General features: G+C 42.6%; 4 protein-coding genes and 1 long non-coding RNA gene across 5 annotated transcripts; 2 read left to right on the plus strand and 3 right to left on the minus strand.

Moving 5' to 3' along the window:
• Positions 1-3,917: 3,917 nt before the first annotated feature.
• Positions 3,918-8,430, minus strand: LOC138197940 (uncharacterized). Its single transcript, XR_011178240.1, has 4 exons — positions 8,205-8,430; positions 7,948-8,079; positions 4,658-4,728; positions 3,918-4,190 (listed from the first exon to the last, which is right to left on the minus strand). It is a non-coding gene; the product is annotated as an uncharacterized lncRNA (long non-coding RNA).
• On the plus strand, positions 7,364-13,296 carry LOC138197937 (medium-chain acyl-CoA ligase ACSF2, mitochondrial-like). The gene is made up of 16 exons (XM_069148987.1): positions 7,364-7,545; positions 7,906-8,101; positions 8,357-8,485; positions 9,156-9,209; positions 9,394-9,512; positions 9,665-9,827; positions 9,940-10,035; positions 10,112-10,263; positions 10,361-10,452; positions 10,530-10,606; positions 10,882-10,989; positions 11,078-11,229; positions 11,352-11,493; positions 11,895-12,005; positions 12,091-12,159; positions 12,262-13,296. Exons 1-16 carry the CDS (start codon positions 7,430-7,432, stop codon positions 12,310-12,312), a joined length of 1,827 nt encoding a protein of 608 aa, XP_069005088.1. The 5' UTR covers positions 7,364-7,429; the 3' UTR covers positions 12,313-13,296.
• An 87-nt stretch (positions 13,297-13,383) lies between these two features.
• ndel1b (nudE neurodevelopment protein 1-like 1b) lies at positions 13,384-21,977 on the minus strand. Its single transcript, XM_069148988.1, has 9 exons — positions 21,870-21,977; positions 19,248-19,344; positions 17,054-17,207; positions 16,138-16,286; positions 15,871-16,007; positions 15,590-15,757; positions 15,382-15,473; positions 14,486-14,631; positions 13,384-14,320 (listed from the first exon to the last, which is right to left on the minus strand). Exons 2-9 carry the CDS (start codon positions 19,331-19,333, stop codon positions 14,230-14,232), a joined length of 1,023 nt encoding a protein of 340 aa, XP_069005089.1. The 5' UTR covers positions 19,334-19,344; positions 21,870-21,977; the 3' UTR covers positions 13,384-14,229.
• Positions 21,978-22,780: 803 nt separating this feature from the next.
• On the plus strand, positions 22,781-24,014 carry LOC138197939 (RING finger protein 222). Its single transcript, XM_069148989.1, has one exon. It carries the CDS (start codon positions 22,904-22,906, stop codon positions 23,528-23,530), a length of 627 nt encoding a protein of 208 aa, XP_069005090.1. The 5' UTR covers positions 22,781-22,903; the 3' UTR covers positions 23,531-24,014.
• A 1,621-nt stretch (positions 24,015-25,635) lies between these two features.
• On the minus strand, positions 25,636-52,148 carry arhgap44a (Rho GTPase activating protein 44a). The gene is given in 23 exon segments (XM_069148990.1): positions 25,636-28,740; positions 30,493-30,894; positions 31,002-31,147; positions 32,272-32,600; positions 32,602-32,785; positions 33,904-34,092; positions 34,199-34,216; positions 35,173-35,356; positions 35,894-35,985; positions 36,092-36,205; positions 37,354-37,434; positions 37,620-37,701; positions 38,176-38,287; positions 38,470-38,597; positions 38,991-39,072; positions 39,265-39,333; positions 39,528-39,642; positions 39,759-39,835; positions 40,020-40,131; positions 40,326-40,402; positions 40,535-40,654; positions 41,346-41,385; positions 51,881-52,148. Coding segments are annotated over 23 exon segments (2,961 nt in total). The 5' UTR covers positions 51,934-52,148; the 3' UTR covers positions 25,636-28,585.
• Positions 52,149-62,226: the final 10,078 nt, after the last annotated feature.

Consider the following 62,226-nt stretch of genomic DNA (forward strand, 5'->3'; position numbering starts at 1 on the left):
TAATTTGCAAACATTACTGTTTCCAATGTCAACTAGACAGTCCCTGAATTAAACACGATTTAAGGTCAACTTGACATAAATGTATGTAAATATAGAAGCGCAACAGCTTTCTTTTTCACTCCATAAATTGAAGTGAAATATCTAAGATTTCCTCTACGCAAACAAAAGGTTTATTTCTCACAAATGTATTAAGATCCGTATTAGTGAGCACTTTCACTGTCTAGATTAATTTATCCACCTGACACATGTGGCACAACAAGATGCTGATTAAACAGCTGGTTAGAAATGCCTACATAAAAATGCATGCAGCCATATGTGCAATTGTGTCTAATAAAAAAGAAATAAATTCACGTTAAAACTGTACATTTTAGAGCAGCCTTTTATTATGACCAGTCTTGACCAGTAATAATTCTGGTTATTCAGGGACTTGTTGTGTCACACCTGTCTGATGGGTAGATTATCTTGGCAAAGGTAGAGTGCTCCCTAACACAGATTTTAACAAATTTGTGAACTAATTTTGAGAGAAATTTTGGTGCATAAAAGAAGTCTTAGGTGTTTTACTTCCATGAATGAAAAATGGGAGCAAAACAAACGTGTTGCACTTACATTTTTGTTGATTGATTTAGCAGTATGATATAGTCAAAGTACCAAAATTGTTTGCCTTGTGGGTCAAGTCTGGAAACAAAAAAATCAATAAGAGATGTAAAAGATAAGTTAAGTGGAAATCTACACCAACAGCAAAGCTGAATAGAATCAAAGGAATTTAAGGCTTGTCAGACGCCACCTCACAGTGCAGCACATGCCCAGTGTCAAACATAGATTCAACAGAAATTTCTTGCTAATGGTTTGTTGGATTTGAAAAGATTAAAATTAACTTCCCGCTTTACATCCTTAAAAAAAAGATTTCTCCTGGGTTACATGCCAAACAGCTGCAGAGGGATTTCATTAAAATCATTACTGGTTGTAAAACAGAGTGCTGAGTTCTGAGCTGCAGGCAACAGTTATCAAGTAGACAAGTGTTGGCAACAGCTGAACGGTCAGCTGGGAAAAGAATGGCTGAGGCAAGGGAAAGTAGAGCTGTAGGGGGTCACGCACTCCCATAGCTCTTTCACATGGTAGCTTCGCACAGGTGACAGCCACTGACCCGTAATACCAGTTGAGGAACCTGTTATATGGCTCTCAACCTGCTTGTGCCGCAAAACGTCAAAGGCCAACCTAAATGATTAATCCACCAAGGCACACAGTTAAAAACTAAGGTCTAACTTTTTTTTTTAAGTGTTTGAGAACAAATCACAGGCTTAAAAGCAGTATTTTTGATCAGTAAGTCAACAAATACGAGAAATAAATTCACTATCGAGAATATTTATTTGATCCCCTCTGAGTCCAACCCTTTTTAAATCGTTTACTCCACTTTCTCAAGTTGTTTTCAACCTGTTTATTTCAAAGTCGCACTTTCAAGTAGATCCTTGAGAAAGCAGCTATGGAGCTGCATGTACAGATGGCACCACAGTCACGTCAAAGTTTATCCAGTAGCTAGACTGAAGAGACGAGTGTTCATCAGTATGACATAATGTGTAGATTTTCGGGGGATTATCGCCACTCCTCTGTGGAATGCATAGCATGTCTAAATGGAGAAATCAGAGGGAGAGTGGCGCTGAGGGCATAGGAGCCTTGTAGCGTGCTGACCAGTGCAATTTTTGCTTCGCCCTGCTGAAAAATGTGAAGCTGGCTGAAAGATTTTAATTTTTGCTACACCTCCACACCCTCTTTAGTTATTTCTGCAATTCTTAAACGTTAATGTTACTTATATTTTATACTTTTGAGTTTTATCAAGGATATACTATCATCCTGATGTTCACTGTGAAGGAATGTTTTTTTTGGTCTTCTTGTTCCTACATCTGGATGTCTGAAATTCACTGTGCAAAATGTTGATGACATTCATCTGCTGAAGACGGATAGTTTCTCTGTACTCGTTGAAAATCGGATTTTTAAGGGGTGGGTCTATAAGCATGATTTGTGACATAACAAATCATGCTTGCCGGCCAATCCCGGTTCACTTCGATTTACAGTTGAAGCGGAAACTTGAAACCTCCAGTTCAGAAACACCGAGAATGGATTTTACATGAAGTATGAGACATCTTGTGTCCAGCAGTTAAACTTTAGTAATAAAAATGTGTTTGCATATTCATAAATTCTGGACATTTTAATGAGTGAGAGGGAGTTGGCGTCATTTTGGGGATTTATACAAGATAACAAAAAGTTTGGTGAACCATATCACACACAAATGATTATTCAAACTCGAGTATTTCATATACATCATGATCTTAAAACATGTCTGGAAGGAATCTATAAGAAAATTAACACAAATTCACCTGGTAGTTTCTTATGCTTTGACCAAAGCTTTTTGTCTATTTTATAGAAATGACTCAAATAATAGATTCGTATGACTGGAGTGAAATACACAAAAACTTGTGGTCTTGAAGTGCAAAGGCCTGGCCCAGCCACAGCAGGCAGTCTGACTAATTGATAAGAGAAATGTAGTCAAGAAATTAAATAATACCCAAACTTAAATTAGACATGTTAGCTAAGTCTGTCTCTAATATTAGGTTTGGCTACATCAGCAACTCTTCCTATTCCAAGTCCTCTGGAAACTATGCCAATGCTGATGAAGTAGAATTTTTTGCTGCATTTGCATTTCAAGACTGCTTGTTCTTGTGGCTTTTTTGTTGTTGTTGTTGAGCTCTGGGTTCATATTCTTGAATGTTGCATCTTCACCTCACAACTAAGGTTTTGGGCGTTTTTGCATTTTCTTTTTTTATTTGTTTTGCACTGCAGGACTGCAACTTTTGATTTTTTTTTTTCTATACATTTTTTTGTGTTTGGTGTTTTGCACTTCAGTGTCAGTGCAGATTGGAAGGCAGCAAGCATGATTTCATGCATCCACAGTAATGTATGCAAAGATGGACACATCTGGTTGCTCTTTCTCAGTGAGTTGCTGCCTCCTGCAGGGTGAAAGTGTCTTGCACCAGCGAATTGTTGTATTGTGCCACAACTGCTCAGTGAATCCCAAAGACAGTGTTGAGGCTGGGGTGCATTCCTTTACTTATCACCATTAAATCTGCACCGATGGACGGAGTCATGTGCAGTGTTAGCCCACAAACCAAAGCCATAATAACAGTGCAGTGAGAGCACAGAAAGCAGGCTTTATGTTTAAAGTCTCGCTCCAATCCCAGAGAGAGCGTTCACATTTCCAGCTGTGGTGAAACATAGATTTATGCTGTAGTCATAACAAAGCCTGAACAAGACTGACACTGCATACTGAAAGAGCTGGATGATCATTTGTTCCGTAGAAATGCTGTCCACACACTGATGGATGACTTGAATCTGTTTAATGTACAGTGTACAGTGTGTGTTGATATAATAAGGCATTAATTCAAGTGTGTGAGGCTGTTCCTAGCTAGGTGGGTAAATATACAAAGATGAGAATGCTTCTGCCCTGCTGATTCAGAAAACTGACAACACACTGTGGGTTCCCAAAGACAACACTGACCCAACCGAGGAAGGAAACCGTATACTTTGGCCAAGTGTGTTCTTAAATACCCATCAGTGTATCCACAAGGGTTGGATTTTCAGCGAGTGTTGGAAGACATTTCATACCAAATTCAGAAAGAAAACACAGTCCCATAGATCAAGTTTAGTTCATGACGCCTGAGAAGAAATCCTGTAATAAAACAACAGTTGTTTGCCTGTGAGGGATCTGTGAGGTTGTTTATAATGGGCCTGTGAACACAGTTGACCTTTAACACGTCTTACTGACCACAAACAACAAGAGAGTTGTTTTCAGAATTTACTTTGAGAAATCAATCAAGTCTGATTAAGAAGAAACAAATCATGTTTATTTCCCTTTTTTCTTTTGTTCATACAGCTCTTACTGTCCAAGAAGAAATTCTGTCATTCAATAAGCTCCTAAGTGGACAAAATAAGCCTTTTATACACACACTGTGCAGCCTCTCTTCAGTGGAAGATACAGCCGATGGAATCAAGACAGTTTTCTACATTCACAGCTCAGCAATGGGTTTGTGTGGTCAATAAGATTGTTTATCTTTGTCTAGTTTTGTTTCTGGGAAAGTTTCATTCAGGTCTTCAACGTTCATCTGGTCAAAGGGAATCATGTTCCTGAATTTGTCCAGCTGTGGAAAGAAGAGCAGAAGATCAGGAAAAAATAGGATTTTGAAAAACAATAGAGCTTTGCACCGTAGATGGATTAGTTGCAGAGTCATGCCGTGAACATGCAGAATTACGATCCACCTCTAATGCAGCCTCACTGTTAATGAAGCTCTGTTAACACTATGTTAAACACATTGCATTTCCATAACTCCTCCACAATAAAGCATCTCACTAGTTTGCCAAAGAAAAGTTACTACCAAGTTACACCATAAAGATCAGACCCTGTTAAGGTCTCTACACAAATTTGGTAAATACAGAGCATAAAACTTGGTACATGTGTACAAATTAAATGTAATTTATTTTAATGTGCACATATCATACACATGTGTATATACAGTATTTTTTAAAAAAACTATTTATAGATTACTATCAGTATGTACTGTTGAATTTGGTGTAACGTTTAGCCAACATATTTTAATGTGTCAGGCACCTCTTGGTATTTGCTGCTGTAATATAGGGCTCATGGGAGGTTCTCCGTGTCCTCCCGAGATTATGAGAAAACTGAAAACAGACATGAATATGAAAGAGATAACGGTGAGCGGATACATTTTCCGTACCTCTTCAAATAGAGCTATAAGAGAAGACGCCAGCATACAGGAACATGTGCACGTCATGTTTTAACGGATATGTCATGGATATGTTACATTTTTGAGATTCCCAAAAGACAATAAGGATGGGGTGAGGCACACTGAGGTATGCTTTTCTTTGTCACACACACATTAATGTACACATCACTATAACACTCCGGCATACTGTTCACGTGTGTGTCTTAATTACTGGCTAAAGTGGTGGACCCTGCTACAGGGCAGATTGTCCCTCTGGGGGCCCCAGGTGAGCTGACGATCAGAGGCAGTTGTGTGATGCATGGGTACTGGGATGAACCCGAGAAAACCAGAGAGGTTCTCTCCGCAGACCGTTGGTACAGTACTGGGTAAGATGAATTTGGACTTTTTAGTGTCCATTGTATGCTGAATGTGAGAGGAAATACACAGGCATGTTTGTGCAACAGAAATGCTGTGTATACATTTTTTTTTTATCTATATAGTGACACTGCCAGCCTGAACAGTCTGGGATACTGCCGCATTGAAGGACGCATAAAGGACATGATCATGAGGTGAACTTCTATCCAGCTGAGATAGAGGAATTCCTCTACAAGCATCCCAAAGTGCAGGAAGTGCAGGTGAGATTTAAGACCACTAGAGTGCAGCAAAGAATTACTGACTAGTATCTGGCAAAGATCCACCATCAAGGTGTAATTTTGTTTCTATGTGGGAACAGTAGTTCAAACTGTTTTGTTTTTTTGTCTATGAGAATATATTTCTCACCATGGAGATGTCACAGTAATAATCTGTGGTGGTAAGTTTAAATTGTGTTCTGTTTCGCAGGTGGTTGGAGTAAAAGATGAGAGGCTGGTCGAACAGGTGTGTGCCTGCATCCTGCTGAAGGAGGGACAAACCTCCAGTACAGAGGAGATAACAGCTTTCTGCAAAGGCCAGGTGAGAGGAGATGGAAATACTCAGAATTTGAGCGCAATTGTACAGTTTGTGCAGTGATGTTTTGTTTTTTTTCCCTTTAGATTTCTCATTTTGAGATCCCACACTATGTGATCTTTGTAGACAGCTACTCTCTGACTGTCTCTAGAAAGGTATGACATTTGTGATTCAGCACCAACATCCCTGAACTTTAAAGAATTGCCAGGATTTATGGTTGGTTTGACCTGAAACTGATCTATTTTTCTAGGTCAAAAAGAACAAATTAAAGGAGGCATTGGATGGGGACAAAAACATTTGGGACAGGGGAATATTTTACCACTGTAGTGCATCACCTCTTTTAACAACACTCTGTAAACGTTTGAGAACGGAGGAACAAGTTTCTGAAGTTTTGAAAGTGAAATGTTGTCCCATTCTTGCCTGACATACGATTTCAGCTGCTCAACAGTTTGGGGTCTCCTTTGTCATGTTTTTCTTTTCATCATGTGCCAAATGTTTTCAATGGGTGATAGATCTGGATTGTAGGCAGGCCAGTTTAGCACCTGGACTCTACTACTGCGGAGCCAAGCTGTTTCAATACATGGAGAATGCGGTTTGGCATTGTTTTGCTGAAATAAGCAAGGCCTTCCCCAAAAATTACATAGTCTGGATGGCAACATATGCTGCGCCAAAACATGTATACTGTACATGTATATATCGTTCAGCATGCGCAATAATGCATCCCTCTACCATGATGGGTGCTGGCTTTTGAATTGTGCGCTGATATGCTGGGTGATCCCTCTCCTCTTTCGCCTGGAGGACGCAGCGTTCATGATTTCCCCAAAATCTTTATTTGTCAGACCACTGGGCAGTTTTCCACTTTGTCTCAGTCCATCTTAAATGAGCTCGGGCCCAGAGAAGGTGGCAGCACTTCTGGATCATGTTTTTAAATGGTTTGTTCTTTGCATGATAGCGTTTTAATCTGAATTTGTGAATGCAGCGATGAACTGTGTTCACAAACAATGTTTTTCAGAAGTGTTTTTGAGCCCATGCAATGATTTCGACAACAGATTTGCATCTGTTTTTAATGCAGTGCCGCCTGAGGGCCTGACGACCTTGGCCATCCTATTTTTGTTTTCAGCTTTGTCCCTTGCATACAGAGATTTCTCCAGAGTCTCTGAATCTTTGAAGGATGTTATACTATCAATGATGAAATCCCCAAATTCTAGCAATTTTACGTTGAGGAACGTTATTCTCAGATTGTTCCACATAGTCTTTCTTTAGTGAGACTGCGTTTACACCCAATAATGTTACTGACCTGTTGCCAATTAACCTAATTTATTGTGAGATTTTTCAAAAGGTGTTTGTTTTTTTAGCATTACATAATTTTTGCAGTCTTTTTTTTGTCTTAGGTCTGTTTTCAATAAAAACAACAACAACAACATTAAATTCACATGATTTGCAAATCATTGCATTCTGTTTTTCTTTAATTTTACACAATTTTGTGTTTAAAACTACATTTAAACTCACGAATGTGTCATGTCCAAATGTTAAATATGCTCTAATCTCTCAGCTAGTAAAGACAGGTACGGAAGTTAATGATTAAACAAAACTACCTTGAAGTCCAATCACAGTAAACCAGCTCATTTGCTAACAAGACTCTGTCTTTTCTACCGACATTTACATTATTCAGTTCAAGCTGAAAGAGATTGACTGTGTGATACTTGAGAGTAATGTCAGCACTAATTTCTTCCTCACTGTGCAAGTCTGCTGTTCACAGTCTCAGATATGTGGTTGGATTCAAACACAGAAAGACGTTATGCAACAGAATTTTGGTCCAGGATTGTCGGTAAGTTATACGCTTCAGATTCTGAGGTCAAATAATGACATTGTGTTGCTCACAAATTTAGTACAGAAGTGATTGTTTTTTTCATTTTGAAATGTACCAGGTCCAACCTTCAGAATTTCGATTTTTCTTGCATCCAGCTTATGGACAGATTTTTTTCTTGGGTAGTCAGACTGATCCTGATTGTGTTGGCATGATGTATGTTTATATGTCCTTTTCACTAGACTTCCAAGTTTGCTGATAAAACCAGCTTATGCATTTTGTGGAATAGAAAAATTGAAATTTTCTGTGGCCATCATCTTAAGAATCTTTAAAACCGGTTATGCACTATATGTGACCCTTAAACATATTTTTCTATGGCAGGTCTCTTCATGTGGACAATATCCCTGGAAAACCCTCACTGACCAGCAGCTATGTTCATGGCACCTCCTCCTTCTCACTGCTCCCTCTGACTGTAGGCCAGAGCCTGGAAGCCGCAGTCCAACGCTGGCCCGACCGTGAAGCTGTGGTCTTTCTGCAGGATGGCATCCGGAAGACCTTTGCCCAGTTTCAGCAAGAAGTACATCTCACATTTAAAGCTTCTGCTTTCATTTTTGTCCAGTCTTTGAGAGAAATACGAAACAATCATAAGGCTTATATAAATAAGAGTTCAATGAGTTTACCTGCAGTGGGGAAAAAAAAAAAAATCAGTTTAGCTCCAAGTTAAAGGAAAACAAAAATGGTTAATCCTCCTGCCTCAATGATTTACTTTGATCAAATAATGCTGTTAATACGCACTACACTTGGTAAAACATTGTCTAATTATTTTGTGCAGGTAGACAAGGTGGCTGCAGGACTGCTTGCTCTGGGCCTGAGGCGAGGTGATCGACTGGGAGTTTGGGGACCAAACATTTATGAATGGATCCTTTTCCAGTTTGCCTCAGCCAAAGCTGGAATTATACTGGTCAGTGTACGAGCCGTGTATACACCTTTAAAATCACTATGTCAAGTGCCAGTGAGACGGACATTGAACCTTCCAGGGCCTCAGAGGAGCTATTGTGCAACTGTGCTGTTATCACCCTTTGCCTGCACAAACTTTGACATGTCATTGTGGGAAAAACACAGGTGTTATAACGGTGGCTGCATTCAACCTAGGGGGAAATCCTGCTGTCGTGCATGTTGATTTCACTGTCATGGCTTACTTGGACCCTCAATGGAACTGAGCCATCATTAATACACCTGTACATTACCTGCTGTGACGACTCCGAAATGTATGCCGTGCAAGAGGTTGTGTAAGCGATCTGTGCAAACAGCTGCAGTGTGGAACAATTGTCTCCCCCTACTGCCAGTGAGAGTCATTACAAAAACAGTGTTGACACGTGCTCAGGTAACAGGCTCCGCAGTAGCCATACCCCGTCGCAACCCCACACGATTGTTTGTTTCACTATCATAATTGGAATCGCTTGGTCAGGTAACGTCTGGAACAACTGCACGGTTATGTTTTTGTTTTTTTTATATCCCCATTCAAGATTAGCGTAGGGCTCAACCGGAAGTGTGTTTCGCCACCGTAGCCGCTTTAATACGGTCACGGCTGCGTGATTATATTTGACTTGAAACGGTCGTTATCCTCGCAGGTGTCATTGAACCCAGCCTTTCAAGTGAATGAAGTGGAATTTGCTCTTCAGAAGGTAAGCCATGCGGCCCGCATCGCGTTATTCCCGCTCACTTCACCACATTCCTGCTGTACTTCTGAAACAAAGTGAAACATGAAAGCACGTTATTTGAAGACGGCTGAGTGCTGACAATACACATATTTCATACTGAACTCATCCAACCTTGTAATATATAACCAAATAGATCCGTTGTGTCCAGGTCCAGTGTAAAGCAGTGGTGTGTCCTACCAACTTTAAAAGCCAGATGTTTTGTGAGATGCTGAGGGAGATCTGCCCGGAGATCAACACGATGTCAGAAGGCATGATCAAAAGCTCCAGGTTTGACAGAGCCGTAGGACAGATTTAAACCGTTTACATATTCTGTATGTCGTTACGGGTGAAAGAGATGTAAAAAATAATAAAAAAAATTCACAATGTATAATTGATGCTGTTCAGGATGTAATATAGAAATACTGTCTTGGGTCTGCCAGGATGCCAGACCTCCGTCTGGTAATTGTGACGGATAGCAGACAGCCAGGGATGCTCCACCTTGACGATGTGATGCAAGCAGGGGAGGGTCGTCACCGCAGAGAACTGATGGACCTGCAGAGCAAGCTGTCCTTCGACGATCCCATCAATATTCAGTTCACATCAGTAACCTTCAATATTACAACTTTTAACTTCACTTTTTTTTTTTTTTAACGCATGCATTGTATTGTATTAAATTCAGATCAAAAAGTCTTTGCCTGTTCATTGTTTGTGTTAGGGTACCACTGGGAGACCGAAGGCAGCCACCCTGTCCCACCACAATATTGTAAATAATGCATACTTCCTGGGTCTCCGGATGGGTTATGGATGGAAAGTAAGTCCACGTTTGTCTCTTGATTGGAAGAAAACGCTGAAATGTGAATAACCTTATTTCGTGAATTCTCCATCAGCCTCAGGTGCGAGTGTGTGTGCCCGTTCCCTTGTACCACTGCTTTGGCTCCGTGCTCGGAGGCATGTGTATGGCAGTGCACGGTGTCACACTGGTCTTCCCTTCCACAGGATACAACAGCTGTGCCAATTTAGAGGCCATTCAGAGTGAGAGGTATGGCGATCATCACCGATTGTACACGGCATCTAGCTGCATAGTAACATGCACTTTCATTGACTGCCATTCATGTCGTACTTTTCTTTGACTCGAGGTGCAATTTGGTCTACGGCACTCCCACCATGTTCACTGACATGCTTGGCCAACAAGAGTTGCACAAGTATGAGTTGTCGTCACTCGAAGCTGGTAAGAAGACATGATCTGTACGCACTGTTGTATTTTAACGTGTCAGGCACCCTTTTGCATTTGCTGCTGCGTTTTAGGGCTCATAGGAGGTTCTCCGTGTCCTCCTGAGATTGTGAGGAAACTGAAAACAGAGATGAATATTAAAGAGATAACGGTGAGCAGATATATTTCCTTACCTCTTCAAATGACTCTACACTTAAACTTAAGCAAAAAAAAAACAAAACAAAAGTCTAACGCTGTAACCGGAACCCTAACCCAAATAAGTGATGGTGTCGGCCTAACTTCAAGGAAAAAGGTGTCAGGGATCTGAAAGTTGGTGCGTGTTAACGTCTAACACTTTGTGTTACATGGCATTTATATGAAAAGGGCTATACAAATGGAGTCTGATGGATGGATGGATGGATGGATGTTCCCATCATGTTTTAACAGGTATGTTATGGAACCACTGAAAATAGTCCCGTTACATTTTTGGGATTCCCACAAGACAATGAGGACCTGAAGATAAATACTGTGGGGTGTATCATGAGTCACACTGAGGTATGCTTTTCCTTGTCACACACACACAAACATTAATGTACACATCACTATAACACTCCGACATACTGTTCACATGTCTTAATTACAGGCTAAAGTGGTGGACCCTGCTACAGGGCAGATTGTCCCTCTGGGGGCCCCAGGTGAGCTGATGATCAGAGGCAGTTGTGTGATGCATGGGTACTGGGATGAACCCGAGAAAACCAGAGAGGTTCTCTCCGCAGACCGTTGGTACAGTACTGGGTAAGATGAATTTAAGCTTTTTAGTGTCCATTGTTTCCTGAATGTGAGAGGAAATACACAGGCATGTTTGTGCAACAGAAATGCTGTGTATACATTTTTTTTTTTTTTTTTAATCTATATAGTGACACTGCCAGCCTGAACAGTCTGGGATACTGCCGCATTGAAGGACGCATAAAGGACATGATCATCAGAGGAGGGGAGAACATCTATCCTGCTGAGATAGAGGAATTTCTCTACAGGCATCCTAAAGTGCAGGAAGTGCAGGTGAGATTTAAAACCATTAGAGGGCAGCAAAGAGTTACTGACTCGTTGATGGCAAAGATCCACCATCAAGGTATAATTTTGTGCAAGGGCCTTAGCATGATATCGACAGTGGGGAGGTCCAAATGACATTTCCCCCCCACTATATATATATATATATATATATATATATATCCTGCGAGGTTTTAATATCATGTGACAAATGCACTGCAGGTGTCCAACTTGACAGCAGCCCAACTGGCAGCTCTCGCCAACCGTCAAGGCAGATGGAAGTCAGATGTGGGAATGTGTGGACTACTTTTTTTTTTTTTTTTTTTGTCTATGAAAATATATTTCTCACCATGGAGATGTCACAGGAAGAATCTGTGGTGGTAGGTTTACATGGTAAGTGTTCTGCTTCCCAGGTGGTTGGAGTGAAAGATGAGAGGCTGGGCGAGCAGATATGTGCCTGCATCAGGCTGAAGTTGGGCCAAACCTCCGGTGCGGACGAGATAAGAGCTTTCTGCAAAGGCCAGGTGAGAGGAGATGATGGATAAATCTGCTAACAGCCCAAAATATTTTGAGCACGGTGAACGTTTTTTTTCCTTCCCCCCCCTTTAGATTTCTCACTTCAAGATCCCAAACTACGTGATGTTTGTAGACAGCTACCCTCTGACTGCCTCTGGAAAGGTAGGACATTTCTGCTTCAGCACCAACATCCCTGAACTATAAAAGAGCCGTCGTGATTTATGGTTGATTGGTTATTAAACTGAAACTGATCTGTTTTGATAGGTAAAGAAGAACCTATTAAAGGAGGCCATGGAGAAGAAATTAGGACTTTAAATTTTGTGGACCATGTTGGACTTTGTTGGAAAGAAGCAAATAAAATCAGGAACAGAACAGTGGAAGTAAAACTTTCTTTACCAAGACTGTAACGGAGACTAATTTATTGATGAGCTGCAGAATGATAATAAAAAAACATTTTTTTTTACTTTTGCTTCAGATTTATGGATATATGAAGGTTGGCTTTGGAAAATAACAAGTCGTCCTCATCATCTGACAGAATCCTCACAAAATTATAATATATCACCCAAATTGCGCTGCATTTTATTCATCTCAATCTTTATTTAAACAATTCTGACAAACAATTTGATATCGTAACACAATGGCTCGAACCACTGTATGATAGTAAAAGTCATCTGAACACATGCCATACAGAATCTGAAATAAATAGGACCTTAATGCCAAATGTCACTGTACAGTGTGGTAGGCAAATTTACCATCTATACAAGCTATATACACGGACTGTAGAACACACTCGAGTAACAGGCTTCTACAGCGCCCAAAAGTGACATCGCATATTATTAAATAACAGTGACGCTGAGGAATTAACACGGATATGTGAAAGTGAGGGGGAAACGGCTTCAGACGCAATTTTTAGTAAGTTAAATGGATGCAGAACCAATATCAAACCTGCTAAAAATCAAAGTCACGCCAAATTAACATACAAAAGCAGAGCAACAGATAATGCGCTGCATGACGCAAAGGCCACAAAGAACCATACATTTAGAAATATCCAGCAAAATAAATTGACGGTCTCAAAAACAAAACAAACAAACAAACAAAAAAAAAGAACAAAAAGGGTTCTTTCAGTCACTTTTGTTTTGATTATCTTTTTGTGTTGGTGGGGAATTTTATAGAGCCAAATTCAATTTCTCAGTAATAATCAAGATATCGCAATGAGGTAAATAAGCCTGCAACAAGGGAAGAAAAAAAAAAAATCTATACATTAAACTTTAATTTAAAAAAAAAAAAAAAAAGGCAAAACTGTTCTCTTGAAATGTCTGGATGTGCAGAGAGGAAATACACTCGACGGCAGCGGAAACCTGCGAGGAGCAGCTCAACTGCAGGTTTAACCCAAAGAAGGAGAGAAAACCAGCAGATCTTTTCCAAGACCGCTTCAGCAGCCAACAACAAGAGGAACGACTGCACGACGGCTACATGGCTTTTAACAAATCAAACATTCACTTCGGTCATTCTCGTGACGACGGGGGGGAGGGGGGGGGGGGGGGGGTCCGCCCGTAACTTCCCCGACCTCACATTTACGCAAGCACACATGCAAGAAGACAGCAAATATGAAAATTGCCTTTTAAAGCATACCGAGATAAATTAATTCATATGAACATGTCCTTTTTTTTTTAAAAATATAATACATTCTAAATAGAAATGAGTTTAACTGTGCAATTTAAGTGAAAGTACAAGAGGGGATGAAGGTGAAAGAGGAAGCTGTGGTCTGTTGCGGACCTTTTGTCAGGGACGGCGGTTTTCGGATGAACCGCGGGAATCACTGTGGTGACTTTTGTCACGTTAAAAGTTGACATCAAGAGAGCAACGCATCGCAAGGACATTCATACGAGCACTATGCAGTACAGCTTTTAGGCACGTGCGGGTACGTGGTAGGAGCACGTGCACGGATGACTGTGCACCTACTCATAGATGCACTGAGAGCTGCAAACTGGAGGCAAGTTCACTCATTCATTCACTCATTCATTCATTCAAGGCTCCCTTTCACACGTCAAGTTTTAAAAATGCACACTCCTAAACACACATCACTCTTCTTTTCCAACTCTTTCACTCACACACACACACACACACACACACGCACACACACGCACGCACGCAGCACAAGCGTCCTCCCTGTTCCCACGTAGTGTCGGGTGGACAGGCGTTTCAGTCGAGGTTTGTGTGGCAATGGACCCTTCACACACTCAAGGGCAGCATGCTCGGCGGAGACACCGCTCTGGATGATGTCATGGCGGTCAAGGAGCTGGGGTCCAATCCGTTGACAGTGCTGCAATGGACACGTGGGCATGTACAGTGTTAACAAACACGGACTCGCTTGTCGGCCAAAACCATACAGACACAGTGCACGGGTCGATTTCTGCTCAGTTGTTTTAAAAAAAAAGAAAAGAAGAAAAAACAACAACCCGCAAGGACAAGCTGCGGAGAGACTTACGTTTTGTCAAAGTAAGTGGTATGTAGAGAGTGAGAGAACTTGGTGGCGTTGCTGTTGAGGAGTGTGCTGTTGTCTGTGGAGTAATTTTTTCTTGCTGCTTGATCTTTGGCAAAGTTTCTACAGGCCGCGAGTTTGGACTCCAAAGCCTAGTGACACGACAGAAAATACAAATCGGCATTTAGCCCCTTATTAACATCTTTCTATTGTCCTGCGGCAGAGGAGACATTATTCCTCAGTGTTCTGTCCCCTATTCAGAATTTGCAGGGACTGCATTTCCTTTGCGAGCTGTAAAGGTCCCGTATTGTACACATTTTGATTTCCGTTTCATTTTGATAAGGAAGCAGGTCCAGGTGCTATAAATTCGGTGAACGTGTCGAAGCGCTCCGTTCACAGATAAAATGCCCACGGTGCGTATTGAGCGACTGTGCCGTTTGGTGTTTCTGCAAGTTTGTGACGTCACAAACTTAACACTCGGGTCACATGTTCACCCCTCAGCATGGCCCGCTGTCTTAACTAATTATGCAGAAGGAAACGCGGCGCTGTTATTCCCGTCGGGGAGCAGCGAGCTACAAGGCCGAAGAAAAGGCCCGGGCGCGTGTCACTCAGAAAAGAGTCAGCCAATCGGAAGAGAGAGAGTCATTGATATCAAATGTGCCTTAGAGACGCGCATACAAAACAGCCTCTTCTTAGTGCAGCTTCAGAGAGAGGCAGAAGAGATGTAAAACTAACATCGAGATGGTTTCTGATGCTACAACAAAAATATCCTCTTGTGGATAACGAGAGCGCAACGGAAAGACCAGAACACTAGAATACGGGACCTTTAAAATGTGAAGACGGAACAACACCTCCAAACACACCGAGACGAGAGAGAGAGAAGTGATCGGAGCAACACCTACCCCGACTTTCCTCAGGAGGTCGCCAACAATGTTAAGAGCCGAGATTCTAGCGGAAGGAGTGAGGGACGAGGTCGCGCAGCCGTTGGTCAACGCTGGAGCGGACGAGCAAAACAATTTGTTACACATATTACCGAATTTTCCGTCCACGTAAACAAAAAACAAAAACAAAACAACAACAACAACAAAAAAGAGTGGGATTTACCCTCACCTTTCGGGCTGATGAAGGGGTGCTCGACATTCTTTCCTACAGGTGTTGCTGGGAGGGATAAAGACGCCTGGACTGCAGAATCCATCTGGTCTACGCCCAGGGTGGGTGAGCTCGGTGCCGACATCCTGTCCGTGGTCCGCTCCCGTACGGCCAGCTCCTGTCTCAGGTCTGCAGGAGGCAAGAGGGGAAACTCGTGAGAACCCTCGCGCAGATGATGACGACGACGACGACGAGGGGCCCGCGAAACAAACCAAAAAAAAAACACCCCATCTCGTCTTTACCTCGCGCTTCGTCCTTCAGCCTCTGCACAGACTCGAGGAGAGACTCCTTCTCGTCCAGCTCGCTCTCCAGGAAGGCGTTCCTCTCGATGGCCTGGTTTAAACGGCCCTCAAAGTCTTCGAGAGACACTATCGTCGCCCTGCACACACAGAGACGAAAGGCGCAGCCGTCTTACGAACCCTTCCCGTAGGTGAAATCGCGACAGCGTCCGAGCGCGGGTCGAATTCATCGTTTACTCATCGTTGCTGAACATCGCACGGTGCGCTGACCTCTTGGCTCGCTCCAGGTCGTCGTTGGCCTGTTCGAGCTCTCGGACGTATTTGTTGAGCTGCTCCTTGATGCTGCGCGTCTGACCCAGGTCGTCCTCCAGCATCGAAATCTGCTTGTAGCTCTGGGCGTAGTGCTGCTCCAGCTTCTCCTAATGGCAACCGGTGGGATGAGAGGGAGAACAGAAGGGCGCGCGTGAGCGAGTCCGTGCGGAGAAACGGGGACGACGGAGACGCCGCTCGGCGAGCCACGTCGTCGTGGGAAAATACCATTTATATACAGAGAAGTCATTAACAACGGGAAAGGGGGGTGGGGGTGGGGGGGGGGGGACGTCACAAGACAGTCAAGATGTTCTTCCACATTATTTCACTTTCAAAAGGCTCATTTGCCCTGAGGTACTTTACGGTACAGTTAGTGGCGGGCCGGCGGGCCTTTATTGTGGCCACCTGAGGCACAAAAGACAGGAAAGTATCATTCATGGTCTCTGTGGTTCATTTTTAGCATTACGTGCAGCGAGCATGTTCACATGTTAGACCATGTGAACACGTTGGACCACGTGAACAATCACGACACTCGGATTGAATTCCTCAACGTAAACGCAGTAACAACATGGGAGTCAACAACACACTGAAGGAGCACTGACAATGCAGATGGGTGTTCATGCCTGCTGTGATTAAAAGCCAGACTTGGCCTTCCAGTTTTCTATTTTTTCCCTTTTCATCCCGACATCCAATTAAGGAGTGCTGCAGGATTACCTTCGAGCAGGCCTTATAAAGCCTGCCACAAGACACCGGACCTTGTGCTCAGGATCCAAACGAGATCAGACAACCTCTTAAGTAACCGCATCATTCGGGTCCAAAACCCGCAGACGACACGGGCAGCGTGACTGCCGAGCTAAAACACACTTCAGGAGGTTACCTTGAGGTTGAACACCTCGTTTTTCAGTCTCTCGTTTTCAGTTTGGAGGTCTCGAAGCCGATGTTCAGCCTGGCTGAGCTGTGCCTCCAACTCGGCCTCCAGCTCCCGGCTCCCCTCCTGGAACTCCTGCAGCTCCTCTTGGGCTTCGTGGCAACTGGATGGTGCATGCACAGACAGCGGGGGGGGGGGGGGGGACACAGAACATAAAACGGTCATTGTCAAATACCAGCTACCCCGTTCACCGGCCACCATTCAACTCGGTGGAGCCGACTGGCTGAATGGACGGGGGCGTGATGAGCTCTAGAAAACCGACAGGCTTTTGTCCTGCAAGATGAGCCGAGCTCACGTATGTTCTAGCAGTTTGTCCAGAATCCAGAAATAAACCTGCGCGAAGAGCCGCAAAAGTACTTGTAGATTTTTTTTTTTTTTGAACCTTCAGTCCCTTCCTCTGCCAAACGGGAAGCAGTGTACGGCTCAAGCATTGTCGAGTTAAGCATTCTAAATATACAGCTCCGAAGAGACAGCTGAACAGCGACGGTAGGTGGTTCAGAACTGGCTCAGAAAAACAGGCGCGCTGTCATTTGTCTTCAGCTGTGGGAAGGGTTAAAGGTCGCTCGCACGCGCACACACACACACACACACACACACACACACACGCGCGCGCGCGCACACACACAGGTCAGGGCCGACCCCGAGCAGTGAATGCAAATACGCACAAAACAACTCATGATGTAATTCCGACGTGTGTGCATTTATTTTGGTGAATAGGAAGGACAAATAAACTCGGTGACCTCTGAGTTTATGGAATCTCATAAACATAAAAATGAGGGTGTACACGGCCTCATTTTTTTTTTTTTTTTTTGTCTTGTCAAGATGGCACCGTGGTCAACACTGGTCTGAGATCAGCTGACTTGTGCCGGGATAATGGCCTCTCAGTGGCTCTACACCGCGCTGGAATCCATGAATCAGTTGTTGTGCGGGGTCGCTCCACACATACCGGCGTCACAGAGGCTGCTTCATCAGCACGCTGGACCCTGTAACTTCTCTGTTTAACAGTCGAACTCATCCACCCTCGTGCTTCGTGGTTTAAAAATGACCAATTCTTTAAGTGTAAACGACGAACCTTTAAATACTCGAGTGTGCAAATTAACATTAAAACACGTAAATAAAGTCTATTTCACAATCTTTTAGATTAAAAGATATAAAAAAAACAAAAAAACTGCGAAATGTTCAAGTAGCTGAGTCACACCGAAATGGAAAAAGGCGGGTTTCAAAATACCCCTTCGTAGCGGGAACTTTTCAACGGGTAATCAATAATGCTGATTGTTGCCACTGTCAGTAGCTTACTTAAAAAGGGCTCCTGAGAAAACCTATGCTTCCAAAACATGTGCGACTTAAAGTTTCCACGGGTTGATGTTTTTCCCAGATGTACCCACAACAGGAATTTCTGAAAAAAAAAAAAAAAAAAAAAAAAAACACCAGGATTTTAACCTCTTCTGTGCAGCTTTACATAGACGGGCCTCGACTCCGCAAACAGAAAAGACAGACAGAACGGATTCAACGACAATTTACGCCACGCTCACGAGCACGACTGCGGCCGACCCCGACGTAAACGGGTCAGTGTTTAAGAAGTGAGAGATGAAGTCATTTCCTCACGAGGGAGCCGGCAGGCTTGCGGGTTTTTGTGATTTCACAAAGTTTGTCTGGTCTGTTCAGCCTTATGAGGCTGAACGGAGTTCGTCTGCACGGAGACTTTTTAAAAGAGAGATCCCAAGCCTTTTGAAAACATCTGATTATAGATAATGAGAAAATGACTGGGTTATCATCTCTTTCATAACCACAGACAAAAACCACACGTTCAGAAAATAATAACCCAACATGCAAGAATGAACATCTACAGCTTGTTGTCATGTTTATTATATATGGGGAATTGCTACCAATTCGTTTTCGTACAAGGCAGACCACAAAATAAAACATGACACATTGTTACACGAACCAATTTGCAAATGTACGAGCTCGGTAGGCAAATGGTAATACGGAGAGCACATCTTCCCTTTAGCCGTAATATATGTTCAACGTGTCATGACTGATCTTAACAATGACTTTATATATGGATAAAAAAAAAAGGTCATGCTGGACAGGGCAGCTCACACAGACATGCAATGTTGTTACATGAGAAATAAAAGTCACCTACCTCTTCTTGTATTTGAGGGCTTGGGACTTCCAGTAATCCACCTCCTCATCCTTTGACGTAAATTTGGGAATCATCTCTGTGTCCATGTCAGAGCACCCTGAGGATTAAAAGAGACATTTTTATGAGCTTTGCAAGACAATTAGCAAACTAGTAGGTGACTCAGAACATGGCACAACACTTTCACTACACGTCTCCTTTGGCATGTAGAGTCTGGCGGGGATGGATTCCTTTCTTATCTCGGAGGCGAGCAAATCGAGGCGCCGAGATTTCTATCAATCCTCCACGCAGACCAAACGATCTCGCTTCAGTCCAAAATGAGAAACAAAGCCAGATTGGTCAGGTGACATCACCCTTTCATTCTGAGGTCATGGCGTCCTAATGAATCAGTGACTACAGCCACCGCATCTGGGTAAAAAAATAAAAATAAAAATGACTGAAATAACACACCGTGAGTTTGCAGAGTAAAAGAGGGCCTCATTAAATCATTCCATTTTTAACCTCCTTGCAGCTCAACTCATGTGATGCCAATATAACCAATTCATGAACAATCGAGATGCTAATTAAGTGTGGCTAATACCAAATGGATCAAAGCTGTCTGCCCAGTTTTGAAGTTCTAACCATGTGTTAAAAGTTTGTCGTCGTCCATCCTGTTTGTAGAATTTGCACTTTAATAGACATTCGTTCCTCTTTTCTGGTGAGCTGTGAAACGCTGCTTTCCTCTATGATCTCCGTGGGCCTCCACGGCTGTGTTCAGGAAACGATTAAACACATCTGTGTGAGTTTATGTGTGTGTAGGGAGGAACACAGCTGCTGCCACCATCTCTACCACACTGCTGCAGCTCCGGGAATATTTAAATCCGACCATTCCTTAAAAAGGATTTCCTGCAGACAGGCCCGGCAGCCAGTCGACATAGCAACGGGAAACTCCTCAGCTGACCTGAAGGTCAAACAAAACATGCTCAGCAGTTTTGGGCAATTACTGTAACGAGTATTGTTATATTTTCGACTTGACGAGCTTGGACTCGGGAGCTTTTCCCTTCAAACATTCCTCCGAGACGTCGTCATCGACAGTCTACCGACGACAGGACCCTCACGTGTCTGTACACAAAGTAAACGAGAGACCAAAAATACCATAAAGGGATGGAGAGAGAGAGAGAGAGAGAGAGGGGGGAATTCTTTGAAGTTGCTACCGACGTAACGTGTTATGTTATGTATCATATGACGGAGCCTTAACACCGCTGCAGGGAAGTACCAAAAACATTTCCTTTAATTAGGGAGACCAGACATAGCAACATCTGCGTTCATTGTGAAGCTGAAAGTCCTGAGCTGCTTCCTATCGATCCCTGTAGGTCTTCAAAAGGCACGATGGACAGGAAACTGTTGTCACGGTGACACAGCTCAAAGCCCCACAAAAAAAAAAAAAGAAAAAAAAAAAGACATGGCTACTTTTTTATATATATTTTTTTTATCCCACAGCAATGACAGAAGAGTAAAATAAAAGATGTACCTTTACCAAAGCTACAGTATTTCACGCATGAAGGACAGATGAGGACTGCGGCACTTTACAGGCAACATAATACATCACTTAGGAGTTGGATGAAAAGGCTAAGCCGTATCACGTAACGGGTCAAGCGCGGAGACTCTGCCAGGACACATGACAGTTCCCGTTATCTTTCGTTGCAGCATCCTCTGGAGTGGTTTCAGCCCGACCCCCCCCGGGTCTGTTTGCCCGCTCTGACAATACCAGGGACAGCAACGCTGGAGCCACGTGGAAATTACAGAGAAGGGGAAGGGGGTAAAAGAGAAGTGAGAGTTTCCTTTTCCACATTGTTGTTTCTACATCCTCTTTTACTGCAGATGACAGAGAGCTGAATCAGAATTTAAATGACGCTTAAAGGAGGGGGGGGGGGGGTCACATTGTGACACTCAGGGGGACGGAAAGATAAAAGACTGGAGGAACATGATAACTTTGTATGGATCTTTTAATCCATCCTTTGTAGTCGTGATGGGTGTGGTGGCGGTGGACCTCCTGACCTAAAACTATAACTTTGGTCCTTCGGGTTATGGATTTGCTCGTTTAACTAAGGAAAAGCCAAAGGTCGAATATAATGACTCGTAAAGAAGTGAACACAATAAAAAAAAAATCAAGAGCAGGAACCTCAAACCGTAAAACTGACGAAATGGCATTCATCTCAAGTTGATAATAGAGCAAATACACACGTTGTCTTAAAGATTATAAACCGATGCGCCCCCTGAATAAACCGACCGGGAAGGCCAGATTTAGCTAAACAGCGACAGGTTGTGGTTTAAACTAAACGCTCCTGGCAGTATGTCGATATCTGACACTCCGTGGTTTGACAGCTCAGAAGATTAGGTTAATGCCAAAAAAAACAACAACAACAACAAAAAAACTGTTAAATTGTATCGTGTTAAAACAAGACATATACAAAAAAAAAAAAAAAAAAAAAAAAAAAAAAAAAAAAAAAAGGGGGAAACGAATGGCGTACGAAGCAAACATTTAAGTGGACGCTCTCGACGTTTAAACCTCTTCGAGCTCATTACAGGAACACGTCGAAGATTAAAACACGCAACAGCGGAACAGTTTAACGAGTAATTCGGTACCTGCTCATGTCAAGTCGCCTTCCAGCCGGTGGGACAGCAAACAACACGCGCGCACACCTCCCCGGTCCCGGGCCTCGAGCGATACTGAGGTAGCCCGAGCTGTGTTTAGGAAATTGCCAACGCGTCTCCCGGAACTAACGTAAATCCTGACGTGCGCGCAGGCGCGTGCTGACGTATGTTTCACGTTTACGTCAGAGCTGGGGCAGAGCCGCTGTAGAAGTAGATCTACTAGAAATCAACCACACCTGCTTTTTCTGTTTCTTTTTTTCGGGCAGTAGATTTGGAGCGGTCTAAGTTTTCATAGTAACCGCAGGGTGGCATATGATTGCCAGAGAATAAACCAAAACACAAGTGACTGGGAACGTCGTGATTACTTGTGAGTTGTGATGTGCTGTCTTTATGCCGGTTTTGGTTAGTTTTTTTTTTTAACTTTTTTTTTTTTAAAATATTGCAATATTGTAATTCATTAATTAATTATCACACAATACAGAAATGTCTCTTTTAGTCTTACATCCTCAGATTGTTTTTTTTTTATGATATCACTAAACAGCTATCATATCATAAACCACCTTTGAGCTATAGGTAGGGCTACAATGACGATAGAATATAATCGAATTTATGTTATTCCCCCATTTAAGAAGTTTGTCTCACAGAGGACACCAGTTAATTTGAAATCATCTACTTAATCGACTTTATCACAGCTACACAGTGGCTTAGGGTGCAGTTTTGACATCGATTAGTCAGATGCGTCTTGCCAACCCTTCAAGAATGTCAGCCGGCCCTATAAGTGGTGCCATAGAGGAATATGTAGCCGCTTGATCTGCCAGTAGGGGAACCAATCAGTCAAGTCGCTGCTGCCACAGGTGGCTGGCCCTGTTTTTCAAGGCGTCACTCTCACTTCCACCCTCAACCAAAAGCAGAGAAAAGTCATGTGTTGAGGAAAAAGAACTTGGGAGAGGACTTCGTATCACAATTACCGATAGTCTACTTTTAAATAGGCTACCTTTGGAAATAATTCAGCAGTAAAACGCTAAATGGCACTTTACAGAGACGATAGCCAGGAGGACGCACGAGAATGTCCAGTGTGCTATGAGTGTCTTTCGGGCACTGAACGGACTTTGAGCTGCGGGCATGTGTTCTGCCACGACTGCCTGGTGAAAACGCTGGTCAGCATCAACAGCGATGGGAACATCAGAGACACAATCGTTTGCCCCATCTGCCGACATCTTACGTTTATCAGAAGACAAAAGGAAGCGCTGGTGTCACTTGTAGCAGACAAGGATCCAAATGAAGGGCAGACCCTGGAGGTGCCTCTTCCTTTGCCACCTGGACAGGTCCAGGGCCCGCGCCGTGTCTCCTGGGACAGTTTACAGAGTGGAGTTAATTGGATTTCTCGCTGTTTTAGGAGCATCTCCCAGCTAGTCGGTCGACAGAGGTTAATCAGCCCCAGCCACAATGCATCTCAGATCTTCATCATAAGCGGTCAAGGTCGGCCCATGGGTGAAGAAGATGCGCTCAGTGTGGTTATGACTGCGGTTCAACCGCAGCGCAGGAGAAGGCGCAGGATTTGCACAACGGCACGATGCTTGTTCGTCTTGCTGTCGATTTTTACAGCACTCGCACTGGTGGCTGCAACTTTACCCTGGATTTTACTGGCGTAGCCCAGTGATAAAGATGTCTGGATTAAAGTGCCAAACAGGACATTTAAAGAACCATTTCCTCGGAATGTTATCCACCAGTTATACAATGTGTGTATTTGTCTTGACTGATCAAAATAATGTGTGCAATCATTTCCACTGAAAATGTACAAAGGTATTAAGATGCAGCCTGCTTAAATGGAAATCCTGTATCATCATGCTGTTTCAGATGTGTTCAGGTTACTCTCGATTCCTTCCCTGGTTTTATGAAAGAGTGAGGGAGTTTATTTGCTTGACCAGGTCCTTTTATGTGCATTACCAAGCAACAGTCTAAAGTAAAGATTAGGAAAGCCTTGACAGCAAAGTCTTTTGTTTTACATTCCTGTCTCTGACATGTTCAACCTGTTTCATGAGAAGCAAACTTGCAGGAAATTTTGAAATTTTCAAGCCAAAAGTTATTAAATCCAATGAAAGTTGGCATTACAAGTTCTAATTCAACAATAGAAATAATTCGTTAGAAGAAAATCAATAAAGGATAAACCCTTTAACCCAAATGTTAAAGCAGCTCAATTCATTTGTTGTGTTACCCTGTTGTTAAATAGCCTGTTTCCAAGCAGCAGACCATAACTTTGTGGCACAGAGCAACAACCCCTATCCCCTTTTCAGGACTGTTTAGTGTATCTGCATTTGTCCTCAAAAGAACATGAGGATGCTACCTGTGGTATGAGCTCCAAATCACAAGGAGAGTTTGACATTTAAACAATTCTCACACCATTTCAGTTTTCAACTTTAATGCTTTGCAAGTGGAAACATGTTTAAAATAGATTGTTGTGGGGACTTGGTGAGCGAATTAAACCCCATGGCATCCCACACAAGATGTGACCAACTCCCTTTGTAAGACAGTGTAAAGAGAGACGCCTTTAAAACTTCCAGTGAGAAATAATTGATGCACGGCAGTCTGAAGGAGATAGACAGCAGATAGCGATGAGCTGCGCCTGGCTGTAAGGAGAGACATTGCTCAACTGTAGCATTAGATTACTACCAACTCCATCAGAATACAGATTGAGACAGGCCACAGAGACCTGGGTTTAAAATGAGAAAACATGGAAGTTATATAACCATTACAAGATGATGTGGCAAGTAGTAGAAAGACAACTAATGTTGACTACTCTTGAGTTGCACTGCATTACTTAGCCTGCCAAGGGTGGAGATTCATAAATTTAAGACTGGCTCTCGGAATGAGCTTTGTGTCAGTATCACCACCATCCAGTCAAACGTGTACACTCCTAGTTTCCCCCTGTGGCAAACCTTCAGCGATCCTGCCGGGCCAGTCATGCAGGTTACACACCTCATGAAATGTCTGCTTTTCAGCTGTACCTGGTTTGTCAACATGTGTATTTAACGATGATAATAATAATTTATTTAATTTGATGAATCTGACATTTTAGATCATACTCTTGTGGGTAGTTTTCATATCAGTGGAAGAGCCCTCATTGAACATAAAGTTATAACTGCACGAAAGTCCCAAGGCAACGAGATAACAGTGCTGAAATTATGACAGCATCAAGAGTGAGAAAATGCTAAATTAAACAGGTGTTCAAGTTTCTAGATTAGTATGCACTTGCTATATGCCATACAGGTTAAGGCAGTGGTGGAAGATGTACTTGGATCATAAAGATAAAATAGATACACGCACCTGTTTTTCTTTCTTTTGGACTTATAGATAGCCTACTGGACGTATTTGGGTCTAAAAGTTATTGAATTCAAACATATGACGAGGAAGAGTTGTCCTTGATAGAGTTGCTGACAACTCAGACATCTGAAACATGACAATGGAACCCAGCTAGATGTTGTTTCTTTGAAAAAAAAAAGGTCATAAACAGATGTCAGATCCATATAACAGAGTAAAAACAACGTTTTTCTTAAAAAAAAAAGAAGAAGTGGTGTATAAGTATTAATTAGCAGAAAACAGAAACACTCAAGTTATGAGAAGTATAAGAACCTCAAAACTGTTATTAAGTGAAGTACTTCAATAAATAAATATCTGTCATCAAAGATCATCAACTGTCCAACTTAAAAATGATATTTAAAAAAAAAAAAAAGCAATAAAACCCACATTAACCAGTTGAGATTATTAAAAATGTAGAGTTTAATATATATATATTTATTTCTGACATTCTGATAAGGATTGCAGGTAGGCTTCACAGTACACACTGTGTTCCACTTGATATGCTAAGCAGAGGAGGAAGGGGTGGGCATGGTGGGCTTGACAAGCGGCAGGATTTGTTTGTACATCAGTAGTGAAAGCAGAAGGAGGCAGTACATCCACAGGCAACTTCCACTCCTCCACCGTATTGCTCAAAAACCCCACAAAGGACCATTTGTTGCGATCCACATTCTCCAGAATCCATCTATACATTTTGTTCATGTTACCCCCTCTTACAATCCCTAAAAAGACAGTGATTGACACAAAATGTGGATTATCAAAAGACTATCTAAGCGCATGCATGACACTTTTTCATGTTTTCCTTTTTTTTTTTCCTCATTTAAGCTTTCCCCCTAAACCCACACACACAAAATGTAAACAAACTGGGCTTCATGTTAGACCAACATACTTAGTGATGAGGTGAGTTAGGAAATCCAGCCCTACAGTAGTTGAAATGCGTAATAAAACAATATATCAGTGTACCATTTGGTGCAAAAGGTTGCTGTAGAGTTCATTTACTGACAAAAATTAGACATGTGATGAAAGTATGACACGGGTACAGGGGGTACAGATGTTTGTTTTTCCCTTGAAGCAGCATAATAATCACACCTATAATGAATATGAATGCATGCTTTTAGGTGGCTGTAAGTTCCAGTTATGATGCACAAAAGCATTACAGTAACACTGCCCTGTACTGGTAATAATACATGCCAACAGGCCTGAATTAACCTTCATTCAAACACTAACTCCCATTTGCCCTGTTAGTTATTACAAAGTCAGGCGTTTAAAATCTGAGCTTGTCACATTCAGAGATACCCCTGCCTCCTCTTAGAAATGTATGGATCCAGCACAGAAAATAAAATCCTCAAGCACACATTGATTATGCCTATATAGTTCCAAAAAACAACCAGTGTGAGGGCACTTGCAATTGTTGTCAAATAATTACCACAACTATCAATATAATCAACATTACCAAAATCTTCATAAACATAATCCATTGAGAACACACACTGTGGCATTACCATAGATCACTTTAGGAGAGAGATTCATAGAGAATTCATTTAGTCAGAAGTTAATTCACACTTTAAAAAAACAACAACAACTTGGTAATGAAATTAATGGCTTCTGTAGGTTTGGGAGGGGTAACTGACCACTACTTGGACTGAGGTGGATCAGTAGACACTGTAATTGCACTTTAATCAACAAAATTATTGTCCTACGACGTTTTGTATGGATTTAAAAAAAGTGACACTGCAGCAACTGTTATCTAGTGAATTTGATCATTTCTAATTCATTTTCTGGGGTGAGAATAACAAAGGATGTACATTTTTCAGAATTTAGACGTGTGCCAAATTTGACTATATGCTTTCTAGACTTAGCATAGTCAGTCCAAAAATATGGGACTACATTTATCGTCATTACAAATCAATAAAATGGTCCAAGTGGGTTCAAATTAATCTGATTATTTACACAGAATCGCTGAAGTAAAAGCTTTAAGAATGATGAAAAGATAGGGTATCGGTGTGTAACTCATTAGTGCTCCATGTCCGAAGTCAAAGCAAAGGAGACAGAATTGGAACTGATTCCAAGCAGAAACAACATTTTGCATTTCTGCTGCAGCATCGTAGTTACCTGGTTGGAGTTAAAGTGAAAACTTATGAATCTACAGTAAACCTGTTCATTGTGTGCAGGGACAAAAATAACATCAAATTTTTAATCATTACATTTTCTACACGATAAATATCAGCACATCTATTATTATTATTATATATTCCAGATATGCATTTTACATATACTTTTCCTCTCAGCTTTATATACATCAATCTATGTACAGTCTTTGTATTTACACTAGGGGTCAAAGGTCACTGAACCTGAAGCACTTGAAACAAAGTTTAAAGAGAGACTCATACGAACCTAAAGGCAGTGAAGTCATCCATCCATTATCATCAAACTGTAACGGCACAGGGGTCGGGGGGTGGGGGTGGGGATCTAAAGTTACTTTCCATGGTGAAAAACAACACTTACACTCACACAAAGTCAGAAGCAGGTCGATCACATCAGCTCGTCATGCAAACACATCATGGAGCTTTCTTCCTAACTGAGTAACTGATGCAAGTACAAAAACTTGAATTACAATCACATTCTTCTCATACTGTGCTGGTATAAAGTGAGTTAAAGTGAGTTTGCCTATATAAAGGTAAATGTTTCACAAAAAACTACACTTGTAATCTGTGATTGAAGAGGGGAAGTAAAGCTGGGGAGGGAGGGTGACACTAAGAATAAAACTGCATTACATTTTTCATCCTGCATGCAAAGCCTGACTCGGAGGGCTCAGCATGTTGCTAATGTGCGCAAAGCTCGAATACCCTGTGAGCGATATGTAACCAGATTACGCTCTCTGCTCCACCCTGAGGACTGGGCTTTGCTCCTATAACCATGTCAGTCTCTGAGTTTCCCTAACCAAAAGTTGTACAACTTGTGAACATCATATTGCAATTTGATTGCATGTTCTAATAAGGCGAAAGAAAAGATTGAAAAATACACAGAGATACAGAGCACTGCATCAAAAAACAAAGATGACCAAAGCAAAAAAAAAAAAATAATAATAATTGAAAAAATAATAATGTAATACTCATCTATATTCCAGTCTTTCCTCCTAAAGGCAACTGTTCCTCCACTATGGCATTTCGGTGGTTTTCTTTGTAGTCACATTAATGTACTAGCGAGCAGTTGTAAAAGATGAGGGTTCATGTTCTGGTTTCAGGTGGGCATTGGCGAGGCCAGTTGGCGTTTCCATCAGAACTTAATGGCGGCACTTAAAGAGTTTGTACAGCCATAGGGGTGCTGGTAAATGATGCCTTGGGGGTCATAGGTCATAGAGTGGTGCTCTGGGGCTCCTCCTCAGGCACAGTGTCCCCCTCTGGAGAGTCTGTCACTGCCATGGACCTCCTGCAGGGGGCACCGCTGAACTCATCGATGAGGCTGTCCAGATTGACATTGATGGAGGGGATTTCATAATTGAAGATATCTAATGGTGAGCATGATGGGAGAGGTGAGTGTGATGAGCAGAATAGTGGAAATGGTAATGATGAGCATTAGGAGGAGGAGGAAGAGGAGGAGGAGGAGGGGGCATATGATAATGATAATGAGGTGTAAAAAAAATGGAAGAGAGCAGAAATAATATTAATCGTTTTGAGTCTGAACTCATGGTAAGTGGCATATGATATCTGCCCTGAATGGAGGAATCAGTAGATTACATGTGCTTCACATTCTACACAGGGATGTTTTCAGTGTGGTGCTAGTCACACCAGCGAACCCGGTGGTGACTCGTGTAGTAGCATGTCACAGCTTTTTTTTTGTGTCTTTTGAGACAACAACAACAGGTATTTTGTCAGGTAAAATACAATAATCGGTCAAAATGACTGCACAATGACACATTAGACGTTTACAACAATGGCCAGGTAAACCAACACAGAGGCAACAAGATGTGTGTGGAACTCTGTGGAGAAAAAAATGGCACCAAGACACCGAGTGTCCGTAAAGTAACGATGGATATCTCATGAGGATTTGATATAGTACTTGCCGAAAATATAGATATTTTAATGTGCGGCTCCATTTACTGGAAAAACAGAGACTGATGACTACTCCTGTGTAGGAATGAAATGGAGCGTGGAAGTGTAGTAAGAGGAAGCAGAGGTTATAAAAAGCAATGAACCTGCCAAAGGAAGAGTGAGGGTTACCTGCGGCCCGCTGATACTAGAGGCAGGCGCGTTGAAGGGGGATGTCTGCCAGCATAGGGCTGAGAATGGGGGAACAAAACGAAGGGGGGCTTTAAGATGGACCTTTGTAAGCGATGGCGTCTGCAATGTGAGCGCAGTGTGGTGCACTCTGGGAAGTCCTTAAGCCATGCATTTTGGTTGAACTACAACGCAGTGCAAAGAAACAAACCTGCTAAGAAGGAATAGAGAAAATGTTCTGAATCGAGAGCTACAGGTAGTTTGAGGCAGGCTGCAGGAGACCCCAGAGGCATCCACAGTACGAGGCCAGGCAGTGAGATGGAGTGCATGGGGCGGGGGGCGGTCTGGCTTACCCTAAAAGTCCCCCTCACACTTAGCCCACACTGAATCCCTGGCCTCACACAGCTGCAAGGTACACAATAGTAGCAGGGGGAACAAGAGAATGATAAATATAACAAAGTGACAGAACGACTGGTATATATTGACAGAACACCTCATCATCAGAACATCATACTGTAGATATACTGTGGGGTTTGTCTGGCTAGGTTTCCACGCCTGCTACACAGTAAGAGACACTTGACTGGTGTGAACTGCGTAAGCCTCTGACCTACCTCTGCCGAGTGGGGGTCTGGGTAACACAGATAAAACAGAGAGCACATGATGAATCTAATGGCAACTTCCATACAAGCAGGACGAGCTATGCTTCTCTGATGTTTCCACACATTACCCAGAAACATCATCACATAACACAAGCAATGAATTCAAAGGTCAGGAGGTCTGCTCGCTGCGGTAGCACAAAAATGCTAATATTTACATGTTCTCATTCTCAGGCATCTGTGTCTACAAGGCAACTTTTATTCATTCAGCCGTTTGTTTGGGAACAGTCGATAAAGGGGACGGGTATCTTTTATGTCCTACAGAGTCCTACACTCGTCCACCGTCTCCATTGGACAGAGCCACAGCGAGTCTGAGAGAGGGCCGCTGCAGCCCCACCTGAGGTGGCGGTGGGGGTGGGGGTGTTGTTGCCAAGGGCTGATGTTTACCTGTAGACATGCTCTCCCCAGGAGACAGTCCATCCAGGAGGCCCTGCTCCAGGGGCTGGGGAACTGGGGCCATGGCCGGACCAGTGAGCCCCGGGGGGGCTGTGGGCGGCTGAGGAGGGGGCAAGCTGGGTCTCTGCCTGGGCTTAGGGGCAGGCCGCGACTTGGTGAGCGTCCCGGTCAGGGACGGTGGGGACGAAAGGCAGTGGGGGGCCCCCAGTGGGGTCTGCCCAGGGGAGGACGGGGGTACCTGCCCTGGAGGACAAGTCAGTCCATAAGGGGAGGGGGTACTGGGAGGTGTGGGGGACAGGCTGACCGGTGACGGCTGACCTGTGGACTGATCGGACATCCCTCCAGACTGGCCGTAAGGGACCTTGGGAGGCACGGGGGCCAACTTCTTGGAACCTGGAAACACAGGACACAGACATATTACAGCTTTCTGCTAATATATATAAAAAAGATCCTTTTAAACTTAAGAAAGTCAGAATAAGTTCAGACTGAGAGGGACTGACCTTTGCGCAGGGTGTGTGGACTGTGCTCTGTGGAGTGGGGAGACTGACTGCTGCTCTGAGGGCTGCTGCTGGGGGGGACTGTTGGACCTGCCACCTGGATGGCTTTGTGTCCAATTATAGGGGAAAGCTCTTTACTCTTCAATGAACTGAAAAAGACAGGCGGACATTAGTATTGGAATCGTATCAGACACAGTATATTTGTGAGTGTTGAAGTGTTTTGGACCGTTTGTAAACCACGTGGACATTACCTCAGTGTCACAACAGCCACTGCCACAATCATCACCATCACTGTTTCACTGTGTTTAATTGCATGGTTACCAACATTAGAAGTTTTTGGAATCCAAGAAAACGATATCAAGCAAGGCTACTTCAAGAGAAGCAAGTCAAATCTCTTTCGGTGAATGTTTACAGACCAAACAGCGCCCCATTGAATCTTTTCATTCTATTTTATCCTTCTTTATTGAATATGCTTTTGCCTTCATCGTGTTGCATTTTATGCATTAATTGTCGTACAGAATATTAATTGTGTTGTTATTATGAATATAATAGCTGCAAATATAAGACTTGATTCATATGGATATATACCCACAAGGAGCCCCCATTTTTCAGTGTCGGAGTCACATTTAGGATTATGTGACCTCCCATTAACTGCAATCTCCTGCAGTTCCTTTGAGTCGTGTGTCTTCAACAAATAAGCCATGTGAATGGCACATCGTGGAGCTGCCAGATCTCAAGGAGGAGCATTATCCAGCGAGCTTGTTCTGACCGCTGACAAAGATTTGCTGTAATGATTCACACTGTCCTGTGTGGTTGTAACACTGAAGCCTTTATGAGTCAGGAAGCTGCAAGAGTCACTCTATACAAACTCAGCACTTTGGGAGTAGCTGCAAGATGCTTATGCTGTATGAAAATATTCTATACTGTACTGCACTGCTCACCAGGCCATAATTGCTGAAAGCGCACTGCATTACTAACCTCGAAAATGTTCCTTAAAAGCGAGACTTTTTCTGTGTTAGTTTGTAAAAATTGTTGCATCGTCTGCTACATAACCAGCATCAAACTGAGCGCTATATAAGCCAGTAACATCCTTGGTTGCTAGGCAACCCCCGTGACAGGCATCCCCGGACAACCTGAATGTCACAGAATCTGAGGTATGTAACTTGAAAAGGGAGGGGGAAAAAGCAAAAAGAAAACATGAGCCAGCGAGCTAGAGGAGAAATACAGCTGCCACTGTGATGCATCCATAGTGGCCTGGGTGTGTTGTATTTACCTAGACAGCCTGGGGGGTCCTCTCTCTCGGACACATGGACAGGCAGCCCACGGCGGGGGCGGGGGCGCGGACGAAGGGAGGCTAGGGGGGTTGCCAAAGGTCTGGTCATGGCGGGTTAGTACCAAGGGGGTTTTGATGTAGAGTGGCGAGGCATTAGTGTCTGGTGGGGGGGCATGCGACATGTCACCAGGCGGGCTGTGCTTGGGGAAGTGCAGACAGCTAGGTTTGGGGTTCGAATTGATGTCAAGTGACGAGGAGGACGAGGAGGAAGAGGAGGAAGGGGGCGGGGCCGGAGGAGTGAAGCCAGACCAGCGCAGCGGGGGCGGGGGGTGAGCCGGGGGGCTGGGACTCGGGGCCTGGTGCCACGGGGCGAGCGCAGGGGGGAGGTTTGGGATAGAAGTGGTGGGGGCCAGAGTGGCATGAGGAGGTTGGGTAAGGGGGGGGTGGCCGGTCCTCCCCTGGGGGTGGGTGGGCATGAGAGGTGTCCGGCCGATTGGGCGACACGTTGTCTGAGCTGTAGATATCAAGAAAATAGACAGCACAAAAGAAACAGCTCTAGTGACAGAACAGGGAAACGCATTGGAGCGATATAGGATAAGCTGTTTTGATGATTAGGGTGTGTTAGTGTGTTAGTCGGGCCGTAGCCAAAAACAGGAGGGAAAAAAATGGAAAGAAAATTGCATTTTAGGGTGGGCAGTGGGCACCAAGCTTAGCACACAGTCAGCTTAGTGCAAATACGAAGACAAGCACAAAAAAACAGCAAAGAAAAGAAAGTTGTATTGCCAAAGGAAAAGAATACAGTGTGTAGGACTTCCTCTGTGATCACCTTGTGTCTGCACACTGCATCGAGCTGTGAGGATCTTTCTCTGGAGCCAAAGCGCTGGTCTGTAGCTTACAGTACTGTCAAGCTGAGCTGGTGACTGAATATCTTCTCACTGCTGGATGTAGAAACCCTATCGGCCCTAATCCTATATGACTTGTTTGCATCACAGGTCCTGCAGTCAGCCCAGGGCAGCGTGAAACAGACACAAAACCCTTTCAATGGCTGAAAGAGCCACAGGAGATGAGGGGAAAGCCAGCCAAGCCAGAAGCCATATTATCTCTTGTCTGCCACACAGGCAGAGCCAGTGACCATGAGGTGATTATTCATGTGCTTAACTATGATAATGGTACCAAAAAATGGTGAAATCAGTCGCAGTGTCAACAGAAAAAGAAATCATTCACGACCAAAGCTGAGAAAGCCAAGCCACGGCAATGGGATACTGGATATATTAGCATGCTCGCAAGGAAGCTGAGTGCCATGTACAGAAACAAAACTTCCATGGAGTATTTGGATTGAAACCCTTTAAAGTTCAAAACGTGTCATTATTACTTTAAAGATTTTACCCACAGTGACACAAACCTGACAAAGGGACTCAGGGAAAACTTAAGTAATGTAGAGAGTGTGAAATCAATATAATACAATGAGATCTGAATAGAGAGGCATTGCAGGTTAATGGAGGTATGACTGACAGAGCCAAAGCTCTTGATCACAGAGAGCTGGTAATGTTGGTGAAGATGATGTCAATAAAAATGAGCAGGACTGGACGCGAGAGGAGGGGGAAAAGGGACAGCGTTTCCACGGTGACTTACCAAATCCTTTCTCCAGGCGGCGGCGTGGTGGACGGAGAGGTGGCGAGCTCTCCGGGCTGCTCGGGGATGAGCGTGTCTGCGGGAGAGCCGGGGCCTTGCATGCCTGGAGGGGTGGAGGAAGCCTTTCGCACCAGCGTGGACGAACCCTTACGAGACACCCAGGAGGTATCCATGACCCGGACGCCCATACTGGAGGCACACACATGTACAGAGTCATGTATGATGATAACAAAAGCACTAGAAGTGAGTGAGGGTAGTCAGGAAAGAAGTGGGGCAAAAAGGAATGATACAGTACCTTTGTATCTTCCTAATGCTGCGTTAGTAGGGGAGAAGAGAGGCAAAAGGGATATGAGGTCATAAGTAATGCACAAGTGGTTCACAATCCCAGACTAAAACCACTCAGTGTATATGATAAGGAGATGAGAGGAGCAGTAGGGATGTTCCAGAGGTGAGAGGATGTCTGACCACATGACCAGTGCGCATTTATCTACCAAATGCCAATTACAGTTTTTTTTCTAATTAAACCTGTTTAATCTTAGAAAAACACAAACACAACAGATACAGCAGAAGCTTTTTTTTTCTAAGCTACTCATTACTTGAAATAGATAAAAGCTATTTTCTGTCCCCACATACTGAATAGTGGCTGATTATTTGATACACAAATTTAGATCGATGCCTACAATATTACAGCTCTCTCTCTCTTAATTCGATGGGGTATTTTGTCAAAGGCATCAATTCTAATTCCTGCAGTGATTTTCCACCGGCTGGTTGAATGACTCAGGCCAGGTGACGCGCTCGCCAGACTGTGAACGAGGAGCTGGGTGTGGGAGGATGGAAGGATAGGATTGGGGAAGTATTTCCTGAGAAAGAAAAAAAAAAAAGAGCTAGCCAGCAGCTCTCCATCAGAGACCTGTTGCCATAGAGACGATGCCACTCAAGGCAATTCAGCCCCATGTATTCAAATGAGACCGGTTTCCAGCTTCCTGTTGATGAAGCCTGATAATAGGGGGTGTAGTTGTATGAGATGCAGCATATAGTAAGATGATCACCACTGTTGCCTATGCAGGCTTCTGGCTCACTGAAGTGAAAACTTCAGATTGCAGGATGTGTAAATACTCCACAATGCTAATGGGTTTTTAATGTGCACGTGTTGCTCTCATCAAACAGAAGAATTCAATATCAGTTGCCTGAGTGGAGACGTGGGTGGAAGGAGAGAGATGAAAGCGGAGTGAGAGGTGGGCAGCAGAAGAGCACACTTTGGCATCATACCCATCTTTCTTGTAAAACTCCAGCATCATGTTGTCGGTGGCGACACTCAGTGGGCGTCGGCTCTGGTCGTGCTGCTGCTTGCGATCGGACTGGTCCATGTCTGGCGAGGGCATGGAGCTGTAGTTGGAGTTGTGGTTGGTGTGGATCGGGCTGCCGTAGCTGCCTGTCAAGTTGAATTCAATCTCTGAGGGAGGAGTAGTCACACAATCAGCAAATAGTATATTGTATTTACAGTTTTTATAAGTGTGTGTGTTTTGAGTACACTAAAATTATTTCCTTCAAAGCAAATACAGTATTGAAATGGTCATATTTAATATTTATTTTAGAGAAAGTAACGCTTTTCTTTGTTTAATTTTGTTTTAGCCCATAGAGTGACTAATACGTGTATTCATTATGCATTGTGGTCTATCTAGAGTGAAGTCTTTTTATGTATATTTTTGTTGTGTTATGGCTGGTTTGCTATATGGTAGGACAGAGGAAGGATCACAAGAAATCATCATATTCATATGGGGCTGGGTAAAAGGAAAAAGAGGATACACAGCTCTGCAACCACAAGATTTTTCAGATGTTACTTTGATCAAAATTTGAACAAAACTGGGCAAATTACAGGTCTTGTCTGTAGTTTGCAAAGGTCCATTAAGAAACGTGACAGAAGACCAGTAAAAATAGATGTGGTTCCCAGCCCAATTACAATATGACATACATAGTATGTCATCCCAACCTCCAGGGAAGAACCAGTCAGCATGCTGGATGATGGGCTCAATGATGCCAACAATCTGTAGGGACACGGTGGTCATCATCTCTGTCATGTTCCTGAAAAGACGAGAGAACTGAGCTACAGTAAAATCATTACGTGATTAGTTTGGGGACAAATCCAACCGGGCATAATAAAGTAATAGTAGGAGTTAAGAATACATACGGTTCCGTGTGTGTCCAGAGTAAGTTAGGTCCGAGGACAATGGCCATGTTACCAGGAGTCATCTTGTTTGCATCTTGATACTCACTTAGCTTGGCCAAGAATTTGATTAGATATCTGCAGGATTGAATAAAAGAGGTTTGTTTAAAAGGGACTTGTGACCTTCTTGACCATTTTTGTCAGACATGTTGCTAAGCTAAATGCTTCTTCCGTAAACTGTATATAAAAATGGACGTAGCTTCAGGGTCTGAAAATTTAACCTAATGCAGAAGTGCCTTAAAGTGTAATACCACTGAATGCCACTAGGGGTTGGTTTCAAAAACCTCTGGCTCCATAGACTCCCATTCAGCTTCTCTCATGATATAAAAGTCAGTAAATTTTTTCCGCAGGTCATGATGGTGCCATTCAGTAAAACCACTACTTTTGATCAGTGCTCCGGTGGTCAATCGGAGTACAACTCTATACATAACTAGATATTAGACCTCAAAATGTGGTATGCTTGTGGGCTTATCTGGTTTGATCGACAGGTCAGAGTGCAATCAGGTTTCCCGTATAGGTGGAGTGGTATAGTCTTGTCGGGTTTCAGTCAGATCCACTGCTCACTCTGCCTCAATTCATCCATATATGGTCACTTTAGGCACCAACAAACCAAAATGACGACAAACAAAATGCCAGACTTAAGGCTTCAAAACGTCTGTTCACAATCCAGTGGGTGAAGTCTCGGTAGGTTGCCGCTTGGCATCTTCTAACAAATTTGATGCTCTGCTTTTAGCCACATTATTGTAACTGATTTATAAACTTACTATTTTTTTTAACATATTGCAGATTCTAAAGGCAAAGCTTGGTTATAATTTTTAACATTTACCATCTACTGTTTCGAAATATAAAGTAATAACAGCAGCATGAACTTGCCACCTGCAGGCAGTAAGTGATACAGGTGGCAAAAGTGTCAATACTGCAGAATCAATTTATTTCCTTGGCTGTTGGCGGTGCCATTTTCATGTCTGCAGTTCAAACCTGCTGCTGCTGTCACTTTTCTCTCCTGTAGGTGGCACAAGTAGAGCTGAAATTTTCAGGGCTGAAAGGATGTCACTGGGGTTTTTAGTTAGATGATGTTGTCCAGGCTTGGTTTTGGGTCATTTATATCAACCTGCTCTCCTGACACACCATCTTACATCAGTTTCCTCTATGTTAATAGCAGGGCTGCACTGAAAAATTTGCCATGATACAAACGAATGGGCAGAAAACCAGAGAAAGCAACTGACCTGAAATTGTTCAAGTTGTCTGTGGGGAGTTTTTCGCAAGCTGTCATTAATGCTTGTAATCTCTTGTCCATATCTTGAATGCTGTGGAAGCAAAAAATAAAAAAAAAATCATTATTGTTTACTGCTGCTCCACTTAATAAATGCCACCATTTTTCATTTTGGCAGTTTAGGGCCTCTATATGAAGACTTCGGACTACTTTCTACTTTTCATCATGGCCAGTGGCATAATTCAAGAAAATACTTTTAATAAGAGAACAGCAACTTACTTGGAGGCCTGAATCCATTCATCATAAAGTTCAGTGGTCATCAATGGCTCGGGGAGCTCACGGAGGTATGATTTCAGGGCCCCTGTGGGTGAGAAAAACAAGGAAAGAGTAAAAACTGGTGAGCTTTTTGAGATCAGCGCAGTGTTGTTTTCTCTCCTCAGTATACAAGCCCATGCCCCACATCTCCACTTCCCTCCAGCAGGCCCTTGCTGCAAGTGCTGCTGCCAGATTCAGATTGCTCAACACAGATTTCATGCTAATATGTGAAATGGACAGCAATATCTCAAGAGAACGCCTTTGGGAAAAGAGCACCGAGGGCAGAGCTGATGAAGGGTGCTTAGTAACTGTTATGTTCGCCCAAAGAATCACATCTTCCCCATCTGTCCAAAATCAATCAAAAAACTTTTGCATCTTACAAATGAACTTTCCACAGCATGAGAAAATATGATACAAAACTAACAGAGGCAAAAATATTTACTGTTTTCTTCCTGACTAACAATGACAGAGTGTAGGGGTTGTTGTTATGGAAATGGACTTTTGTGTGGGTGTAGTTCACCTGCGATGGCGTGTGGGTCGGAGGAGTACTCCTGCACATCGAGAACTCCACAGTCCAGCGAGGCTTTCAGCTTCTTCAGCTTGGAGGCTGATGGAGCCACTCTAAAGAGGCCCTACAGCCCCAACACACAGGAAACACATAATGATGTGTAATTATCAGATCTAATGTGACTTGGGCATCTGACACAGGCAGATATTTTCAGTCCATTAAGAAAAAAAGATCTAGGCATACACACAACAACATGCAACAAAATGTACGAGTGGTGTGTGTACAGTATGTGTCTGTTCCCTCTACCTCCTCTTGCATGCCACACTCTAACAGCATGGTGACACAGGCTTCGATGGGGAAGGCAATCTCTCTGCCACTAATATTCAGGTGATCCTCCAGAGACTTGCCGAATGATGGCTTCTCCACCCACGCCTCTGCAACACAAAACAGCAACTAGAATCACACACAGGTACCAACAAACCTACTCATCACATCTGCCATCTTCCTCTAGAGGACTTTCGACCAATTTCTGTATATAAAGTTTGGAATTTAATGGGAAAATGTGATGCTGAAGACCCTTATTTGATTTAGCAACCGTAAACTAACCATAGTTAATTATATTAAGGTGCATAATTATTGCTTAATGAGGTTGTGACATGTCAGGGCTATTAACTTCTCTTTTACTTACTCTCTTGATATTGCTTTAGGTGCAGATTTACACAGAAACACACACACACACACACACACACACACACACACACACACACACACACACACACACACACACACACACACACACACACACCTCTACACAGTGCATGACTCACCTTGGTGAGCTTTAATCTGGGGCAGGACACTGTGAAGAATCTCTAATGACTTCCTGTGATATTCTGCCTGTGTTTCTATCAGCTACAGAGAGGGAGGGAGAGGAGATTATAACAAACAATCCATGACGAGTGAGCATCATAGAATACAAGTAATGTTTACTGAGACCTGTGATTAAATGGGAACAACTATATGAATTCCAGAAAGGAAAAGAAATATGAAGATTTATTTGATTTTCCTTTTGAGATCATAATTTTGTTGATGAAACTGACTTACTGTCTGGAAGTAGTTTGCATAGTCTATTTCTTTGGCCACAAAATTGTACATGTCAGCTGACAATTGATCCTGTAAAAGAGAGCGGAGAAAAAAAAACATCTTTTAAGAACTGATGTGACTACAGTCCAAAGTACATCTGTAATATCATCCAGGCAATGTGGTTCATTTCTGTCTGATAGATGCAGGAGGGTTATAATTCAAATGGAAAGAAAAAGAAGCTGGGGGAGGGCATCAAATATGAGTTGCTCTGATTGATGACTCACTCTACAAATCTCCATCCGATTGGCGGATTCCTCCATCTCTTCTCTTAGGGACTCGGACTTGGCGCCAGGCTGCAGAGTGCTTGGGTGACTGGATGACTTGGATGACTGCTGATATCTATGGCCAATCAAAGAAAAAAAAAAAAAGACACTGTATTGGATATGTCATATTTTAAAAATCTTAAAAATAAATGAACAAGGGCAGGTTTGGTCTTAAATGTGAAAGCTCCTCACCTTGTCCGTGCTGAGTCCATGTCTAGGACAAGTTTAGCTAAGTGCTTCCTCTGTTTCTGGATGTTGGGAATGTCCACCTACGGAAGGAAATTAGGTGGACATTTAAAGTCAGCCCAGAGAATTAAACTGAAAACCTTTTTATGTAAATGAACTGCATATCGTGCATATCATTTTCTATTATTAGCATTTGGAAAAAAAGTAAAGATCTGTAGGGCAGCTTAGCAATACCGTTTTTAAATAATCGTGTCAGTGCCAGCTCACCTCAGCAAGAATATAGAGAGGCTCCACCACATCTCTCTCTATCTGGAACTCAAACTGAATGAGCTCCTGCGCCAGCTTCTCCTCCGTCTCCCCGCACAGCTTCAGCATCTTTCTGTTTGGTGACAGCCAAACACAAAGTCACACGCAATCAAATACAATTAAAATGCGGACAAGGGTAATGAGGACAGAGAAGAACTCGATAGCCAGATCAATAATTAAAGTTGACTGTGTGTGTGTGTGTGTGTGTGTGTGTGTGTGTGTGTGTGTGTGTGTGCTAGGGACGTTTGTGAGTTAGTAGTTAGTTACCCCAGAAGAGAGTCATCCCCCAACACTGCAGCTCCTTCCTCCATGCACTGCGCCAGGATCGTGAGCGGCAGTTTTTTCTAATAGAAGAGAGAAATAATGAAGTCACTAAGGTTTCTGTAAGAACTGTAAAATATTCACACGTCATTGTCACTCATTGTATCAGGTTTCCATCAGCTGCCAGCGTCTGAGAAACTGATGCAGGAACTCACAGAAGGTGACTTGACAGATCTCTTCTCCATATCAGTGCCCTGCTGACCCTGCAGGCAGGCGGTCAGCTTCTTGTGAGTACTGTGTGACACCTGCTTGACCAGATCCAGACGCTTCTCCACCTGGAAGAACACACATACACACACACACACACACACAGCTTGGAATATCCCCATGCACACACACGCCTACGAATTACCACAGACACAGCCTTGTATAATTACATCTGTCATCTGTCATGCAGCATCATAAATCAAACCCTGCTGCTTTCTTTACGATCATACAACAGACTGGCAGTACACACACGTATAAAACGTCCACTTTGGTTTTGTAGTTCTTGCAATAATTTTGTATAAATATAAACATCACTGATATATTCATACAATTCTTGTATTTTAGGCTGTCAGACAATTACGTGATTTTAAGTTGGTGGGACTTTCCAATGAACATTTTCCATCATGTTTGAAATTTGATAAACTTAATTGATCAATCTAAAAGTAGCGGACGATAAAAATAACCTTTAGTTGTATTTAGGACTTTGTGATTAAGCTGCATACAGAGCTATGTAACATGTGCCTTTTGGAATTACAGAATCGTCTCCATCATACACAGTCAACATAATCACAATATTTGCACCTGTTAAAATAACACAGCATGAACGAGGACTAACTGTAGAGGCCGTTATTTAATCAATCTAACACTGTCGTGATGTCTTCCTTTCTTACACACACACACACACACACACACACACACACACACACACACACACACACACCGCACACACGCACACACCCACGTGATACCACAGCTCACCTGTAGAAGGTCCTCGCTCAACACTTCTGTTTTTTCTGCCCTGTAAAGATAAAAGTGAGAAAGAGTTAGGGAAGCCAAAGGGAGAGGCAACATGAATATTTGCATTCTTTAACGGCACACGAGAAACATTGCACACGCCTCTTTCTATTGAAACAATCCAGGGCTTGAAGTATCCATATTCTCATGAATTTTTGTTTTCTGATGACATATAATCGAGAAAACTCAAATATTTTAACTGGAGAGCATATGGAAAAATGACATCAGACATTATTCTGGCTATTTCTTTTAGTTCACGATGACATGTCACAGCCATTTCAGACACGTCAAAAGTCTGAGGTGTCTTTACAAAAATTCTCTTTTGCATTGGATATAGAAAACACATACCTGCTTTTTAGAGTGTGTGTGTATGTGAATGCAAGTCGTAGACAATACAAAACAACAGCATAACAATGCCAATTCCCACTGAGGAGCATCATAGCCCATTGTAAATCCAGCAGATGGGGACTTAGCTAAAATCCGAAGGAAAGGGCAGAGCTGCAATGCCGATGAAGCAGATAAAGCTACTCATCCGGAGTAGTGAATGAGCCACGAGCCCAGAAAAGAGCAAACCACTGGATATCGCAAATATGGTGTCAGCTCAGCTCAGACAGCTTATGTTTCAAGACTTTAGTCCTTTTTCAGCTAGGACTGTTCCCATTAGAGCTCAACATGCCGCTTAAAATCCTTCAAGAAAAGATAAAATAAGCAAATTGTCTCCTAAGAAGATTATATATTGTTGCATTATATATTGTTCTCTAGAATTCAAGCCAAAACAAACTCCAATGCCTAAAATACACAACATCTGGGACCAATCAGGAGCCAGAGTGGAGGATAACAACACTTCCTGCTCAGAAAGAATAGCTTTAGATTGACAGAGAGGGATCGGGCAGGTAGACACTCTCTTAAAATGAGTTAAAACCACACCCGCTGACCCCCAGCAACCACCCACTGGTACGCATGCTCCCTCGCCACTTCCCCTTCCTGTCTGCACGGCCTCTTCCTGTGATTGTGCCTGAAACCATGTCAATGCCAATCGCAAATAATGAATCTGAATTTATGGGAGTATAGGAGAATGTGCTCTATTATTCATCAAAAATAAATCAGTAGCGCATAACTGAAATGCTCTTTCATGTATGATGCCTTGTCATCAAGTCTGCGTAACACACAGCATGACAGCTCTGAAATAATCATAGTCTGACAGTGGCAGAAAATAATTAAGTCTAATTGTTTATACATATTCTATACATCAACACTGACCACAGAGAGCTGGGCTTTAATGATGTCACCTATTAGCATCTCTGGCCTCAGGAGCCAAGATATGAGCATAGAGCCATGGGAACTGGGTCAAATCATGTACCAGTGGATCTAATCACAGCCAGCCTCTTGGAAAACAGCTCAACTCACTGAGCTAGGAGGAAAAATACAGGAAATGTGGGCGTGCGGGGCTAAAAGTGAGAGCGAGAATGACAGCAAAGTGAGAGATTTCTGGCATGATCTGTAAAGATTACCGTGATCGCACATTGCTGATTTCATGACAAAAGCGGGGACAAAAATAACCTGAGCGATGCACTAATGTTTGGCACATTTTTACTGAAACACCCCAACAGTCTATAAAACACCATAAGACTTTCGCAAATATTCCACGCTGAGTGTATACGCTGGAGTTCTGCGGTGCAACTGGGAGCTTGTTACTGTGCCTCCCCTGATTGGCCAGAGATACATTAATAACCAGAGGCTGACTGTCTATGTGCAGAGCTACTGATAAGCCAAACCATCAAACTTTCTTAATAACATTACAGCTGCATATGCGACAAAGTTTAAACTAATTTTATCACTCTTTCTCTTTATCTCCAGTGCGGGTGTCTAGAATCCAACAAATGTGGGGCAAAGAGTGTGTGTGTATAGGAAAATATGGAACATGTTACCAATTCTGAGAGGTCGTCTAAAATTTTGATGTCTATCCAATTTAGAACATAAAAACACACAATGGACGATGCAGGTTAAAGGTCAGGCCATTAAAGTGTGAAGGACTAAACAAATGTATTCTATCTGAATGCAACTTTCCAAACTCACATGCTAAGTAGGCATAAATACAGTGAGCATAAGTGGAGGCTAAAGTTTCACCAAACAGCAACCAACAGTGACGTCAACAATCGGCCGTTATGAGGCCCCAATTTTGGATTTTGGCTGTGGCCATCTTGGTAGTTCGGAGCGGTTTGGAGGCAGACGTGACCATATTTGGATGGGCTGGGGAGGAGTGAGTGGTGGTTCTGACTTGATCTGATTGGCCTGTCAATCAAATGGACACGCCCACCCCCACCCCGCCCCCCTCTCCAAAAGCACAGCTTTTTGAGGCCTATTTTCTACAATGTAATTTAATGACAGAATTATTTTCAGATGGACCGCCAGAAAACTATAAAGAGAGAGGGACTTTAGCTAACAACACCAAAATAACTTGTGGAAAAATGTACTGGCTTTGTATTTAATGAGAGACGTTTAATGGGAGTCTATGGAGCTGGAACTTTTTTTTTGGATCAACCCCTTGCGGCCCTCAGTTGTACTGCACTTCGTGGCACTTCCGCATTGGCCTCATTTTTTTTTGCCTCGAAAGCTCACTACCACAGTCTGCTGGCGTGTACGATTGGGATGCTGCACAGTGGGATAGGAGAGTTATTTTCGCTTCTGGATCTGTCTGAGAATCATCTTTGGGTGTCAGTGAACATGTCTTTGTTGAAGCTGCATGTCCAGATTTAAGAAAAGTGTCTGTCCTGCAGCATGACTTTTGAAAACTAGCATCAATCAATATGTGGAACTCTGGATAAAAATCCTGTGCAGTCCCACATAAAATGGCACACTTGGTCACCTGATCTCCATGTGATTTGTAAGTGGGTTTTTTTTTGTAATGGTTTGGGCTTGAGAGAGGAAAGATACAGTACAAATCAAAAGGTAAAATCACAATTTTTTTGATGTTTAAAACAAGGCAATAAAATTTTTTATCGCAGACATCTACTGTTCTCACTGCCCACAGCTGATTTGGCCATTATGACCCAGACATGAAATAGATGTCTTATTCTACGAGCTTGTTTGTTTTCAGATGGTAGCATTTCCTCTGAGGAAAGCAGCATCATACATAATCGGCCCGAGAGGACACACAGTAAAAAACGGCACCGCCTATTGGCTGGAATACTGGGGGCTTATACTATACTTAAGATACTATACTTAAGAGTGTCTTGGCTGTATGGAGACTGATGTGAAGCTGTAGCCAGAGGGAGAGTTTGGAGGTGAGGAAAGATATTCCTCTCAGTAAACAGTGTGCAGATTGAGCCCTGGGAGGAAAGTAAACACGTGGGAGAGTTGGCAGCCGTGTGGGCGGGTGTGCTCCTGGAGGGGGAGGAAAACACTGCCAGGTTTATGCCAACCATCTGCCACAATGCAGGCATTCCTTTACCTGGAGCTGCTGATGACTCAATACAAACGGGCACACACGCTCAAACGCGTGCACAGACATCTATAAATACACAGATTAATTAACTGAATGTGAAATAATAAAAATTCTTTTAAACACTGACAAAATCTTGTTTGTTTCTGTGATACACCGGCGGGAAGGACTTCAAATCTGTGCAGTGCAAACAAGGACGACCGTAGAGACTAGAGGAAGACAAATTTGTTGAGACAATATTTACATAGAAAGATCAACTGCAACCCTTTGTATAACTCTGTCTCTGGTGACAACATTAACAAAGGGCTAAGAGGAAGAAAGTTCTGATACTGTTGAGGACATCTGAGCACGTGTGTGTAGTTTTACTGTGTGTATTTTCCCAGAAACCTTGAACATTCCAGGTAAAATGTGCAACAAATACACAGCTGACCATTTCAGCTGCACATATCTTATATAATAAATACTTCTATCTGGAGATATGTTAATGTTGGACAGCTGCATCCTCAGCCCACAGCACTGTCCAACGTTTATGAAAGCATGAATGATCCATGTTGACACGATCAAAATCGGAATAAAATAGCATCCATAGTCTTGAACATATTGTGTCGGTACCGAGACAACTGTCGGCTGCTGCAGAATTTCAGTCCATCAGAAATTTTGTCGTATCAAAAAGAAAGCGGTCATGCTCTGGTTTGCTCACACTGCTGGCCTGGCTAAAGAAGGCGTCGCTCTGAGGCCTGGAAGAGCTGCGCGAGATGCTACGTCCTGTGCTGCAAGGGGAGGGTAGTGGAGCAGAATGGTGGCCCTGGGCCTCAGCAAGGCACCACATGCCCTGGAGTGCTGGCATGAAAAACAGTCAGCCACGCAAGTACACACACACACACACACACACACACACACACACACACACACACACACACACACACACACACACACACACACACACACACACACAGCACAGCAGCGTTTGTGCTGGAGACGCTCTCCATATCTCTCCACTCAATGCTTTTTGTTTTTCTCCAGACCTCTGTCGTGCAGCCGGGGGCCCATTCGGTCTCCTCCCGAATGACGAGGCGCGGGGCAGATGGGATACGAGGTTACTAAAACAGAGAAACCCACTTACTGTAGTTGTCCAGCGAACTAGGTCACAGTTCTGTCAAGTATGCAAGAATGACTGCGAGAGGAGTGAACACACACACACGCACACAAGCATGCACACGCACACACACAACACACACATATGTCCAGAGAGGGAGTGAACGAGAGCGAGAGACAGAAAAAGAGAGAGAGAGAGAGAGAGAGAGAGAGAGAGAGAGAGAGAGAGAGCCTGCAGCATTCAGTAACGTTTCACTGGAAACACAAGCAGTGACTTATCTCTAATAACTTTATTCATGGTGAATAATTTCCATAAAAGGCCCTGGGACATAGTAGTTGTGGTTTTACACCTGTCGTCAGCCCAGACTCACACACGCCACACCTAAATGATGTCAAATGTCCAGGCAAGATAATCAGCAATGAGCAATGAAACCGGGCCATGACAGAAAACAAGCCATGTTCCTCTGTCAAATCTATAAATGTCTTCACCAAGTGATCTGGCAAAGCCAAACGAATGTGATGAAACAGCTAATCCCAAATGAGCGTTTCCAAGCAACCAAAGCAAATGAAAAATTCTACGTTGACTTTATCAAGATGCAGGAGATGGATGGAGAGTTATCTTTTATAATTAAAAAGAAAAGAAAAGAAAAACTACAAAAAAAAAAACCTCTAGTAATGAAACCAATAAACCAAACAGGAAATTGTTATTAGTGGATTGGTGCTTCCTGTTTTGAGTGTATTGACATTCCTGAATGGACGGAAGTGGCCATGCTGACAGAGAGTCACAAGTCTGCTTCGGAGAACTTAGTTATTTCTAACATCAATGCCACTTTAGTATAGCTCCTGTTATTTACAGCCGTTTATTAGCTGAAATAACGATATGTACAGCAGCTAAGTCCTCGGCTTGTACAGCACTTAATATTCAGGAAACTTATAAGCAGAGAACTTAACACTGTGCGAGAAAATCAGTAACTGCTTTCTGAAAGTGTTTGTTGCATTAACTTTACATAACACTGCTTTTAACAGGATAATGCTTTTCTTTTTTTATAAGGAACACAGATGACAAAAAAACTGGTTGATGTATTAATTCAGTATTCTGGATTTCATTGCAAAAACAGCCTGAGAAACCAAAACATTTAAACTTGAGGATTTTGGTATTTCGGCACTAATGTCTAACAAGTTATTTGTCAAATAGGATGTTTGAGGATTATATTAAATCTTCTTTATACGCTGTCTTGTTTCTGAATGTCTCAGCTCGAATTACATCCGATTCATTTGTTGTATTTCAGTTAAGCCCCGAGGTCTCTTCCTGTTGGAGATGAGATCATGAGCAATACACCAGGTCGACCCTGACACCTGTGACACACGGAAATCATTAAACCCACGTCAATAAGCATCAATTTGATTAGGAGAAACAGAAAAAACTAAGTATAAATGAGAATCTGAGTCGAATGAGATTAAGCAGCCATTTCTAAAGCTTTTTGTATGATATGTTATTTTATGTGCTTTTAAAATACCGCAGATCTGAGGTTTTAGCAGACCAGTGGTACAGGGGCTCTTTAAGAGGTTAGTCTTTTGAGGGAATCAGCGACATAAAAAGGGAGAACCAGCGCTTTGATATTACATCATCTCTCTTTTGATGGCCAAAATGGCTCCTTGACAAAGGCTCTTTATCACGACCATACCCTGTAATTTGCTGTCTCTGAAAGGCACTGATGGGGTTATGGGTGGGTGGGGGGGGGTTATCATGGGCTGCGTATACAAGCACTGAATGGCACAATAAAATTACACAAACAGCCACAAGTACTGGCTCATTTTTGATTGCTGATGCCTCAACATTTCATAATACTCTAATCATGAAAGGGCCCTAAAATTATGCCTAGTGTACTTTCCAGTTTTAACCATGTGATCACGGAAACTAGACAAAAGTGAAACCAGAAGAGCTGTGAATCAACTGCCTTGAGATTTCCACAGTGTCGTCGTCATCTGCCGACTCACAAAATCAGTGAGGCAACGAGGTGGAGGAAGAAGAGAGAGAGAGAGAGAGACAGGAGAGGAAGGGATGCTGCATTGGGATGCAACAGGTTGCCTCCCGCATCTCATGTTACCTGTCAGCAACCATATGCTCTTTTACAATCCGGCACACATTCTTGTCAAGTGCGGCTGTGTTAATGCTCTGCTGAATGTAAAAACAGGCACGGACAGTTAATTTTCATGCCAACAGAAATTTGTTTACAAGGCCATGTTCTTGTTTCTGTCTTTTTGCCGGCATCAAATTAAAGAAGGCTCATACACATTAACAGACATATTTGATCGTCTTTTCCATGTCCCCTTCTTCTTCTTGCCTGATTTCACGGTCCTTTAAATTTTCTGTATGACCACTTCTGTCACTCCAAATGTCCTAAGGGCCGGCATGCAGGCTCATCAGCAAAGCATTCCTCTACTGCATCAGAAGAGAAACGGACACAGAGTAAGAGAGAGAGAGAGAGAGAGAGAGAGAGAGAGAGAGAGAGAGAGAGAGAGAGATGATGAAGGAGAGTGAAAGCATCTACAACTCTGCTGTCAGCCCACAAATGGCTGCCATTTTCTGGTAATTGCATTGTGGAGTGGGGAGCTATAGAGCCTACCCTCAAGGCAGGAAGAATGCATTTACTATAGTGGCACTGGTGAACATCATACAGGTGAGTGATGCACAGTGTGAAAATGGGAGAGGGGGAGGTGAGAGTTGTCACGACGTTACGTGGTAGAGACGGGGATATTGGGGCGGAAAAAGTTCTATTTTATTCTTGTGTGCGAATTTTTATTGTGCGACACAACATTTTCTTACAGACTTGTGTCATGGACATTTTTTTTCCAGCCTGTCTTAGACCTAGATAGGGCAGTGAGTTGGGAATAGAGAAATAGGTCAAGAGAAATGGAGGGTGGGAGCTGGCTGAACCAATGTAATCTTTTTCTGGCTTCTTCAGCATGCATGAAGGCATAAAAAAATACAATGCCTTTTTTTGTAGGCATGCAAATACCTAAGTGGATTTCACCAGTCCTTTAAATGGATTGTAACATCACTAAAAGAGCTTCAAAAACACCGAGGCCTCAATTAAAGCTGAAAAATAATGCTTTAGCAAAAAAACAAAAAACAAAATGAAAACAAACAAATTAATTTCCTCCACTTCACAGTGCTGTGACACTGTGTTGTCTCTCCCACTGTACCCTAGCACATTTATCTTAGCTATAGAGTATGCATGGCTGCACACCCTTCAGACTAAGAGTCTTGCTCCGCAGAGGTGATTGGTCAAGCTGGCGGTCACATGACATGGATCTCACCCAGGCAGGCAGGCAGCGGCGGCGGCAGCAGCAGCAGAGGGATGCTGACACAGCACACCTGACCGCCAACCCCCCACTGAAGGAAGACCTTCACTATCAACATCAAAAGGATGCAGAAAGACAGGCCACGACAGAGATGCTAATACAAGATTAAAAATCTCAGTTATAACATCTTATGGTAATACATACACCAGCCCATTCAAACATTCTTGTTATTAAATCATGCAGTCCATTTGTGCCTCCTCTTGATTTGTTGAGCTGGTTTGAAGAGACTGATTATTAACTTAAGGTCAAAGGTTCAAACCTACACAGTAACCCTGCTCCTCTGTGAAGATGGTTGAAGCTTGAATCAGCAGAACAGGGAATCTGAAACCTCGGTGAGTGCGAGATGAAGAATTACTCGGATTGAAAATGTTAATTAACAGTGTTTTAGTGCTTCGCTACTCCTTTCTACAGAAGCAGAAGGATAGTAGGATTGTTACATGATATGAATGTTTGTTGTGTGAATGCCTATATTAAGATGCCTCATTAATCTGCACATACACACATTTGTCCACCCACTGATCCCGCACTAACACACAAAGGTAAGTGGGTACAAGGACACGTGGGACCTGAACATGCATGCATGTGCATCAAGCACACTGCCACTGCATAAATATATGCATACACACTCGCTGTGTAGGCGGTTAATATCAAGGGACATGCTCAGCCTTCACGGTTAAACATAACGGAAGAGCTGCTCAAACATGGCCCCGCAGTTGAACCATGCCTCAGCACAACACCTCGAATTATCATTGGGGGAAAAGGGGACAGTCTGCAACAATGAAAAGAGGATGCCCCTAAACAACAACAGCATGCTTACCTTTTTGGAGCACAGACACCTCCATATTGTTATTTTCCTAGCAGTATAAAACACTTGTGATGAGAGGGAAAAAGGATAAACAAGAAGTTTTTCCCTCAGTCATTTGTGGCCTTGCTTTATTGTCATCAAGCTGGCCCTGGTTGTTTGAGATGGTAGATCTTTGGCTACTCCTCTTACCATTAGCATGCCATGCCAATGTTTGACATGGCTCAAGGTCACCACAGGGTCAGACCTGTTACTTCTTGCCCCAAAGCTCAAATTAAATGTAGTGTCGCAGAGGGTTCCCTTATTATGAAGCAATGGTCAGCCATGGAATTCTAATTATGCTTTGATTTGAGGGTTGGAGAGTGGCGGTCCTTGCTGTGAGCCATAGGTGCAATTAGCAGGGGGGCGGGAATGTTAGGGAGAATTCTGTGGCTCATTATGACTCTGTGGTACAGGCAGAGCAACTTAACATGTTGCTGCTGTGAGACAGCTTCAGAAGGCAGTGGAGTGTGAAAAGAATTATACTCGCAACAGCACCAGCATGCACTTGCATGTAGGGAATGCACTCAATAAGGCTGCACAAATGCACACATACAAACACACACAACCAAGAAGTGCCCTATCTTCTCAGGCCTATACAACCTGACTGCCCACACACGGATCCAGAATCACACCCACATACACTCTCTAATGAGTCACACACAGCAATGATTATAAAAAAAAAAGACTGCAGTGAGAAAAAGCAGCCTGAACCGAAGGGGTAAATGACAATGATAGCACAAACAGAGCCTGCAAGGTGTGTCCCCCACCCTCCTTCTAAATGCAAGCCACTCACACAGCCTGAATGACCCAGGCATGGTCTTAATCCCCAGGTGCTGAGCAGAGAACACCTTCTGGCCCAGTGCTCCTGACAAGCTGCTCTCCTTGAACGCAGAGGGTGGGGGAAGAATGGTAAACCCATAGGACCTGAGTAAAAGGTCAAAAAGCATCCATTCCTGAAGAGGGGGAGGGGGGATTTCAGTACCACCCAGATGCTGGGCAAGTCCATAGAGGGAGAGTGGAAAGGAAAAGAGAGTGGAAAATCCCTCCATAACCTCTCATTTAGTCAGTTTTCAGGGAACTACAGTGGCATGATAAAACCATCTCTTTTAAACGGTACCAATCTAATCATTTTTATTCCAAAAAACGCATAGATGAGTGGTAGATGCGCATTACGACTCGCAGACTTGATAACCCACGCCTAGGAGGTGCTTCCCTCCTCACAGCTGACTGCGTAATGAAAACATTGCGCCTTTTTCCATTTTTCCCTCACGTCGCAGCCCCACACCGCATCCGTCTGCATCACGTTCACCTATTGACAGGTTCGGTGAGAGGAGGTAAATTTAATCACGACATAAATTCACAATATCATTTTTTTGTCATACTCTAAAAGTGATAACCTGTCACAAAAAAAAAAATGTGGTCGCCTCTGTGTGATTGTCTGTGTTACTGCGATTGTCTATATTTAATGCATTTCCGTGGGCAGGTTGTTGCTGCTGGGGCAATGCGCTTACACGCTGCCTCTGCGGTAGCCTCTTCCAATGGTTATTACGCATAAGGCTGATTGAACATGGGGCATTCTTCTGCTCCCCTGACTGCACTGATCTTTGTGTAACCCACATATTCACCCAAAGAACACATAAAAGAAACCATATCTGCATGTATGTGATTAACATCCTATCGTGACCATACAGAGGGCTTCTCTTCCCTTTGACTTGGCCCGGCGAGAATAGCGCACTGAAAGGGTTTGCTTACCTTCCCACCGTTTGGTTGGCGAGCTGTCGCATCCGATTGAATTGCTTCTTCATCTTGTACGTTCTGCGTTAACACCTATGGGGGGAAATATTCCGCATTATTTCTCTCAGTAGTATAATGGTCCGTCCTCCACAGAGGCGCAGCTCAAAATCCAATCTGCCATATTCTCCTTCCCTCATTGCAAGCTGCCAACGCCGAAAACTTACTCCACGATTACATCTTTTCAAAAGATTTTTTTTTTTTTTTTTTTTTTTTTTTTTACATCTATACTCGCCCCATTGCCTGCGCAGGGATGCTGGACCAATTCACCGCGGGCACTCACAGGCAAGAGAGCGACAGCAGTGACAAGTAGCGGCTGCGCAGCAATGCAGTGTGGGAAATGTAGTATATATAGGCGGATTCTCCATAATAAAGAATTTAATGTCGCCGGTTCCTGCAGAAACTTTAAGGCTTGATTAATGTTCTAATTATGTTTGTCAAAATTTATGAGTGTAGATTTCAGTGCTGAGTTATGAAATAGCCTACCCTATATTTAGAGGCGTGGAAACACAAAGACGGCTGAATCTGAAGTGTTGCATTGTTATAAATCCACATATATTATAGAAAGAGAGGCATTTCGCTTTTTTTTTTTAAAGGTTACATTTGCCTTTGTATCATATTATACCCTCTTGAAATGGGTAGAAAATACCGACGTGCCAAAAAGTGGTGGTACCACAGTCTATGGGTGGGACATGTCCAGTAAAGCCTTCCTTGATGTGAGTCAGCTTGGCTAACATCCCCATCTGGTGGCATTATTGTGCCAATACAACCACAAGGTAAAAACTGGGAGTAATTCTTCATTCAAAAGTACAAGTTTGTGACCAAATAAAATATAGTATACTTTGGTTGAAGTTCTTGTGCTCATAATGTGACTGTTAATCATAGTAAAATAAAAGATGTGTTTTTGAAATACATTCTCTTTTATATAATTAGTTGCTGCATGTATATAGCTGAAAATAATGTATGAAATGCTCTTTCTGAGAGGAAAAACAGTATTGTTAATTTCTGACTTTGTTGTGACTTATTTTTGGACTCTGTTGCTTTCAGTGTCCAGAAGGGAGCAGGCTTGTCTTATAAACCTGTTAACATCTTTAACACGACAGTGTGAGGCAGCAGTTTCTGTTTATCTGTTCCAAAACACAAATGACAGGCCATAACAAAAGTTAGCTGGGTTTGTTTTGGCGAAAGTTCTTCGGCTTAGTCTTTTCAGCTAAAAAGTATATTCATTTACACGGTGAAGGCCACAGAATTTTCCACATCATCTTAAGAGAAGCATCGCTGCTCTATTTTTTTAATGACTTAATGCTCTGTGCATACCCTTGTGCAGGTGAAACATTAGTCATATTGACAACAACCTTGCCTATATTGCCAGGAAAGATGGACTCAGGATGCTACAAGCTTTTGGGTAGAGCCATAATAAGACAATATGCCTCTGTCTGTGCTCCAAACAGGAGGCAGTGGTGTGCAGCCCAGTCAGGAGTGATGCTCTCTGTTAATGGTCCAACAGGTGGGCTGCACACCATTGCCTCTGGGTTCAGAGGCCTCGGGGAGTAAACGATACAGAGAAATGACTGTTTTCTGCCCTCATTAATCTCCCAAGTTGGAAATTGAGAGGGGCGGGGGATCCTTCAGCCTTGATCTCAACCCTTTGACCTTGTCAGATCATTTGTTTTCGTTAGACCCCACTCAGATGAACTGGCCAGTCCCAGTCCCAGTCCAGACACCCACCCTGCCCCCCTTCTAAAAGCAGGGAGTATTTCTGAAAGCATCTCCAGGGGTCTTCTTGAGTTTAAACCCACCCCCCAAAACTTACTGCTCCACAGCGTCTCCAGACACTTTTAAATCAGCATGGATGATGCCTCACATCCGCCTAAAACTCTCTCGCTGGTAATCCCTGCACAATTAAACGGTATGCCCCTTTGTAGAGAAACAGGAAGAGCACACATATAATTAAACTAAAAGGGAACCGTGCAGTGCATTTCAATGCTCAAATATCATTAAAGAGCGCTCACAGGTTTGTAATCTGTTTGCAGCATCTCATCAGGGCACAAGAGCAAAAAAAAAAAATACAAAAAAAAAAATCGTAACAACAATTCTTCATCTGGTCTCACGCTGTTCCTGTCACTGAGTGGAAAGACTGAGTGTTCTTCCTCCCTCTCTAATGCTCCTCTGCTGGGCAGCTGGGGGCTAATTGGCTCCCGGTTCGCCTAATGAAGCCTTCTCTCAGGTCACAACCTCACCAACTGATGACCCATTGCTGCTACTGATATGTGGGCTGCACTTTGACAGTGACCTGGTCACGCAGATGCCCCACTGTTCCTTCACTGAGGCGTGGTAGTACAGTCACTGCTGCAGAGCAGAGCAGTCACTGGATGGGTTCAGTCTTGCTGGAAATGAAAATGCTGGACGTGTGTTAGCTTTGCTCAAAACAAACAAGGGCAGGGTGTTTGGGATCTAATGGCACGTTGTGAGCTCAGGTTAAAAGCTGCCCAGTCAACAGAGGGAAGACTGGCGGGATCGTCACATACATCATGCTTGTGTTTTATCTTCAGACACGCAGCATCGTATTACATCAGTCGAGGTGTGAGGGGAGGATTGCTGCAAGCCTTTGGTCTGTCATTAAATAAAGCTGTGACGTACTCATCTTAGAGGTGTGTGCAGAGCAACAGGCAGCAAATCCTTACACACTTATAGTCCCCTTCTAAATCCAGAAAAATTCGCAAACTTGATCATTCCAAATCAAGTTTAATCATGATACTATTGATCACTGATATTAGGATTTGAGTCAAACAGCTAGCAAACAACTAAGGTGCTTTTGTGTCTTTTTTATGCACACATAAAAACAGTTTTGGGAGAGAATTTATCGGCAGCAATCAAAAATCAAGTTTGCAAGTAAAAATATATGAACTGGGATTAAAATTATTTGTGTTGTAAAGAAATGATCCCTTACAGTTTTGTTGGTTTTGGTGAAAACACTGCAGAATTTTGCTTGTGACATAAAAACCTCTGGCTGCGAGTATTGTTGCGAGATATCTTCCTATAATGTGTCGTGTATGGAAAACTTTTTCAATTTCTCCAAACGTTTCAACTTCACTAAAAGCTGAATCGCCATCAACAGGCCAAGGTGGAATCTGGACCATGAACAGCAACCTTGGTGAAGTAGAATCTTTTAACTGTCGAGTTAACCAGACTGTTGGTTGAGTCTCTGGAAAGCTCTGAGTGAACTCCGTGAAACCCTCTCTCCTGCCGCAACGTCTTCTCCGGCGCCGAAGATAGTCCAGCAGTCTACGACGCTGAAAAATGACCTCATGAAGACACGGGTTCACGTCGGGGTTGCCGGCGGCCCCGACCCGCTGGATCCCCGACGTGCAGCGTGCGAGGGCCCGCATATCACTGCTTGCAGTTTAAATTTTTGATTGCAGTTCGAGAAATTTGTTCTCAAAACTGTTTTCTTCGCCTGTATAATAAGGACACAAAAATACCTCCATGGTATGCCTTTTTTTTTTTGTAGTTAATGTCGTTCTTGTTTCTTAAAGAGCGGGTGTGAAAAGACAAAGTTCACCACAGTAGGCATTAACGTCAGCATTTCAGGTAAGCTCGAGCGCTGAGGCCAGACTTTGTGGTGCGTATTTAAAGGGTTATCTCGGGCCGTAATGAGCCTCAGCAAGCCCACCGCCAGGCCTAATGAAATCGCTGTGAACATCTGAGGAGGGAAAAGGCATTACAGGTTTAAAATACGGGGGCTGTTTTAAAATGCATCAAATGATAGAAAATGATGGTTTTCACAAACCCCTTTCAGACACACTGAAGGCAGGTCTGCTGGCGAGCAGGCCTGGAGTTGAGAGCCACAAGCTGAGCACTAAACACTGATAGTGTGTTGGACACACAACCGTTGAACATACAAGTAAAAAATAAAAAAAATAAGACATTTAAATAAAACCTGAAGTTACTTTTTGTTGTGGATGAAGGAGAGGATTACGGTGGCTTTAGAATTTAACTGGGAAAACTTGTAGATTCTATTTATAATGTCAGGTGTGGACATGATATTGAGAGGATGGTGCTTTCATTATCAGCTCTTAAAGTGTTATTTTTAACACCATATCACCTAGATATTCTAGGAGACAACCATATGGTAATATATAATAACTGTACCTGAAAGTTATGCAGGAGCTGAAAAAATGCATTACATTTAATATACCATGGAAAAAAAACTCAGGGATGAATTACATATATTTTCCAAATCTGTCTTTGCCTTTCCAAGGTGGGAAAAGTAAGGTGCCTTAGGTTTAGGCACCAAAAAGCACATGGTTTGGGTTAAAATGAGTACTATTTCGCAACTATACAAACTTCACGCAAGTTAAGCTAAATTTGATGTTTCGCTGTGACACAGGAAGTTGATGTTTAAGGTCAAACGATGCTCCAAACCTCACGAAACTTTGCACACGCGTCAGGCACCAGCTTTCATGAGTTTTTGAAGATGTTAAAGCCAGCAAAAAAAAAGGAATCTTTTTTTTTTTAAAGAAGAATAAGGACCGAGATCGAGAACAAAATTTAAACTGGAAGGGGGAATATGCGGACCCTCACGTGCTGCATGTCGGGGAGCCGGCGGCCCCGACCCGCTTGCAGTTTTAATTATTTTTTATTATCATCGTTTATCATTTAAACAGCAAGTAGAGTGACGGGAATTTATTCATCTGGCAAACTCATTGATGTAATTGACGTCCTACGGTAATTGTACGTTCTTGGTATGGTACTCTTTGACACTTATTTTTCTAAATTGCAGATCAGTAACTATGTGCTGGGTTGTGGTGAGCTCCAGCTGCAGTGTATTGTGAATATATTTGTGTTTGGAGAGCATGTATATACATGCACGCACTTGAAATAAATGCTGGGTTTTGGTTGACAGAGAGGCTGAATATGTAGCAGATGTTCGATCAGTAGGTAGAAAACTTTTTGCCCATATAACTTTGGTAATGGATCATTTTAAATCCAAATTATGAATGACCTGGTGCTTGTCATTCATGTTACTGTGATGGTTGTATTTTAGGATGATGCCACTCAAACTGACAAATTGTTGAAAATTATGAGATATGCAACTGAAAGATTAACTCCTTGACATACACTTACCCTTTTTGTTCTTCCTTAAGCAGCTTTAATGTTCTAAAAATATCCTATTCTTCTATCCGCTTTTTATGGAGTGCCACCTTTTTCTACCGATTTATATTTTTGCTTTGGAGCCGCACTTTCTCCATCAAGGATGCACACACAATCTGTTTTGGTTTCAGTCCTAAGAATCTGTCTTGATGAACATGTCAAATGGAAATTATTCCAAATGTCTTGTGCATTATCTTAATTTCACATTTCCCACGTTCAGCATGACATAAAAGGATCTTTAGAAAATTTGGGATTTGAACTAAAATTTTAAACTATATATTAATAATATTAACAGATCTTCTGTAACACTGATCACTGTTCTAACACTGAAGCAGTGATCAGTCTGAATGTATCTTTGCATTTCCTTTTCAAGGTTACTGAAATATATTAATATCAGACAGACTGTAACTGCTAGCTCCACATCTTGATATTGTTGCAGGTGTCGATGGAACATCACTTGTACAGAAATGTATCCCAGCAGATCGCTCACACATGCACGCCCACACACACATACGGGACATTTGATACGAGACCAATACTTGGAAACCAAGGCCTTGAGGCAGCCTTGGCATTTCACGGATCTGAGAGACAGATTGAGCTCAGATGGTTCAGAATTTATGATGCGAAACGAGCAACCTGAGGGACAAGCCAACTCCTCCCTGGACTGGCAGCCACTAGTGATAGAAAGATTTACAGTCAGGATTTTACATCTGATTGCTCATAAACCACTGGAAAAAGAAAATGTACATGGAGCACACAAATACCGTATTCTTGCATTGAGCTTGAACGCTGAATTAAAGCGTTGGATCCCACAGCATTTGTTCTAACCTAAAGCTTTAGAGAGAGGACAAAAAAATGTCTCCGCCAAAACTGAACACTGAAGGCTACATAAATCAAACTTTCACAGAGGTCTAAATGCCTGACTAAAGACCCAGTGTATATTTGGAAAATCTTGATCATGACCTATAAGGAAAGTGTAGGTGGTTTGTGTGGTTTATGGTGCTTGCCCACCCTTAGTGCTATTGTATGTAGAGTAAATCTGGAAGAGGTTGAATATTCAACGGAGTGTCGGAACCCTATGAAATATGCATACACCGCATAGGTTTGTACTATGCACAGCACTATGTTTATCCAATGCAAATGAGCGGGGTTAGACCCGCAGGGAGAGCCCATGATTGTCAATACTGTGTTTATATTGGCTCCATACAGCTTCTTCATGCTTTATTAATGTGGGATCAGTATATTATCATTCAAGTGAGTGTTTCTGTGGACATATAGTCCAATGAGGTTTGCATGTTTGTCTCCTCAGGACTTGTTTTCAAAAGGTTGAACTTAATGTAATAATTGGCCTGTTTTCCTGTTGATCTTGGTGTTCAGGAATGTAAGAAGCATCATCCTCTTTGTAAGAGCTTAGGTGATGGACTGACCTTATTTCTCTCAACCCTGAGCTGAACTCCATTAAGGGCTGCCTGCAGTCTGTAATTTTACCGACAGCCTCTTATCATGTTTGTCTTGTCTCTTGCTCGGGGGGGTTGACTGCTTGCCCACAGACCAGATTTTCTTAATTTCAGCTGGCTCTGCGCGGAGAATACAATCAACATATATGACAACTGCAAGACTAAATGAAATTTCAACTGGAAGACTGAAAATTGACATCGTGCATTTTTAAGGAGTGAAGTTCAGAGACAAATAGCATGTCTGCCTGAGCTATTTCTGATTTTTTTTTTAAGTGGTTAGCCTGGAAATGCCTCTAAGTTAGTTACTTTCTCAATCAGAGCAGTGATTACGCGCAGACTTAACTTTAAAATAAGGAGTTTTGCAACGATAAAACTACAATTGGTATTCAATTCAAAGAGTTCATCACTGTTTAATTTCGGGCACTATTTTTGACAGCACTTGGATATTGGGTTTGATAAAATATTATTGAATTACTTGCTTGCAGTTTTGTAGAAAATCAAACCATGTTTTCAAATCGGACTGACATGAAAGTCCACAAATACACACTGATTATTTCAAAACGCAGGGTTTTTCTTACCATCATAACACTAAGGTACAGTACAGTTGTTTTTCGCAGTACCTAACCCACTATGGAGTCACCTAAAAGTTTGCTCTCCCAATGTTTGGGGATTATTATTCTTATGGCAGACGGTGCATTTCTAAATAAATACAATGACTATAAATACAAGAATGCGTAATTTTTAGTCAAAGCCTTCTAGAAATTTCCAAGAACTCTCCCTAGAAAATGTATTGAGCAGTCCCACAAACAACTCCCTCAGCTTGAGGCCCAAAGGTAGTCTTTACCCCTGGTGCCCTCCCCACAGCACCCAGTCATCCAGATAGCCTGGATGCACGTTCCCTGTCGGCCCTCCCCTGAGTGACCTTGTCATATTCTGCCCGTGGTGACAGAGGAGACCCGGGGCTCTGGGACCACACAGCCTTGTCATCTCAGTCCAGATCAAAGAGACCCTGCTCTGGTCTGACAGGAGCCAAGGCCCTCGATGAAGGCTATGGCGAGCACGGACCTGGAGAGTAGAGATTGGTCAACGCCACGGATGGCAAAGGGGTGTATTGGTTACCCTGCGCGAGGACGCTTTAAATACGATGATCTCTGCCATGATCTTCTACATGCTCAACGTATCTGCGCATAAGTGAGATCCATATGTACTTCTAGTCTGGAGAGATGAGGAGATGAAAGAAGGGCGAGACGAAGCATGTCAGGAATGTTGAAACAAAAGCACTGGGAAGGAGAAGTGGTGGAAACGTGGCGCATAATGCGTCTTTAAAGGACCTCCACCCAGATGGAGCTTTCAGTGAGACATTTTTCTTGGCACAGCCCTGCTTTCTTGTGACCTCAGAGTATTGCTGACATGCAATGTTAATATAGACTGGAAAAATAAACACCGGTTGAGAATAAAGAAGTACACATACATATTCACAAAAGTGAAGTATATGGTTTATGAAACCATGTTTGAGTATGTTCACCTTTCTTAGATGTGTGCTTCTAAGTAAAAAAAATTATTAAAAAAAAGTAGATGAGACGATTTAGAGCTTAGAGAAAACTCCATTATTATTTAAGTATTATTTATATATATCCTAGGAAGTGGTGTTAAAACATAAAATACCTGCACGCCTTATATATTTATGTGTCATCTTATGATACATGATGTTTATGATAATGCAATTCACCATACATGGCAGAATCGAAATAATGTTTTGATCAACTCATAATTTCCATGTGCATGTCCAATAAATCTGCTTTATTCTGGCTAAGAAAACTCCTTTCAGTTCCTGTTTAATTTGGAGGAGGCCATCCTTGTTTTTCCATCTTTCTTCTGCAATTGGCTTCGATAGTATGACTCACAACCCTGGCACCCGATCTGCTTTGATTTCAAAAGGCCACATCGTAAATTCCTAGACCCTGATATTTTCCCTCATTTCCCACAGGACCATTATGATGCAGGGTTCTTTGTTGAAAGCACCTGTTCTCAGCTCGAATAATGGGCTACATTTTCATCCAGGATATACCCCCAAAGGGACACCCAGCCTTCAAGCCTTCGACTTCAGGGTATCTAGTTGCCAACGTTGCCAATGAGTGTTCGCTGCAACCTTTTGAGTGCTACCCGTCAATTAAGCTCTTCGGCTTGTAGAATCTATTTTTGGAGAAGGTCAAATGGCAAAAGTTGTGTTGGTCTTTTGATATTTGTATTAGTGTATTTTATAATAAAGGATTAGTGAGGGTCTGAATAAATACACTGACTGGTACCAGATCAGTTTCAAATTACAGTAGCGTAGGTGGCACTGTTTTTTTTGTCATCTCAATGTGACTCAGACTGAAGTTCATTCATTTTCATCCATATTCATCAAGGCTTTTCTGTTCACTTGGGTTTTCTTCAAAGGTATGCAAATCAGATACATTCATTCTGAGGTGGCTGATGAAGGTAGGAATGTGTGTAAATGACTGTCTTTCTCAATAATCCATAATAAAAACACCTACATTATGAATAAAAAGTCCATTATAATCTAATATCAAATACATTTCATATTCCCTACCAGTTAATTAGCTCGTTAACTAGTTAATTTTCCATCGATTATTCACCAAGGCCATCTTCTGAAAGAATGAGCTATCTTGGCTGTTGTTATGAACCACATTTAAGGAATCATTGCAAAATAAAAAAAATCTGTGTTTATATAAACTGTATATACGGTCTATATATTAAGAATATTGGCCTATGCATCAATAGGTCTTTACTCCCTAATATCAGTACAGGGCCCAAAACTTTCAGTATCAGTCGGGCTCTATCTGACACACATTTAAATTCCAGTCCAATATTGAACAGGGATCAAATGATGATTACAAACTGTTGTGATGGTACCAGAATATCTAAAAACATATAACAGCAAACATCTTTAAGCAATTGAAATTGCCAGAAATATCCTACCAAAACATGAACAAACATGCTCGGAGATTAATAAATATAACTAAATATTTCAGTATTTGACAAATAAAATTATTACCATAGCGTTTGTATTATGTTTTTCTGAAAGTGGAAGCACCTAATCAAGATTAAAAATAGACGTGAAAATTAGGTGATGAATCTGTTTGATAACAGACTCTGAAACCTTGATAATAAACTTGTGAACCAACTTGTGAAACAACTCATATGACTGCAGAAATACACAACCTGTTTTGATACTTGTGATGACAACACCTCTAAGTGCTTGTTAATGTTGGTTTGTTAGACTGAGGAGTCTGTTGAGAACAGGAACAAATGTAACAAAAGTTTGTTATGTACGGCGCAATAGAATACATTTCTATACAAGCTAGAATAGAAATAAAATAATAAATACTTTTAAAATGCACTTGTGTGTCACCTCAGGATTGCCATGTGCAGCGATGACCTGCATCCAGATTTCACTCTAATTTCATAAATATTTATTCCCAAAAGTAAAAATGTCTACATTATTCTTTTGTTAATAGCCACACTTACCTATAATAAAAAAAGCTAACAGCATAAAGGGGTTTCTAGCTTGTGAAAGACTTGGCAGAACCTGAATATCTAAGCCTGCTTGAGCTTTCCAACCTGCCACAGGGCTGCCTCCATTTGCGGGAGGGTGCCAGTGGGGGATAAGACCTTTTCCACAGGATCAAGTGA

This window comes from Embiotoca jacksoni, unplaced genomic scaffold (genome assembly GCF_022577435.1).
Source record: "Embiotoca jacksoni isolate LCO1_2020_lvr unplaced genomic scaffold, fEmbJac1.0.p SCAF_15, whole genome shotgun sequence".
In the NCBI taxonomy this organism is placed as follows: Eukaryota; Metazoa; Chordata; class Actinopteri; family Embiotocidae; genus Embiotoca; species Embiotoca jacksoni.

What these genes read in the sequence shown, in the direction of transcription:
- LOC138197937 (XM_069148987.1), top strand. Translation starts at nt 7,430, where the DNA reads ATGTCAGCACTAATTTCTTCCTCACTGTGCAAGTCTGCTGTTCACAGT. An exon ending in TGGAATTTGCTCTTCAGAAG is followed by an intron (nt 9,210 to 9,393) that starts GTAAGCCATGCG and finishes CGTTGTGTCCAG; the next exon opens with GTCCAGTGTAAAGCAGTGGT. An exon ending in CTCTGACTGCCTCTGGAAAG is followed by an intron (nt 12,160 to 12,261) that starts GTAGGACATTTC and finishes CTGTTTTGATAG; the next exon opens with GTAAAGAAGAACCTATTAAA.
- ndel1b (XM_069148988.1), bottom strand. Translation starts at nt 19,333, where the DNA reads ATGGACACAGAGATGATTCCCAAATTTACGTCAAAGGATGAGGAGGTG. An exon ending in ACCTCCTGAGGAAAGTCGGG is followed by an intron (nt 14,632 to 15,381) that starts GTAGGTGTTGCT and finishes TCGTGTCACTAG; the next exon opens with GCTTTGGAGTCCAAACTCGC. An exon ending in ACCACTTACTTTGACAAAAC is followed by an intron (nt 14,321 to 14,485) that starts GTAAGTCTCTCC and finishes TGTCCATTGCAG; the next exon opens with CACTGTCAACGGATTGGACC.
- LOC138197939 (XM_069148989.1), top strand. Translation starts at nt 22,904, where the DNA reads ATGGCACTTTACAGAGACGATAGCCAGGAGGACGCACGAGAATGTCCA.